General features: G+C 43.9%; 1 protein-coding gene and 1 long non-coding RNA gene across 5 annotated transcripts in view; both read right to left on the bottom strand.

Moving 5' to 3' along the window:
- Positions 1–10,001: 10,001 nt before the first annotated feature.
- On the bottom strand, positions 10,002–55,849 carry SQOR (sulfide quinone oxidoreductase). Of its 3 annotated transcripts, none has more exons than XM_081511398.1 (10): positions 55,773–55,849; positions 34,907–35,154; positions 32,778–32,948; positions 26,851–26,904; positions 22,844–23,038; positions 20,580–20,789; positions 13,969–14,152; positions 12,219–12,286; positions 11,530–11,708; positions 10,002–10,292 (listed from the first exon to the last, which is right to left on the bottom strand). In XM_081511398.1, the coding sequence occupies exons 2-10, from the start codon at positions 35,135–35,137 to the stop codon at positions 10,235–10,237; spliced, it is 1,350 nt and encodes a 449-aa protein (XP_081367524.1). In that variant the 5' UTR covers positions 35,138–35,154; positions 55,773–55,849; the 3' UTR covers positions 10,002–10,234. The 3 variants fall into 3 exon arrangements, with proteins under 3 accessions (XP_081367524.1, XP_081367526.1, XP_081367525.1); XM_081511400.1 differs by lacking the exon at positions 55,773–55,849 and adding an exon at positions 47,254–47,290; XM_081511399.1 differs by lacking the exon at positions 55,773–55,849 and adding an exon at positions 46,219–46,336.
- A 10,308-nt stretch (positions 55,850–66,157) lies between these two features.
- The window catches only part of LOC145514189 (uncharacterized), a 6,100-nt gene continuing 168 nt past the window's right edge, over positions 66,158–72,089 (bottom strand). The window contains exons 1-3 of one of the 2 annotated variants that reach the window (XR_014059903.1): positions 70,381–72,089; positions 68,276–68,348; positions 66,158–66,878 (exon numbers count right to left, since the gene is read on the bottom strand). The exon at positions 70,381–72,089 is cut by the window's right edge and continues 168 nt beyond it. This is a non-coding gene — a long non-coding RNA (uncharacterized LOC145514189). Of the gene's footprint in view, positions 66,879–68,275; positions 70,205–70,380 lie in introns of those variants that run through there. The other variant, XR_014059904.1, reaches the window with a different exon arrangement.

Here is a 72,089-nt window from a genome sequence, read left to right on the forward strand (position 1 = left end):
ATCCCAAGTGTTATCAATTATAACACTTGATATATTATTGGTGTATGTCTTGGAGAATCCAGGACAAGCCTGAGAGGAAGCTCCAGGTAAGTGTGCAGCTGGCACGCATGGGCATGTGGTGTGGATTGCCAGCCATAACTTACCAAGGCCTCTCATGGCTTTACAGTTTCACCCCATATGTTATTGATGACCAACATCCCAGACTGTACAAGATTCCTAAATTCAAAAATTCTGCCTTCTGTCTCACCAGATGTAGCCTAATTCCCAATTTCAGAAATGTATTCATCCTACCTACAGCCCCATATTCCCAATGCTGTTCATTTCCTCAAATAAATAAACACATACATACATGTATACATACACACATACATACGGTGTTTATGTGGGTTTTACATTTGTCAAAATACATTGTGGGGGTTTTTTTAGGGGTGGCCATTTCTTTTTTTTTTTTTTAATTGGAGGATAATTGCTTTACAGTGTTGTGTTGGTTTCTGCCCTGTGTGCGTGTATGCTTACTGTGTCCAATTCTTCGACTCTATGAACTGTAGCCCACCATGGACAGAGATTAGTCTGGCAAGAATACTGGAGTGGGTTACCATTTCCCTCTCAAGGGAATCTTCCCAGACCAAGGATTGAAACCCTGTCTCCTGCGACTGACATTAGCAGGAGGATTCTTTACCGCTGAGCCACCTGGGAAGCCCCTGGTTTCTACCTTACAATAATGCAAATATATATATTCACGCACACACATATATATATGTATATATACGTATATATCCCCTCCCTCTCGAGCCTCCCCCTACTCACTCCCCTATCCCACCCCTCTAAGTCTTCACAGAGCAGCAGGCTGAGCTCCCTGTGTTATACAGCCGCTTCCCTCTAGCTATCTATTTCACACTTGGGAGTGTATATATGCCAGTCCTACTTTCTCAGTTCGTGGGTTTTCCCCAAGGGAAAGGAAGACTCATAGGACAATAAAGAAAAAGGAAGCGCGCCCTCTTGTGGCTCTGCCCTGACCTTGTTGCTTCCTAGTCACGTGCGCCGGGCAAGTTAACTTCTCTAATTTAAGCCTCTGTCCTTCATAAAACACAAGTAAAATGCCCTCTCTTATGGTAATCACGAAGATTTAGAAATTGGACGCAAAGCCCATAGCCAGGTGTCTGCCTCAACATACTCAAATTACACCAATTAATAGTATTTTGGTTATGATTGTAGTTATGACTGTGGCTGAGCCGACTCACCTCGCAGGAACAGTGAAGGAAAAGGAGCGCGGCGCCGTCCCCGCCGTCCCCGCCGTCCCCGCGCAGCGCGGGGCTGTGGGGAAAGTGTCTGGACAGCCGAGCAGACACTCCCAGCGACGCGGAGTTTTGGCTCCTCGACCCAGCGCTCACCTGGCCGCCAGCTAATCAGATGCAGGTGGTAAACGCACGCTGCTTGCCGTCACTTCAAACCTTGCGTTTCTAGGCCGCGTGCAGGCGCTCCAGGTGCTCAGGTCTCCGGCGGGCGGCTCCCACAGCCGGGCTCTAGGACCTACCCAGGTGCGCTCTCCCCTTCCCCGCTCCATCTCCAGGGGCCAGTGCTTCACTGGCTTTGTCTTAGCTCCCACTGAGAGGTCCTGGGAAGCTGAAAGGACTCTAGTTGGCAGGTCCTGGCAGGAATCCCTCGTGTCAAAGGGCATCCTGGAGGAGATGCATTTCCCCTTCCTAGTTCGGAGGATGCTTCGCGAGTGCACAGAAGCACCCTTCCTGGGAGCGCAGGCTCCGTTAGGGTCTAGGCTCCTCCGAGGAGCAAATGCATCTTACCCACCTGAGGACCCAGCAGTCGGCCAGAGAATGAGTAAACAAGCAGATTAATGTTGACAATGGAGAAGATAGGATGTGTCCACCTTCTTTTTCTTGTAGTAAAAAGAGGTTTTTAACCCCAGAATCTGTCTCATTGGAGAATCAACACTTCCACCCCCATTCTCAGCCCAAGTGGTTCCTGCAGGGCTGACCCAATCCTCTCCCCCAGGAGTGGGCATGGTGTTTGGTTCAATAAAATCACAAACTCAGCTTGGATCCTCAAATACAAGATTTTTGCCATTTTAACAGTTAGAGGGTGTGTGGGCTCTACAGACCAAGTAAGCCTGCCCCTGCCCGCCTAATCAGCCTCTGAGGTGGTGTACCTGAGCAAGAAACCAACACAAAGAAATGCAGAGTGGGAACAAGAGAGAAGAAATTGAGCCTCTGGATCCAGCCATGCCTGATCTCCTTCCCAGACTTCTAAGTACATAAGCCAATAAATTGTTGGTTTGCTACTTGGAAAATAAGAGAACTTGGACTAATACATTGCTCTTTTTTTTTTTTACTCCTGAAAAGAAATACGACAGCACTGAACTAAGAGCAGCTTTTCAGATTAACCCTGAGACACTGTGAGAACAGACTGAGATTCAAATTCCAGTTCTGTCTTGCATTTGCTATGTGGTCTTGAAAATCTTTCTGTATTTTCTATAAACTATGAACACAGAGTTCCTAGTCACAAATAACAGCCCTTTCCTAGATTTATAAATTGGATTCTAGAAGAGTTTCATTTTAACCACAACCATTCCAATTACTATGCTGTTTGTACAGTTATTGATGTTTAAGTACTGGCAATATTGTATTTGCACATAAACCATAAGAAGGCATTCCTCATTTAGCAGACAACCAATCAGTAGTCAGATATATGGTGGCTTCGTAGGATGTAAGAATACATTTACAAGAGGACTTACCAATCTGGAGGAAGTAAGACAATGAAACCAGTTTTGCTGGAGTGAAAAGGCCTCCATTTGCTGAGATAAGGAAGAAATAGGGTGGAGAGAGTTTTTTGCCACAGGCTTGTTAAATTTCAGGGGGTGGTCCCCAGTCAACAATAGGTCATCTATTCTGTGAGGAAGAGCCCTGACTGACCACTGAGACAGTAAACATGTGGGGGCAGAGGTCAGCACTGTCCCCTTCTACACATCCTCCCATTCCCCCTGTTCAGCAATTAAATGACCCCTGCCCTTTTAATGGTGGTGCTAGTGGCAAAGAACCCACTTGCAGGAGGCATAAGAGACATGAGTTCAATCCCTGGGTCAGGAAGTTTCCCTGGAGGAGGGCAACCCATTCCAATATTCTTGTCTGGAGAATCCCATAGACAGAGGAGCCTGGCAGGCTACAGTCCATAGGGTCACAAAGAGACATGACTGAAGTGACTTAGCATGCATGATTCAATATAGTTGGAAGATGGAAGAGAAGCTTAACCCTTTGGCAATGGCGGGCTTCTCAGTCTGTAGATACGAGACTTGCACAGGCTTGCAGGCAATCACCTGCATTGGTGGGACAAATGCTGAGATCAGCGGGGCCAATATTCCTGCAATTTCTGCAGTCCCTTGAAAACCAGCAGTTCTTGTCCTTTATGCTTGTTTCCTCAGCTGCCCCTAGAGTTCTGCATGTACCAACTTCCCAGTTTTCCAGGAGCTGATAAACCTTTTAATTAAAGAACCAGCCAGTAAATATTTCAGACTTTGAGGCCCACATGCCGTCCCTGTCACAACTGCTCCCCTCTGCCACCATAGTGCAAAAGCAGCCAGAGACAATAGGGACATGGAGGAAGATGGCTGTGCTCTAATAAAACTTTACTTATAAATATGGGCAGTGGGCAGAGTCTGGCTCACAGGTCATAGTTTGCAAACCTCTGCAATTTTTAGTTCCTTTCTGCCTGCACTATTTATATAGTGGTTTCTGTTTGCCTGACATGAATTTTCCCCTCCTCTCTTCCCTTGGTGCCTTAATTCAAGCCCTCACCATCCCTTGTTGAAGCTAGTTGGTCCTGGCCTTGGTCAGTCTGTCTGGAGTCTTTTCCTCAATCCATAGCTCACCCACTGCTACAGTCCCGTCATTCACATGTAAACTCCCTCAATAGCTCTGCACTGCTCTTAGTGTATGTTGTGTCAGCTGTCTCAACAGGAAGCCGATGACAGGGTCAAGTCAGGATAATTCACAATGAGCTTATGTACAAAGGTGAGCCAAGCTGGAGGAACTGTAGGCAGAGTGCAGTCCCTTGGGATTCATAGCCAGGAAGCTGTTTCCACCCTTGTGCTTTCCAGGATGGGTACAGGGAGGGGGCATCAAACCCAAAAGGAAAACGGGGTTTCTCCAGTCATCAGCTGAAACCAGATTTGTGGGCTTTGTTTTCATTTTGTTTGATATTTTTAAAATCTAATTCTTCTCAGACTAGTTCTTCTGCAAAATACAATAAAAGATTATTAGAAAAAAATAAAATTTGAAAACACACATAAAATACAAGCCCCAATTTTTTATTATTAGATTCAACAGGTAACAGATATAAAATATCTCTGTCAATTGCTATAAAAGTTTATAAACTCTCTCAATTTCTGTTCTTATCAAAGGGCCAAGATAGGCCCGCCAGGAGAGAGCCAGAGGAGTTAGTGCCCCAACCTTACTCCTTACTCATCTCTCACTCCCACCATCTACCAATCCCCACTGGCCAAACCCAACCAGAAACCAGACAGCAGGGAAGATCATTCACACTGCCTGCGCTGGGCAGCCTCCCAGGGCAGAGAGCAGGATGCAGAATGCAAACAGTGGACCTGAGGAACAAAAAGCAACATCAGAGACCCCAACCCAAGGTACCCCAGAATCCCATTTTCCAGCCTGTCTTCTTCCTGCCGTCCAATATTCTTCCTAACCATACCAAATGACCCATATTCCCACAGCCCCCCACCTGCATCCCTGTACTGTTCCCCATGCCTGCAAGTTTGTACTCTTCTGCTCCTGGCCAAGTCTTCCTCATGCCTTAGGACCTTAGAGGTGATCATGGTTAGGGTACTCAGAACATTTGTCCATCAGGCTCCTTCCTTAAGTAGCAAACCCCATTTCCCTACATATGAAGCAGGCACATGGCCAAAATTTAGTTGGTTCGTCCAGTTAACAAATATTTACTGAGAAATTAGTATGTGCTGTTCTGGGTCATATTGTTCTAGGTACTGCTAATATAGCACTGAACAAAAGAGCACTCATTCAGATAGGGGAAACACTTGTTTATTGACTGGTAATCATAATTACAGGCTTCCCCGATGGCTCAGGGGGTAAAGAATCTGCCTGCAATGCAGGAGCCACAGGATCAATCCCTAGGTGAGGAAGATCCCCTGGAGGGAGAAATGGCAACCCACCCAGTATTCTTGCCTGAAAAATCCCATGGACAGAGGAGCCTGGCGGGCTTCAGTCCAAAGGATCACAAAGAGTTGGACATGACTGAGCAACTAAGCACACAATCATAATCCTATTGACATATGGAAAGCCCAGTTCTTTGTTCCACTAGGGAGGCCAAGCCAGGAGGACATGCATGTAGCCCTCCTCCCTGGCCACACTGAGAAAGCATATCGGTCACAAAGAGTGACTCAGAGGGGAAGAGAACTGAGACGAAAAGAGAGCACCTTGATTACCTTATGATGCCTAGATCTAGTCAAGCCTGAAATCTACCCCTGAGTTTCCCAGTTACATGAGCCAGTAAGTTCCCCCTCTTTCTTTGAGGCTTATTTGGCTTTGATTTGTGTCGCTTGGAACCAAATGAGACCTGGTTAATACAGGGACTCAACTCAAACTTGACCTTCTTCTCAGTATTTTCCCTGAATGCCTGGTGTAAGACAGCACAGTTTGAATGCTATGACCACAATACAGATGGGACCTCTAACTTGATGCTTCATGGAAAGAATCAAACAGAGTTCACAGAGGATAAGGACTTGGATTTCTGAATCCCCAGGGGCCTTGAGCATATTAGATGCCCCCCAAATATCTGTGGAAGTAGCTAATAATGAATTCTTGCTGTCAGTGAAGCCCTATAACCAATAGTATATATCTATCATATGTATTTGTATACCCTGGAGAGAGAGAAATTGACTGAGATTAAGAGACTGAAAACAGGGCCTTCTGTGATCCGAACTAACCAGGGGCCCAGAGAGTCTCAGTGACCTTCCTTGGGTCACACAGCCAATGAGAGGCAGATCTGGGATTCAAACCCAGACAGTCTTGGATCCAAAACATGTATTCTTACCCACTACCCTGCATGGGCTAGTCTATAATGCTGACAATTTCCCAACTCTGAAAATCTGTCAAAATGAGGCACAGAGCTGTGGTGGTAACAAGTGACAGAATCCATCTTTCTTGCTAGAATAAGGATGTTGGAGAGCCCTGTCATGACCCCATTTCTCCCAGACAGGGAGGAATTTCTAGTCTAAGGGGAGGCTGTATTTGTGAGTGCTTCCTTCAATTACTAGAGTCAATGACAACAATCATAGCTACAGTCTACATGCCAAACTGCTAAAAGCTATACCTCAATTCATTTAATGCTTGCATTAGCTCTGTGAAGTAGGGATCATTAACCCACTCTACAGGTGACAAAGTGGTGATTAAACATGCAAGAGGGATGCTATCAGCAGTCAGTGGGAAAGCCAAGACCCAAATCCTGGTCTCTGACTCCAAATCCTGTGTTCTGTCCAGCTGTGCCGCGAGAGATCCGAACCCCGTTTGTGACAGAACAGCAGCAGAGTTCCTGCCTGTCTGCACTTCTGTGGGCCTGGCCGTGGCCCCAAATGGTACCTGAGGGATGCAATTACAGGAGTTTTACTGCATGCAAACATGGAAAATTTCAACTTCATTTAGGGTTGTTCACAGCATGCACTCCTCCAGGGAAGTTATTTTTCAAAAATCAATATTTGGGGAGAAAACTGTTCCATATGTCACCATCCATCTTTCTCAGCTGTGTCTTGTGACCTTTCTACCTGCTTCTTGCAAAGTATTGACCTTGACTTTCTCCAGCATAAAGACAAACAATCTCCTTAACTACTTAGCAGTGAACGTACCCAGAGAGACCTGGTTTTCACTCGTCTTTTCAGAAAGTCTTATCAAACCATTGCTCTTGATCCTTCCCTCCCTGAAATGATCACAATGAGCTTATCTGAAATGAAAGCTTCATCTGTGGTCTTAGGACATACAGGGGGACTTTCCTTTGAAATCAGACTAGAGTTTATCCTGTGCATGCAAACAATCAGAGGACCCACTCTTAAATGTTACATTACAAAGCCACCTTCCTCAAAAGAACAATATTCCATGTCTTTGATAATTCTACCTTCAGGATTGTTGGAGAATTATACATTTACATATATTTGTTACATTAATTAATTCACAGTTTTCTCAGCCAGGATAAATTTTCTGTGCATCTTGAGTAACTTACTCACCAATCTCCTTCTCCTCCCTACAACCAACCACTGGGTCTTCAACACATATTAAGTGTAAATCACAGGTCACAAAACAGTACTTACAGTATGATCCTACTTGTTTTCAGGAACTTTATAAGTAACAGCAATTATTAGGACACTAGAGAAAAAGACACCAAGTTGCTATTAGTTGTTACAACTGGGTCATGGATTTGAAGTGATTTCTATTCCTTTTGTTGATCTCCATTCTCTGAATTTGTCTACAAAATTTAGAAATAAGAGGAAAAAACACTAAAAGTGTTTTTCATACCAGAAAAAAGAATCTACTAAATCTGAAACCCTGTGTTCCCCCTGCTGACTTCGGTCTCATTTTCCTCCCTGGAGTTTAGTGGTCCCTAAGCTGCCATCCAGTTGTTTTCACTGTACCCTCAGCTCACCCAGGGGCTGACACCAGGGCAGAAATTGAAAGGGAAGAAGCTCTGGGACAAAGGGTGGCAGCAAGAGTCGGGGGGAACCCAAGAAGGGATTTCCCAAGCCAGCTGTCCCAGCCCTGTGTCACTTCTGGACTCTGGAGGCATCAGCAGGATGGGACCTGCAACCTCACCCACGCCAAGCACCATCTTTGGAGAAACCACCAGCTACCCTTGTCTTATCCCTCCCCATTTACTGCTGCTGACTGGGAAAACTGAAGGCAGTCCCAGAGCAGGGCCTCTCCCTTGAGCAAGCCCACATTTGTGGTTAAGAAGATACGGTTTCAGAGGTCAAACTTTTCTGGAATTCAGCACATTTCTGATCTTTCCCATATCAGAGGAGTGAAAGCTAGAGACCAGTGTACTGGTCAGTAGTGGTTACTGCTCCCCCCAGCCTTGGCAGTCAATTCTGCCCAGCATAACGTGAACTGAAGCAACTTCCTGATGCTTGGAGGTTTATTCAGAATACATAATCATAAACAGACACAGGAGACTCCAGCTCACCCTGTGAGAGATTTCAAAGTGACTCACCCTGGAGCCTCAGCCATTCCCAGAAACACAGCTTCACTCTTTGAAAATGCATTTGTGTCCACATTTAGGGACGTTACTCCCAGGACTGCATGGACCTTGCAGAGAAAGATCATTTTGGGTGAACAGCCCCCAGCTCTCCTGCAACCAGGAGCCAGGTTGCAGCCGGCTCAGGCAAGAGCACTGTAAAGGCCCAGGGACTCAGAGCAGGAGAGAAAACCCCACCTCTGCCTGTTCTCCAGCAGCACAGACTGAGAGACAGCGCCACCTACTGTAGCACTGCTCTCTTATTCTGGAACCCAGGTAAGGGTGGGAGGGTTGAGTGCGATCACTACAGTGGTCAATAAAATCTATTGTCTAAAGGGGACATTTGGAAAGTGAAAACTGGGTCGGGGGGAGGCGGGGAGCAGTGCTATTAATAGCTATGCCAGAATAATAGATGTTAAACAGGAAAACCCCAGACCAACCAGAGTGTGGTCATCCAGAAAACATCTCCCACTTTTATTGCCATATGAGAGGTCTGTTGCGAGGATGGTACTCCCTTTCCCCCTCAGAACATGTGCTACTGAAGAACGTCTACTTTCCAAATCAAACCAAGGCCTTTTTCAGCAAGCTTCCCAGCATCCCAGGGAAAGGAGAGGAGACTATCACAGGAACCACGAGGCTGTAGCAGGGCCCTTATCTGTCTGGATCACGACTGCATCTCCAGGGCCAAGGCAGTGTTTGGCAGCTCATAGGAGCTCAGTAAATCCTTGCTAAGTTAATGAACAAATACCTGAGCAGAGCTTCTAAAGCCATCCAGGAACTTCAGGAAACGAGAGAGACTTAGCAACCCTAAATAACACTGTTCCTCAAACTGGGTAACAGTTTAGGTTTGAACTCTATTGCATAAACAGTTATGCACTGCCCTTTTGTGGAATTTATAAATAAACATGAAACATGCAAAGCTTTCAAATACCAGGTTGAACTGAAACCTGAAACTGTAAGCTTCCAAATAAACTAATTGGATAAAAAATGATTTTGAAGCTGCTGCTGAACTTCAAGTCAACTGAAACTACTTCCTGCAGCATTTCTAACATGATCTCACTCAAAATTTTCTTGGCCAAAACTGTTACTGAATCAACCCCATCCTCACTAAGCGTACATTCTCTGCAAAGCAGGAGCCACGAGAGAACTGGATTTGCAAGAGATTTAGTGGAGGAGATGTCTGTCAAGGCTAAAGGAGAAGGCAAGGGAGGGCTTTCAGACCATGATGCGAGAGGAAGGGAGAGGAAGAGGGGGAAGAAGGAAAGAGGGATGGGAAAGAACCACCTCAGGCCTGATGCACTTCTAAGTCTGGCCTGATGCTTTAGCCAGACTGATGGGAAATTCTGGAGCCACAGTTGCCAGTAGAGGACTTATGCGTCCTGTAGGAACAGGCCAGCAGGACTACTCCCTGTGTCAGTCACAGGTTGGGAGAACATGGCCTCAGCATGAACACAGTGGAGGGGCAGAGGGGCAGCAGCCAGGCCCCTGTGCTCCCACAGCACTAGCTCCAGGCCACATGTCTTCACAGCTCTCACAGGCACTGTCTCACATAATACTCTCCCTGGAAATAACTCTTGTTTTTATAAATCCAGACAGGCTCTGGTGAAATTATGCCAGCTCTCAGTCGAATAGTCAAAGTAGGTAACAAGTAAACTATCCCACCACCACCATCTTTTCCTCCCTACAGCTATAACTTTTCATACCACTAATCAAGATCAAATTTTCTCATAGAATCTCAATCAGTGGAAAGCTTTTATTTAAAAAATAGAAGTCTGCTTTTTCATTTGAATGTTTCCAAATAATTAAGCTTGTCCTGAGCACCCTGCATGGGAGCTGCCCGGAGGGACTGAGAAGGGAGGCATTGGTCACTGTCATCCAGTAGTAGATTCTTTATGGGGTTGGTTTTGAATTCTTCGTGCTGCTCTTGGTCAATCCATGGCTGTGATTCTGGTCCAGAAGGATGGCCCCATCCTTAGCTCTTACCCAAATGGAACAATTTCCGCAGAAAGGCTGGTCCTCCCCAGTAGCCCCTGTAAGAAATGACATGGAAAAGTTCTTTGCATCGGAAAAAAAGGGGGTGACTTCAGGCAGCAGGATGTTAAAAGGAAAGCCAGGCTGCTCACAGATAATGTTTCTCAGGCTATAAAGCAAGATTGACAGCGAGGTAGAAAGAACCCAGGTCTAGGAAGGCACAACTGACTTTAACACTGACTTGCTATGCGAGCCTGAACATACTGACTCAATTCAGCAAACCTGTACGAAGCCTCTACTACATGCAAACTGCAGTCCTCTCTACCTTGACCAGCTCATAAATTAAGTACAGGTCCAGTTTCCAAACCTATTGGCATTTTGGACCATATACTTCTCAGTGGTGGGGGGCAGTCCTATTCAGCAGCATCCTTGGCCTCTGCTCACTAGATGCCCATAGCATTCCCTCTAGCTGTGACAACAAAATATATCTCCAGATATTGTCACATGTCCCCTGGGGAGCAGAATCATCCCTACCTGAAAAACACTGGTGTTGACATTTTGACTTACTTTTCTCAACGGGTTTGGGAGAGTCAAATGAGATTTTTTTTTTTTGCAACAAGGAAGAGGAATTATTAAGTTTGTCACTGTTTACTTATTGAATGACTATGATGGACCTGTCTCTTTATGTTTTGTCTCACTCATCCCATCCTGTGAGGAAGACGATGTTCCTTTCATATTGCAGATAAGACACTTAAACACAGAGAATTTAAGCAACTTGCCCTAGGACACATAGCTGGTAGGTGGCAGACATGTGACTCAAACACAGATCTCCAAAACTTAGCTCTTAATTAGTATGTTTTCTTTTTCTTATAATAAAAACAAAATTAAGGTGGCAGATGATAAAATACTTGACAGGTCAAAGTGATTCACTATGATTATGATGATGATGATGATTTATCCAGCAGCAAGAGAGAGCCAGAACATGAAAGACAGGAGAATTGGTCACTGCAGATTATAAACAGAAGAGGCTGTGTCTCCCGTGGGTGGTAGCTGTGCTAGGGCTCCTTCTCTCACCCAGGGCAGCCTCTTGCCCACCACATCTGGCTGAGGCTTCAGAACTCTTCTCAGACTGCCATTACCAATCTATGAGACATGACTTAGCAAGGTGGACCCCCTTCGCCAGTCCCGCTCGGGGTCATATCTCCTAAAGCTGGAAGGCCTCCTTGAAACAACTCCCCTGCACAGGTTGTTGCAATCTGCTAACAGGTATGCCTCTCCCCCAGGTGATATACTTACCTCAGCATCAAATTCCAATATAGGAATGGCATCATGTCAGCCTTCATGAGGTACATGGAAAGTCTCTCTTTGCTCTGGTCAAAAGGGAAGGTTTCCAGGGGCTCAGCATTGTAGTTAAACTCCGCGAGAATCACACGGTTGTAGCCAGTCACCAGTGGACATGATGTGTAGCCATCATACTGTGATTGAGACAGAGTTGGAAAGAGGCTTTTTCTCATGTGCTATCTAGACACCTTGGCTTCCCAGGTGACTCAGATAGTAAAGAATCTGCCTGACAATGCAGGAGATGCAAGTTCAACCCCTGGGTTGGGAAGATCCCCTGGAGATGGAAATGGCAACCCACTCCAATATTCTTGCCTGGGAAATCCCATGGACAGAGGAGCCTGGCTGGCTACAGACCATGGGGTCACAGAGAGTCGAACACGACTTAGCGACCAAACAACAACCACCTAGACATCTTAGAACTTATTATTTACTCTGAGCAGTGGTAATGTTTTCCTTTTTTGTATATTCTACTTTTTGTACAATGAAAATATAGAAATTATATAACAAGGATATACTAAAGGCAAAAATTGAAGTGTCCATAATAGAGAAACTAATTAAGAAAGCAGCAAAATCATGGGAAACAGTTTTTCATGCAGGATGGAAGATGGTAAATCGAGACAGTGATTCTTACAAGGCATACAAACCTTCTTCACTGGTGTTTGATTCCTCATAATCATAGAAATTGTTCTGTCAAGTATTCCTGACTGGGCAGCTATATAAGAAATGGAAAAGTCAGAAAATCAGAAGTGTCTAGATTTTCCATGAAAACTAATTTGCAAATCATTTTAATGTGAAGAAGTTAAGAAGGCTCTATACCCCATCCCTCTAGACTGTAACTAGAACACAACTCAACCCAGTGATGGACTCTAGCTTCACCAAGGACCAGACAAACTAACAGGACGGGCTCCTGAGGTGACACAGTGTGAGGCACAAACATACAACCCGAATCTGATTGTAGGAAACTACTAGACAATTCTAAATTGTGGTATTTTCTATATAATAACCAACCAGGACTCTTCAAAAATGTCAATGTCATGAAAGTAAAAAAACAAATGTCAGAGGCTTGTTCTAGATTAAAGAAAACCAAAGAGACGTGACAATCAGTGTGGAGCGTGGCCCTTGACTGGCTCACAGATTTAAGGGGAGTTGGGGATGGTGGGGGGAAGAGTGGATAGGGAAAACTAAAAAGGACATTTTTAGAAAAACTGAAGAAATTCACAATGGGTTGTATTGATGATTTCATAATATAATGTTCAATTTCTTAGACATGAAAATGATCTTGTGGGTATAGAGGAGAAAGTCCTTTTTTTTAGGAGACAGAAGTTGAAGTATTTGAGGGTGAAGCATCATGAGGTCAAAATTTACTTTAGGATGACTTTAAAAAAGGTACATAGAGTGATCAGACAAAATATTCATTTATTGGTTAATTATTATATCGGTCACAAAATATGAATAATTGGTTAATACCTGAAGGGTATATGGGTATTCATTGTACTTTCAAAGTTTTCATAGGTTTGAGATTTTGAAATGAAAAGTTTAGGGGAAATGACTATAAATAAGAAGGACACTCAGTGGGTTTCCTAGAAAGCCTTTCTTAGGTTGACTAGTCAACAAAAGTAACACATGTTCTGCAGGTGTGTAATTCACATGAAACACTCCCACACCCACCGGCAGGGACGTTCATGTTTTATAGCATCTAAAAAAGACAGTTCCTGTCTACGGAAAACAGAATCTAAAAGGCAATCCTCTCCATCACTGCTAGAGCGGAACATAGACGTGAAGAATTTAGTTGCCCAGGCTGAGGCCTTAATCGTGTACCAATCAGGGCACTCTCCACTGTATCTGTCTTAACACAGCAATTTTCTGCTCTGCAAGCTTTCATTGACCTGCATGTGTTTTCTGGGGAAACAAATGCTTCCCTAGTTTTACGGTGTTTCAGGCAGAAGAAAAACAGCCAACCTGCCCAGCATCAGGGATGTTCCAAAGAAGGCCAGGGATGTGAGCATGGTAGTATGAGAAGTTAACAGAATTCTAGAGAGCTGGAAAAGTGGTACCTCTCTCTCCAATGTTCCCCTCCCCTGAAAACCACCCTCTGACCCAGAAAAGGCAGATGAGGTCGTGCTACTCTGGTGCAAAGCATTCAACAGATACTTTCTTCTTTACACAACCCTAGGTTCATTGACAACTAGGTTCATTATATAACCACTAGGTTCATTGACAACACTTCTGTTTTGGGGAGGCCAAAGGCATTTTTAGGCACAAAAGTTTCTTCATTAATATAATTAGTATATAATGAAATGCCGCTGGTGTCCAACTTTTGTTTCTGTTATGACAGTGCCTTAGCAGAAGGCACCCCCGCTTTGAGTGAGGAGGGAACATAGCTCAAGGCCTTACCTACGGCGGCGGCGGTCTTTGATGTCGGCAGGTTGGTACAGTCCCCGATCCCAAACACATTTGGGTACCGCTTGTGCTGCAGATTGTCTTTGTCCACGTCCACCCAGCCGGCAGCATCAGCCACAGGACTCGTCTTGAGGACATCTGGTGGGCCCATGGGTGGTGTGACGTGAAGCATTTCATACTGCAAAAAAGGAGAGCATCCAAATGCGTGTGTGTTCCATTATTTCCATAGCCCCACAAGCTCTGACCCCAACTCCCTGACACACACATGGACTATGGCTGCACAGAGCACTGTACAGTTAGTGCTCATACTGATCCACACGCTTGCCAAGATCATCCATGCTCCCATGCAAGGCAGTGATAAAATAACTGACATGGTCTTCCCGTACAGAGTTCACGGGATCCCTTTGGCAGCTGGCATGGGGGAATCTGAAAAACTGGAGTGAACTTCACTAACATTTTGAAAGAACTCATTGATGCTTCTACTTATTACTGAAACGACGCGGGTGATGTATCTCAGTTGCTGTCTTCCTGACCCTCGGCTGATGACTTGTAAAGTCTGGTTATGTCAGGTTTACTCTGCAAAGACGTTTTCAGAGTGCCTAAAACTTGTAAAAGTCCATGTTAGGAGCTGGTAAGTGAGCACCATTCTCAAATATGAGTCAACTCTCAAAACACGAAAAGGAAACCATCAAGACACCAATTTAAGGCGAAATAAAGGCAGCAAGAATATTGGCTAGCACTTTGAATAAGGAGGGGTCTAATTCAGTATTGGGTTTACTGAACTGTGTAGGAGGCAGGATGGATTTTTTTTCCCCAAAAACCTATACCAAGGCTACCCTTGGTAATTAGGCACTGACCCAACCTAATCAGTTTTGATGGCTCATGTGACTCTTTTGTTTATGTGATATGCTTTTTTGTTTGTTTACATAATATTTTGTAGTTTATTCTATTTACTTTTAACCAACTCCATCTAGCAATTTCAAATTGATTAAGTGTTCACAAAACATTTAATTACAGTGACAACTTTAGCATCTTAGGACAATCCTAACCTTGTGATAGTCAACAGCCCCTGATTTTCATAACAAGTTCCGTATCTTCACCAGGGCCTGGCAGTCAGGATGGCAGAGGGAGTTAGGGATGTGACTTGTGTTTATTCCCACTCTCAGTTATGAGCTTAGTCAGCCTTAAGGTGGAAGAAGTGGAGCGAATGTGCAGTGCTTTGCGAAGCACTCTAGTTGGCTCTTCAGTGGCCTGGGTCCCTGAGGCTGTGTCTGTTAATTTACGTGCAAACTGAGCACATGTCTGCAGGACAGCAGACGGAATAGTCAACCATCATCCATCAAATTATTAAGGCCGCGTCTGTGTTTCTGAAGTTAACCAGAACTGAGGGCCAAATCTTACTAGCATCATCTCTATTAGAGTTAATATGTGCTTGAATTTCACAAATACACATGAATTTCACACATTATTTCTAGAAGGGAGGTTAAATATTTCCACATAGTCACCATAAAGTGATGACATTTTACTTGAGCAAAAGAACTACTAGGGTCATTTTATAGATTTGTTGGAGTTTTTTATACATTATTTCCACAAACTGAACATAGTAAACAACTTGGTTCTCCTTCATTAACATAAATAACCTGTTCAGAGTAGTGGTGTTCAAACTTCTATGTTTATAAAGAAGATCTGTAGAAAATTCAGGTTCCTGGGCCCTACCACCCCAAGATCCCAATCCATTAGGTCTGGGAGGAGAACAGGAATGTGTACTTTAACAACCTCCACCCCAATGATTCTGAAACATGAAACTTATAGATGACAGTATTAGAAACTCTGGCTTGAAGGAATAGGTTCATTTATAATGAAAAATGAAATGCTACTACTTAGTCACTTCACCTTTCCTTTCCTTTCCTATAAGGAAATGCACTGTACCAGATAATCTCCAAAATCTCTTCTAGTTCTAGGACACTGTGATATAAAACAAGTTCAGATCTCTAAAAACTGGCGACTTGGGCCAGTTCACAAGCTCTCTATGAAGGATCAGTGACTAGAGGCTTTGGGTACATTTAATTCTTTATGGTAGTGGTACTCAGTCCTAGTTACACATGAGAATCATTAGGGGAACTTTGGAAACTCCCAATCCTCAATCCAGACCCCAGACCAATTAATCAAAATCTCTGGGAGTTAGACTCAGGCGTCAGCATGTTTTGAAAGTCCTCTGGGTGATTGAAATGTGCAGCCAGAGCTGAGACTCGCTGCTCTAAAGCCTTTTGGTAGATTTTTTGAAACTCATATTTTAAAGAGTAGAATTAGGTCTGAAGAGAAAATCTAATCTAAAAGCCTATACTTCAAAAGGGACACCAATAATCTTTTTTCTTTATTAACTCTTCAGAAAAACAATAACCATTTATTTATCCAAGTCCCTATCTGCAAGCCTCAGCTAGCCACGGCACAGCAGAGAACCAGAGTGAAAAGGGCCTAATAACAAAATTAAGTTCGTGCACTCAAGTTCACACACTTTGCTCATAAAAATATGCTGTGGGCCCTCACACACCACCCATTTGCTTTTACTTTACATAGAATTTAATGAATTTGGCTCTCTCATTTTCCAGCCAATAAAAAGATTAGAAGTAGCAGTTTTAAAACGCTGGAGCTAGAAGGATCTCCCGGTCACAACTGCCTGACAGCTAGGAAGGAAGAAAACTTCTTAGAAAACTACAAAGAGGATGCACACAAAATCAAGTAACAGAGTAGACTGAGATCCTTTCATAAGAGGATAATTAGCCCTAAACAACCCAGTAGGCCCTAGATGCATAACTATATAAGAGCTACTCAAAATTATGACCCTGATCTGGGGCAAGAAGACAAGCCTGGGACATCCTGGGACACCAGAAAGCAAGGAAGTGCTCAAAAATGTAATGGGGACATTCACAAGGACATTAAGAGCCATTCTGAAAGGGTTCCTGCTGACCCAATCTGGGACAACTTGAGCACCAAAATACTTAAGGACAGAAGGAATTATAAACTGTGAAATGAAAATATCTCCTGACATATCAATAAACAAGAAATGTCACAGCCATTAGCAATTTCTGGCCTTGAAATATGAATGAGGGCTCCCAAAACTGCAATCCAGTGGATGCTGCCACTCGCGGTGGTGATTGCTGAGGAGCATGGGAAATGAAGAAGCAAGGTGAAAAAGGAAACAGGATTGGCCCCAGATAGCTGAGGTACTTATGAAAGGAATGAATTCAGTGAGCCCAGAGACTCACTGTATCTTCCCATACATAGAATGCTGAATTCCTTAACTTGCTACCTGATCTTTGATGTTCAGGCTGCCTGCTCCTTTTGTTTCAAACTTGTATATAGCATGACTTCCCCTCCTGCATCCTTGGAGCAGTTTTCTCAGAGCTACTGAGATGCTGTCTGCCTGACTCAGAGTCCTAAACATTCCCACCAAATAAAATAACTCTCTACTTTCAGGTTGTGATCATATGTTTTAGCTGACAAAACCACTGGGGGAAAATACAGGCATTCATAAGTTCATACTAATAATTAATTGGGAAGGGAGAGCTTTTGCTGACAGGATGCCAAGAATCTACCACTACAGGTGGAAGGAATGCTGGACTGGAACATCATTTTGCAACCACCATAGTAAAGACTGGATTAGGCAAAAATCATCAATGGATGCTAAATCTATTGGGAAACTTTAATGAGTAGGGAGTAGGTGTTTGCATGGTCTTAAAGTGCCCCCCTCCTTATTAGAAGCAAAAAAGAAAAAGAATAATAATTCTCTACAGTGAAGAAATTGGACCAATCTGGACTTGTGATCAAAATGAACATCATCGGGGGCAGATGAGCACTGTGTAATTTCCAATGTGTTATCCTAGAAAGACACACCACTTATGCGGTATTTCAGCCCAAAATGCAGAGCCTGAAACTCATCACCAGGAAACACAGACAAACTCAAAACAAGGAACACCCTATTAAAAAGTAAAAGTGGGGGAGGGAGCTGTATTATTTCAAAATGCAGGGTCACGGAAGACAAAGAAAGGCTGTAGAAATGTTCCAGATTAAAGGAGGCTAAAAACACGTGACAATTAAATGCAATACCTGCCTGTAGACCGACTTGTGGAGGACAGGAAGTACTGTAATACTATTCACCAATCAACAAAACTTGAATACAAATCATAGATTAAAATATTGTATCCTTGCTAAATTTACTGAATTGATAACTGTACTGTGGTTATATAAGAGAATACTCCTAACTCTTAGGAAAATTAGGGTGAAATATTTAGGGGTAAAGGGCCATGACACAAGACGTACATGAGTGTGTGCTAAGTCGCTTCAGTTGTGTCCAGTTCTTTACGACCCTATGAACTATAGCCCACCAGGCTTCTCTGTCCATGGGATTTTCCAGGCGGGAACACTGGAGAGGGTTGCTATGCCCTCCTCCAGGGGACCTTCCCAACCCAGGAATCAAACACCTGTCTCTAGTGTCTCCTGCATTAGCAGGCAGGTTCTTTACCACTTTACCAGCCTGGTGGCTCAGATGGTAAAGAGTCTGCCTGCAGTGCGGGAGACCCAGGTTCAGACCCAGGTTCAATCCCTGGGTCGGGAAGATCCTCTGGAGAAGGAAATGGCTACCCACTCCACTATTCGTGCCTGGAGAATCCCATGGATGGAGGAGCCTGGCAGACTACAGTCTATGGGGTTGCAGGGAGTCGGACATGACTGAGCAACTTCACTTCTTTAGCACTAGCGCCACCTGGGAAGCCTGTGATGTACATAACTCACCTTTAAATGCTTTAGGGAAAATATATTACATTACATAATATTTATATATGGAGAGAGAAACATTGAAGCCAATCATAAAGCAAATGGGGTAAAACTCTTCAATAAGTGAATCTAGGTAAAGGCTATATACAGTTTTCTTTGTACTATTTTTATTTTTGCAACTTCTCTAAGTTTAAGTTCAGTTCAGTTCAGTTCAGTCGCTCAGTCGTGTCTGACTCTTTGCGACCCCATGAACCACAGCACGCCAGGCCTCCCTGTCCATCACTAACTCCATAAGTCCACCCAAACCCATGTCCATCGAGGTGGTGATGCCATCCAGCCATCTCATCCTCTGTTGGACCCTTCTTCTCCTGCCCTCAATCTTTCCCAGCATCAAGGTCTTTTCCAATGAGTCACCTCTTCGCATCAGGTGGCCAAAATATTGGAGTTTCAGCTTCAACATCAGTCCTTCCAATGAACACCCAGAACTGATCTCCTTTAGGATGGACTGGTTGGATCTCCTTGATGTCCAAGGGACTCTCAAGAGTCTTCTCCAACACCACAGTTCAAAAGCATCAATTCTTTGGCGCTCAGCTGTCTTTTAAGATTATTCCCAAATGAAAGTTTTTTAAAATTATGACCTTGAGTCATTAGCAGCATTTTAAATGATAGTCACTACACACCATTTAAGAATGGAAAGATGTATGCAATACATTTTAGAAAGAGCTCCCACTAAAAAGCTTAAACTGAAGTTCTGATGTTTAGAAAATTAATCTTTGGCTCACTTCAAAATTTCCATTTATGGAATCCTTCATTCCTCTAAAAAGGCTGAATGAATAAAATGTTTAGAAAATTAATCTTTGGCTCACTTCAAAATTTCCATTTATGGAATCCTTCATTTCTCTAAAAAGGCTGAATGAATAAAATGTTACTGTGTACTGTTTCCTCATTGCTAACAGCTTTTGCTAAAATGATATAAACACATGATGCTTCTCTGCATCTTCTCTGGATGCCTTTACATCTTGTTCTTAATGTACTATTCCCACTTCACAGAAGAAACAGATGCACAGAAGCCAAGCCCGCATACAAAGACTAGATCTCTCCAAGCAGGAAGTGGCTCTGCCAGATCTTTCAAGGATTTGTAAGCATTTCCTTTGATGCACAGGTATGAGATGTTTAAAGACACTCTCTTTCACAAGTAAAAGATATCCATCATTCCTGAACTACCCACAAGCAGGCCTGGCTGTCACAAACCATAAATGGAGACAATCACTATATCCTGCATTTAAGAAGCCCTTCCTGAACTCTAGGCAATTAAAGTTGTGAAATGTTTCTGGCTGCTTCAAATGACTCAGTGCCAAAAATACAGACACAAAATAGGATAAAAATTCACTTGGTACCAGTAGATGAGGGCTTAGAGAACTGGTGGCCCAGTTGTAAAGAATCTGCCTGCCAAGTAGGAGATGTGGGTTCGATCCCTGGGTCAGGAAGATCCACTGCAGAAGGAAATGACAACCCACTCCAGTATTCTTGCCCGGAAAATCCCATGGATGGAGAAGCCTGGTGAACTACAGTCCATGGGGTCACAAAGAGTCAGACCTGACTGAGAGACTAAACAACAACAACAGTAGGTGAACCCCCCTCATCTCCCGTGGACACAACCTCTTATCTCTTCCCCTTCCCCATTTTGGTCCATCTTCTCCCCATCACAACCCTAAGATGCTCATTGTAACCAGCCTCCCAAGCACACAACAATGATGAACAAAGAAGCAGGGCCCTCAGTGTCACCTGCATCCATGGCACAGCTCAGCTGACAGCTTCACCTCCACACTTACTGAAATCACTTGGGTCTCTCCAGGTTTGTCCAGATTCTCAAAAACAGCCTCTTGCTTATCAGCTCGGACTTCGATGAGATTTTGCTTATAGTTAACGGTGAGGGTCCTCTCCTGGATAATCTTCTGTAGGGCATCTGCATACTTCTTGACCCCAAAAATGGCTCCAAGAGCAGTGTTGAAAATGATATTGGCCTTGGGTCGCTTTCCAGTCTGAAAAAAAGAAAAAAAATAGAAACAATCAACATCAAAGCATTACTCCAACCACTCTTTTTTTTTTAACCTAGACCAGACTTAAAACCCTCCAAAGAGACCTCATCAGCTTTCTCCATCACTATGCACTGGTGGGGCGAAGTGTGAATCACAGCCTCCTCCTTCTTTTATCTTCCATCAGTGACATAGCACCTCAGTCCAACTTGATTCAGGGGTTGAGGTGGACCCTGTTCAGTGAGGTCCAGAGATGAAAGTCAGGTCCAAGGGAAGATGGATCTGAATTGTTTATTCATGTATTCCTTTGTTGATTCACTCAGTAAACATTTAATGAGTCCTAGAGTTGACCAGGTACTGTTCTAAGTGATCCACATTTGCTGGATCATAGAAAAAACAAGAGAGTTCCAGAAAAACATCTACTTCTGCTTTATTGACTATGCCAAAGCCTTTGACTGTGTGGATCACAATAAACTGTGGAAAATTCTGAAAGAGATGGGAATACCAGACCACCTTACCTGCCTCCTGAGAAATCTGTATGCAGATCAAAAAGCAACAGTTAGAACTGGACATGGAACAACGGACTGGTTCCAAATTGAGAAAGGAGTACATCAGGGCTGTATATTGTCACCCTGCTTATTTAATTTATATGCAGAGTACATCAAGAGAAATGCTGGCCTGGATGAAGCACAAGATGGAATCAAGATTGCCAGGAGTAATATCAATAACCTCAGATACACAGATGACACCACCCTTATGGCAGAAAGTGAAGAGGAACTGAAGAGCCTCTTGATGAAAGTGAAAGAGGAGAGTGAAAAAGCTGGCTTAAAACTCAACATTCAAAAAACTAAGATCAAGGCACCTGGTCCCATCACTTCATGGCAAATAGATGGGGAAACAATAGAAACAGTGATAGCCTTTATTTTCTTGGGCTCCAAAATCACTGCAGATGGTGACTGCAGTCATGAAATTAAAGGATGCTTGCTCTTTGGAAGAAAAGCTATGACCAACCGAGATAGCATATTAAAAAGCAGAGACATACTTTGCCAACAAAGGTCCGTCTAGTCAAAACTATGATTTTCCAGTGGTCACGTATGGATATGAGAGGTGGACCATAAAGAAAGCTGAGTGCCGAAGAATTGATGTTTTTGAACTATGGTGTTGGAGAAGACTCAAGAGTCCCTTGGACTGCAAGGAGATCAAACCAGTCAATCCTAAAGGAAATCAGTCCTGAATATTCATTGGAAGGATTGATGCTAAAACTGAAGCTCCAATACTTTGGCCACATGATGTGAAAAACTGACTCATTGGAAAAGACCCTGATGCTGGGAAAGATTGAAGGTAGGAGGAGAAGGGGACGACAGAGGATGAGATGGTTGGATGGCATCACCGGCTCAATGGATATGAGTTTGAGCTAGCTCCGGGAGTTGGTGATGGATAGGGAGGATTGGCATGCTGCAGTCCATAGGGTAGCAAAGAGTTGTACATGACTGAGTGACTGAACTGATAGTATGATTATAACCATGTTAAAAAATAGGGAAAACAATGGAAGTACATATCAAATTGATAACAGTAGCTATACCAAAGCAATTGGATTATGAATGACATCTTTTTTCTATTTTGCAAACTTTCAGTTACATAATTTTGTACATGTGAAATAAAAAATAAAAATTGATGCTTTCCAATTGTGGTGCTGGAAGAGAATCTTAAGAGTCCCTTGGACAGCAAGGAGATCAAACCAGTCAATCTTAAAGGAAATAAACCCTGAAAATTCATTGGAAGGACTGAGGCTGACGCTGAAGCTCCAATACTTTGGAGAAGTGGGCAGCAGAGGAAGAGATGGTCAGATAGCATCATCTACTCAATGGACATGAATCTGAGCAAACATCAGGAGATAGTGGAGGACAGGGAAGCCTGGTGTGCTGCAGTCCATGGGGTTGCAGAGTCAGACACGACTTAGTGACTGAACTACTAAATTTAGAAACAAAAATGGTATTTTGACATACATAAAAATGATATCCCTTATGCCCTCCTTGCCCATCCCTGGACAGGAAGCATACCTTCCTGAAATAGGCTTCTGATAAGTACATGATCTTCTGCGGGGCTCCAGCGCACTTCACTGGAGTGTTAGGGAAGGTAAAGATGGCGTTGCCCTCCTTGAAGTCCTGCAGAGCTTTCCATGTCTTCTCCACTGTCCTCACTGAGTAATTGGACCCTATTTTGGGATGGGCAAAACCTTCAGGGAGGCCTTTGATCTGCAACAAAGCACACAAAGAAATTATTATTTAACAAAAGTGAAAATGGAATCTGTGTTCAGAATCCGTCTTTGCTGTCATTTCTATCACCTCTCATGTATTTCAGCACAATTTTGAGCCCCCTGGACTCCAACACAGTGGCATTAGCAGGTGACTGAGGGGTCTGCTAAGCCCAGAGCTTGGAGGCCTGCAGTCATCTGCCAAAGTGGAGAACAGGTGAGGCCAAGGGGAAACCCTGGGCCTCTGTGGCCTGGAGACCAGAATTTGAACCTCTGTTTCCACCATCAGAGTGAGGACAAGCCAGCCTTACTTTTTTTTTGGAGAACAAGTTTTCTTATTGGGGGGGGGGGAGAAGAACAACAGGCAGAACCAAGAGCACACACACACACTATCAGTAACAACAAAATTAAATTACCCTGTATCAGGTTGGACCAGGCCAAGCGCTTGATAAAAGCAGCAAAGGCAGGAAATTGTAAGCATGGACTTGAGAACCTACAGACTCCCCAGTTTGAGTCCTAGCTGTTCCACTTAAAAGCATTGTGACCCCAGTAAATGGGCCAATAAATCAGCTAGTGGGTCTCAAGTGTGGTCCCCAGAACAGCACCACTTGGGAACTTGTTATAAATGCAGATTATCAGACCCTAGCCCAAACTCACTGAATCAGAAACTCAGAGGCAAGCCCAGAAATCTGTTTTAACAGGCCCTCCAGGTAATTCTGATGCTCACTGAAACACTTATGTTCATCATCTGTGAAATGGGGATAAAAGTAACGGCTCTGTAGGATTGCTGACAGGAGTAAAGAGACCATGGTATAAGATGACTAGAAAAATGACATGTGTATGGTACATGCTCTGTAAACGTCAGTGTATTCCTGTCAGGAAGATTAACTGGGTCCTTCTCTTAAATGTTAGAAGGCTCATATAACACAATGGAGATGGAAATGAATGAGTTAAGAGACTCAAGGATGATCAGAGAACCATCAAAAACAGTCTCAAGATGAGCGGTCCTTCAAAACCTCTCCAGGCTGAAGGGCACCCACTCGTGACTCATGGAATCGCCCAACACCTATTCCTCAAGTCTCAGGGAAACAGAGTCCTGCGGTCTCCTCCATTACACCCAATGTTAAGAGCAAGTATTCCTCTGACTGTTAACCATATCTTCTGCTACAGTTTAAGTAGCTGTAACATTAGCAGTCTCAACAACAGTAACCACTTCCTATTATAAAATCACCCTGCATTTTAATGTTTCTGCTGTCTCACATCTATGAATATTCACTCTACTCACTACACTCCCTCTGGGGGAGGGGGTGGAATATTACTGACCCACAGACACAGATGAGGAAACTAAACAGCAAGGTTGAGAGACCCACCTAGACTCTTACACAACTAGATACTGAGGCCCCTGTCCACTGCCTGCAGCCCTTCCCACAGGACCTCCATGCTTTCCAGATCCCAAAGCAAAACTCAGGATCCAGGAGATAAATAAATAGCCAATCTGCCTTCATATTTCTCTAGTCTGAAGAAGCTGTTATCAAGGAAAACGGTGCCATAAAGTAGTAACCGAGTTCCTTTTAAGGAGAGTTGTTCCTAAAGGGCAGTTTGTGACACCGCTGAATCCAAGGTGCTTCCCTGGGAACCTGGAAGCAGAAGGAGCAGAAAAGTCTAAGAAAGATATGAGATCTGACCCCCACTCTGTGGGGAGCTGTGGACCATCCTACCACACTGAGAAGACCAGAGAGTGGGACATGGCACTGCAGAGATTCACCGGGAGCTGGTGGGGGAAGAGGCAGAGGCAGCTGGGCAGAGAGAAGCTGCTCACGTTCAACAAAGCCCAAATCAGAGATCAGCCCTTCTGGAGGCCCAACGACATCCCGCCCCCAAGATCCACACACCTTGGCATCCTCATCAAAGCCATCTCTCCTTCATTTACACTAACCTGGGTAGTTTTCTAGTATGTCCAAGACTGCTAAGTAACACAGTAGCCCTGGTAACATCACTCACATCCTCTTAGCCTCGGTTTCCTCATCTATCAAGAGGAGATAAAAATATCTACCTCGCAAGCAGTCATGAGGAATCAATATTAGATTCTTAGCATGGTCCCTAGCACATGGTAGAGACTCCATAGTAACAGCTACTTTTAAATATTATTGTTTCTTGGTTTACTGCAAGAGGGTGCAAGCACTCTCAGCACTGGTGTCTTCAGACAGTTCTTCAAACACAGCTTTGAGCCATCAGGGTGACATGACCATAGAGATAGGCTACCTTTGTTAAGTCGACTCTGGTGGGCCTTTTGAAGAGGCATGGACTTCCCAGAAACTATCACTGGCACCTTTCTCCATAGAGTCCTCCATGGTTTATTGTTTATATGAGACTTATGACCCATGGCACCAAACTCATCACAACCTCCACACTAATCCATGGCTTGTTCAAACCTTCACAGAACAGGTTCCAGGTCATTTCTTCTACCTCCTACACTGGGCATGTCACTATTCTGGTTTTTAATCCAGAAACACACATCAAACACCCTGCGGATGCAACTCAGATGAGGCCCTCGCCTAAACCACTTTCCTGAAACTTGTGATCTGGTTATCACAATGCTTTATGTGCTTCAACTGCTTATTCATATTCCCCAAGAAGCTTCTGGAAATCATAATTACTAACTCACTCCATTATGTTTTAGGAAAATAAATTTGAATCTCACAAATTGTCAGAAGGCATCTGGCTCCCTAGCTCTCTGAAAAGGGAGGTCTAAGAAACTGCTGGGACAGCATTTATATTGTGTCAGTCACTTTATATGAAAAACCCAGCCTCTGTACAACAAAACTTAGACATCCCTTCAGTGCCTGATTAGCTAACTGCTGGTATTCTACCCTTAAAGTCTGCTTAAGAATTCACAATCTAAATTTCACTTTCAAAGGAAATACAACCAACTCGGTCCTACAGAGAAAGGTAGTTTTCTTGTAAGTGTGGGAAAGGCTGCTGTTTTGTAAGAATTACTATCAGGCCCTGGACATGCTGAACTCTGATTAAAGCTTGAAGCTAGAACATATGATGATCACTGACAGAATCTTAGAGAAGACTTTCTTAAAACCATAAAAAGGCTGCTGAGAAATAAAACTGAAAGGGGAAATCCCTTTCTTAATACTCTTTCTTGTCAAAATGAGTATAAAACAACTGAATGCAGTTTTGATCACAGCATAAGTAGGCCAGTATAACATACTGATGCATGCATGCTCAGTTGCGTCTGACTCTTTGTGACCCCCATGGACTGTAGCTCACCAGTTTCCTCCGTCCATATCATTTTCCAGGCAAGAATACTGGAGCAGGTTGCCATTTCCTACTCCGGGGGATCTTCCCGACCCAGGAATCAAACCCATATCTCATGTATCTTCTGCATTAGCAGTGGATTCTTTACCACTGAGCCACCTGGGAAGCACATGACATAGTAATAGAAGTAGCTTAAAACAGTACATTCTCAGACTTCCCTGGTGGCACAGTAGATGGGAATCCACCTGCCAACACAGGAGACATGGGTTTGATCCCTGGTCTGGGAAGATTCCACATGCCACAGAGCAACTATGCCCATGCACCACTACTACTGAGCCTGTGCACTAGAGTCTGTAAGCCACAACTACTGAAGCCTGTGCACCCTAGAACCCATGCTCCACAATAAGAGAAGCCACTGCAATGAGAAGCCCACGTACTGCAACTAGAGAGTAGCCCCTGCTCACCACAACTAGAGAAAGCCAGTGCAAAAGCAACAGAGACCCAGCAGAGCCAAAAATAAATTTAAAAAAAAATTTTTTTAAGTACCTTCTCATAGTCCAGCTGGATTCCAAGAGCAATGATAAGATATTTGTAGGAGATCTGCAACACAAAAAATGACATTTTAGACCAAGACCCAAAAAGTGGCAGCCCCAGAACTGACTCAGACCCCAGACATGAGTAGCCCCCACTGCATCTCCATCTTGTAACATGATGACATGGGGCTGCAGATGGTGGGCAGGCCAGCAGGCAGGGATGAACACTCCAGTGTACCATCATGCCCACCGTTCTCTGCGGCCTCACATGTCAGTGCTTCACAAATATAGAACATGCCTGGCTTCTGGGAGCTTGAGATACCTGTATTTTTACACAGTGGAGCACAACAGGAAAGAGACCACAGTTATTTGTGTTAACACTGTTTCATGCCATCATTGACTCGATGGGTGTGAGTTTGAGCAAGCTCTGGGAATTGGTGATGGACAGGGAAGCCTGGCATTCTACAGTCCATGGGGTTGCAAAGAGTCAGACATGACTGAGCAACTGAACTAACTGTTTCATGTTGAAGGCTGGGAGGATGACTTTCTAATCTTAAAACAATCAACTTTCTTTGAAAGTTAACCTGTAAATCCCACCTATGGGGTAATGTGTGAATCTCAGGCCAATCTGTCCTGTCATATAGACTGGATCAACAGGGTAACTGAGAAACTGCTCTTTTGAGGGACACTGAAAAAATGTGATAGAACCTACCTGATCCTACTGAATGAGCTATCTGGAATTTAAAACTCCTCTCTTTAAATATGGGCATTGTGCTCATCCATGCTGAGGGCAAAAGTATCCATACTTATTATGATGGAAATATGGGTTCAGGATCAGAAGGAAGACAAGCTGAAGTACAAAAGTGTAAGCAAAAGGATATAAAGTAAAGGGACTTGCCTACAAAACTGGAGAATGACAGCAGTGAATGTGGGAGCCCAGCCTGGAGCCACAGGTGGTGACGGCCACAGCCTTGTACAGAAGGCTGGATAGGTGGAGAGGTGGATAGTTGGTTTCAGTTGCTTATGAAAAACACAAATAGAGAACCAGAGCAGCCAGCTGGGCAGATCACAGTGGAAGAGAGGGGCCTCTGAGACCTGAAAGAGCTTGGCTTGGGCTGGGGAACCAAGGGGAGCAAGTCACTAAAGAGGTCCTGACCTGGGACCTAGGAGACTCGGCTCCAAGGTCACCTCCACCATGAGACCTGCCTATGACTCAGTCTCCCTCCCTGCTCCCGGCAGCTCCCTCAGCACAGTGGACTTAATGCTTTTTAGCACCTGTGTTATTCAGCAGCAATGTACTCCTCACTACACTGAACACTCCTAGAGGATAAAGTTTATGTCTTATTCCTTACAGTCCTAGAATCTAACACAAGACACAAGTGAGGAAGTCTATAACATTTGTTGGATGAATGGATAGGTAGATGGCTGATTTCAGCTGCTTATGAAAAATATACTCTATCAAAGTGGACAGATAATAGATACATCTTCAACTATATGCTTTGCCTACCCATAGAGACTGAGTGCCCTTAAAGTCCTTGTTCTGTAGGAAAGTGTACCAGGCTCATTAAATGGCTAAGTGAACTCTTCAGGATGTAAGGTCAGAGATGGCATAGAGTCTGGGGGTGCTGACCCACAGGTAAAACATATGAGCACTGTCAAGAAAACCTTTTGGGTTGTGCATGCCTTAATGGTTCCATTAGAGCATAATATTGATTATCTATATGGAATAATAATATACAAGCTTAAGATTCTGGAAAAAATAAGGGAGAATAAATCCTAAAGTAGCAAAGAACACAAGAACACTTCATGTCTTTTGAATGAGTTCAAGCTTCCAGGCCAGATGATCTAAACTCTAAGGAATTGCAAAAACTTGTAGGCAAAACTTCTGAGCAGTTTCAGAGAACAGTGCGGACCTTGCCAAAAGGCTAAATATGGACAAGTGTTTTGTAATTTTATATGGGGGTTGGGGGAGGTAAATTATGACAGTAACAATTTAGTAAACAAGATGTTTATCCATCACAAAATTCCAGGCTCATCTATTAAAAAGATGTCTCATAATAATTTAGAAAATGAAGAGCCTCAGCAAGTGTTCACAGACTGCAAACCTGCTTCCCATCAGTCGGCAGTCAAGAACTCTGTGAGCACAGAGTGGACACTCAATAAATATTTCCTTTTCCTTTTTTTTTCATATACTCTTTTTTCCTTTTTTTTTTTAACCTTTTGGCTGCACCACACAGCATGTGAGATTGTAGATCACTGATTAAAGATATAAAACCCACAGCCCCTGAAGTGGAAGCATGGAGTCTTAACCACTGGACCAGCAGGGAAGTCCCTCATATATTCTTTAAAAAATAATAACAGCAACATTTCTTAAGCATTCACTTTGTACAAGGCACTGTCCTGAATATTTTACATGTTTTAATTCATTTAATCCTCACAACAACTCAGTGAAGTAGATATTAGTAGTACCATTTTACAAATGAAGAAATTGAGGCACAACTTGATCACAAAGATTGGCTGAACACCTTCTATGTGACAGATACTATGCTAAGTCCTGGAGATATAACACCGAACAAGAAAGACCCAGTTTCTACCCACCAGGAACTCAGTCTAGTGGGCAAGACAGATGTGAACAGATAGCCACACAGACAATTACTAAACCACAGAGTGCTGGGATGGCATGTCTAGGGGGAAACCTGACTACTCTGGTAGGTCAGGGAGGCCATGTCTAAGGTAAAGATGAGTAGGAGTTAGCTAGGGGAAGAGGTGGAAGCAGCTTTGTGCTCATGTACCAGGGAAGAAGGCGGCTGAAGTGCCTGAGGAGACGAGAGGCCAGTGTGCTGGAGCAGGAACAAACACTAGAACCAAATTAAGTCTGGAGAAGGAGCAAGGATTCATCCACACACTGGGCCTATGGGACATACTCCAGACAGACCCCTGAGTCAGGGAAGAGTCAGAGACACGCTGGGTCTGGACTTCAACAGTGCCCTCACACTGTGTCCTCACATCGTGGGCAAGATAGGAAACTGTAAACAAATGATGGAAATGACTATGTAAACTGTTTAATATTTTCAAAAGAATGCTGACTGATTCATGTAGGCTAGGAAAAAAGTTCTCTAGGGACATGTTAAAGAATTAAAACCTTGAACTTAAATGAAACCATCATGGATAAAGGCAAGGAAAAACTGTTAACTGGATGACAGAATCACAAATGTAAAAGATCCAGGCAAGCTGGGAGGATGAACCAAAACCAAGAAGATGAGACATGATATGTAGATTTCTGATACTTGGCTATGGAATTGAAAGTGAAAAGTGAAAGCCACTCAGTGATGTCCGACTCTTTGCAACCCCATAGACTATACAGTCCACGGAATTCTCTAGGCCAGAATACTGGAGTGGGTAGCCTTTCCCTTCTCTAGGGGATCTTCCCAACCCAGGGACTGAACCCAGATCTCCCGCATTGCAGACAGATTCTTACCAGCTGAGCCACAAGGGAAGCCCTGGCTATGGAATACTTTTGCTTAAAAAATCCTGGACAAAAGTCTCACCAGTTTATACCACCTTGTTCCTCAGCCCTAACAAGGCACTACAACTCTCCCAAGCATCTAGACCTTAGAGTCTAAGTAGGGTTCAGAAGTGAGGGAGCCTCCCAGTACCTCTCATTCTCAAGAGGTGAGACAAGTTTATGTTCCTTAAGATACGCACAAAGCCAATCACAGAGGTACTGAGCTACTCCTGCAGTACAGAAGGGTCTGACTAGGAGGCAGGCACTGCTGTACCAAAGGGGTGACGTGTCTTCAAAGATACCGGTCTGCTGGTCCCTTGAGCTGAGAGCAGACTGGTGAGAAAATGAAGCCCCAAAGCTCAATCCTCTGAACTGAGAACAGTCTTGTGTTTAATTCAGTCTGTTCTCCTGGAGATGTTGGGGAAAATAAGGAAGTTTATCAACATGGGAAAAACAATATATAAAGAATATATAAATTTTTAAATTTAATGTAAATAAATGTATATTTATTTGTGTACACACACACACACATATATATATATATAAATATGTATATATTTTAGGATGGGGGATGCCCGACTCAACAGTAGATCATGTGAAAAAAAGACCCATGGTTTGAATGGACCTCTAGTCCAGCATGAATCAGCACTGTGAGAACTGTCATTGGCAAATGCTAGCTTGGGCTCTAGCCAGTTGTAGAAGAGAATAGTCCCACACTATTCTGGGCTGTTCTGTAGCATTGGTTACTCTCCCAGACACCTAATGGGCCCATGGATCACAGGCACTAACAAGTCAGATGATGTCCAATGCAGATAAAGAGGGTACAGAGGGTATTGGAGCCCATGAGATCTGAGGAAAGTGGGGACGGGAGGAAAAGTCTATCTGAGAAGAAGACAGACATGGACTCTAAGAGTCACTTTCAAATAGCTGGAGGGTTTCTCCACTGAAAAGAGAGAAGACCTTCTCTCCCACACTACAGGAAGAAAAAGGAACAAGAAAAGTATTATGGCCACTAACACCTTAGAGGTCAAAGACAAAACAGAAAAGAGATTATAGGAAGGTGGGTTCTGACTCATTAAAGGAAGAACTTTCATATTACCTGTTTGCCTAAAAAAAAAAATGAAGAGCGCTAACTTTCAGAGAAGTGGGACATGTAAATACTAACCCACTTTAAATTCAACCCCTTAATCCCTGTGCCCAAGTCCAAGTAACTCGGCTCTGTTTTTTAATTAACATTCATTACCTTCTAACATACTATATAACTTACTTATTATGTTTACTGTTTATTGTATGTCCTCCTCCACTAGAATATAAAATCCTGAACAATAAAGATATTTGTCCTATTTGGTTCACTCATATATCCTTAAAACTGTATACACAGGTTATAATAATGTTTAATATAAACAAATACTGAGGGAGGAAGGAAGGAAGGAAGAGCAGAAGCTAGGCAGGTAATCTTGATCAGGGTTCAGGGAAAGGCTACGAAAAATCTCTGTACTCCTTGAAATTAAATGCAAAATTAGGCACATATATGCATTCTGTAGAGCAGGATAAGGTCCTGTTTGGAAAGATCCATGACCTCAGGAAAGGTTGAGAATGCCTGCAGCCAATGGTCCCTGCTTAGAGCTGAAAGATTTCCACCAACTCTGATTCTACAGTTCTGTGAAAATGCTGGAGTGCCCAGTTTGGAGGGATATGGGTCACGGTATTAAGGCTAATAACGCCTTGAGGGCCCAAGAACCACCAGACCCTGGGACAGGCAGAGGACAGCATGGCGGCTGTCCTAGGCTCAGCAGCAGATGAGGGGACAGGATGGCTTCTGAGCCTGTCTTCTCACCATCCTGCCCTCATCCCCTCAGTCAAACCCAGGGGCTGCAGCTGCTGAAAAGCTGGGATCCAAGTGTGGTGGGGATGGGAGGAGACGCTCTATGGTGCTGAGCAATTGTGACCCTCAAGCTGCAGCAGCAGCCATTCTTAGCCCTAACACCAACCGCAGTCACACGGCAGAGCGCCCCCTAGTGTGACTGAGATGGATATTTTCCAACATCCCCTTCCTCTGCAGGGCCAGCTGTCAGGTGGAAAGGCCTGCTGCTTCAAAAGAAAAAGGAGGGAAGTGCTTGGTATTTTACACAAAGCAGTAGTGTCTGTTCAATAAGAATTCTGGTACATGATACTGTAGTAAGCAATGGGGCAAACAGTGGTATTCAACAAATGCTTGTCTTCATTGTTCATTTATTAATTCAGCATCACTCGGTCCTTCTATCTATCCTATCCTCCTTTCTCCACATCCTTCCCACCTTATGCAGTATTCAGCACACACACATGCACAACACACAGATACCCCACCCTTTCACCACGAAGCTGTCCAGTTTGATACAATGTGCATTCAGTATAAACCCTCAGGTGAACAAAAGCCAAAGGACCCCAGTGGTTACCTTCTTGTCATCGTCTGTGTGGATGCAGTTCTTGTCTGGATTCAGATCAACCACTCTAGCTTTGATCCACTCCACACCAGAGGGAATCACACTTGCTGTGGGACGGCCAGATAAGGATAATGGTTTGGCACCAGCACCCACCAGGGTCCAGATGGGCTGGTAGAAATGTGTCTAAAAAACAAAGTATTTGGAGATTCATTGCAATGTGAGGCTGATCAAAAGAGTCATAGAAAGGTACATAAGCTAGACTCTCCCAATTCCTCCCTCCTGACCCTTGAAGCATCACAGAGAAGTATCCAAAAGGTTAGTCTTCCCCCACCAATTCCACTGGTGTTTCCTACTATGTTAAATTCTGAAGGGCAGTTACCTTAAATCCACTTTAAGCAATAGATAATACAGTGGTCACTAAAGACAGTTTATGACTTTTTGCTGATCTTGACTGAATTCTTTTGTAGGTAAGGTAATTCGGATGGTAAAGAATCTGTCTGCAATGCAGGAGACCTTGATTAGATCCCTGGGTCAGCAAGATCCCCTGCAGAAGGGAATGGCAACCCACTCCAGTATTCTTATCTAGAGAATTCCACAGACAGACCATGGTGTCGCAAAGAGTAGGACATGACTAAACAACTAACACAAAGTAGATTTAGTGTTTAACATGTACTTGCTATATTTGTTGTTGTCTTAGTCACTAAGTCATGTCCAAATCTTTTGCAGCCCCATGTACTGTAGCCCGCCAGGCTCCTCTGTCCATGGAATTCTTCAGGCAAGAATACTGGAATGGGTTGCCATTTCCTTCTTCAGTGGATCTTCCCAACTCAGGGATCAAACCAGTGTCTTCTGCATTGGCAGGTGTATTCTTTACTGCTGAGCCACCTGGAAAGCCCAAATGCTATATAAACAAGCATACGTACATACACGGGCTTCCCAGGTGGTGCTAGTGGTAAAGCACCTGCCTGCCAGCACAGGAGACATAGGAGACGTGGGTTCGATCCCTGGGTTGGGACGATAGCCTGGAGGAGGGTATGGCAACCTACTCCAGTAGTTTTGCCTAGAGAATCCCATGGACAGAGGAGCATGGCAGGCTACAGTCCATGGGGTCACACAGAGTCAGTCTCAACTGAAGTGATTTAGCACTTAGCACAAACATACACACATTATGAGTCCATTTCATGTATACAGATATAAAGAAAAATTAAGTCCAGAAGGCTAAATATGGTTACTCAGAAGTTTGTGAGGCAAGTCTGAAAAGTTTTCTGCCACTTTGGGGATGCTCAGAACTTCATTAACTTCCTCATACTGGATTAGGGCACACCCAGGTGGCCCTAGTGGTAAAGAACCTGCCTGCCAGGAGATGTAAGAGACACAGGTTCGATCCCTGGATCCAGAAGATCTCCTGGAGGAGAGCACAGCAACCCACTACAGTATTCTTGCCTGGAAAGACCCATGGACAGAGGAGCCTGGCAGGCTACAGTCCATAGGGTCACAAAGAGTCAGACGTGACTGAAACAACTTAGCACTCACGCATACTGGATTTATCCATTTGATTGTCTCTAACATCTAATCCAATGACTGGTGTCGTTGTAGGAAGGTCTTGTGCTGATACTAGTGGCACACACAGAGAAGGTCATGTGAAGACAGAGGCAGAGACTGGACTGATGCACGGCCAGCCAAGGAACACCAAGGACAGTCCACAGCCACAGAAGCTAGGAGAGAGGCATGGGACAACCTCCCCTTGCCCTGAACAGCCTTTAGAGGAACCATGGCCCTGCTAACACCTTGGTTTTGCACTTTCACCCTCCAGAACTGTGAGAGGATAAATCATCTGTTGTTTTAAGCCATGCTGTTTATGGTCATTTGTTATGGCACTTCTAAGAGGCACTAACACAGAGGAGATCATAAGAAGCCAAGAGATCTGTCCTTGCTCTCTCCCTCCCCCCGCCTTCTCCCAATCCTTTTGGATGATCTGCTTTTTATGCCCAGAAAGAGAAGCACGAACCTGGGAACATGGAGGCCCAGGGCATGACAGTCATCCCCACCTCAGCCCCTAACCCTCACGTGCATGTGCACAACACACACACACACACACACACACACACACACACACACACACTCATAAGGGGAAGACTTACCTCGCTGGGCTCAACGATGGCCACATTCTCTGCGCCCACTTTCCGCTTCATGCGGGCGGCCATGCTGATCCCACCACTGCCCCCACCCAGCACCAGCACCTCATAGTGGCTCTTGGCCGCAAGCCTGGCCCCTGTGTGCAGCTGCAGGGGGCTGGCCTGGTGAGAGCCCAGCCTGAGGAAGCAGAAGAGCCGGGCACGGGGGCTAGACACCACAGAGGCCAGCGAGGTCATCTTCAGGCCGGATCAGGCTACAAAGGAACAGATAAGACTCCAAATAAGGAAAGAGCCACTATGGGGCCAAAGCATTTTCTTTTAGGGAGGAAGGGGAGACTGGCATCTGGCCGGCTCCAGCTGGTTCCCACCATTTCAAGACCACCTTCCCACCTGGCCGTGATCAAGAGCTTCTTGGGAATGCTCCACCAGTAGCTAACAACTGGCTAAGCTTTCCATTTCTCCCTCTCCTTCTTCCTTCAGGGCATCGCAGGCTTTGTTTGAACCAGGTAAACCTCATTTTAAGCTCTCTCTCATAACGTGCCTGTCCCCATCCTTGTCCATCCCTAGAGCGAGGGCATCATCTAGGGTAACCCACTGTCACCCTCTTCTCCTCTCTGAACTCTTTCTTTGGCTTTTTGGTCCATCAGAGATGGATGAGTCTACAATTCCTTGCCACCTGAGACCTTACTTAAAACAGAGAGTTCAGCAAGAAACCCACCTTCTACAGCTCAGGGTTCAGGTCACAGAAATCAGAGCCTAGGTCCCACTCAGAAGTACCTGGATCTGCTGTCCCAGGGACATGTAATTTCATCAGATCACTGGCTAAAGACACATGAGCAAAGACCCTCCACACCTTTGGCAATTTCACCCAGATGATTAAAAAGCCATAAAAGCAGCCCTTCCCATAAAAAAGCAGCCCTTCCCATAAAAATAAAGCTATATTTTATGTAAAGAATCTGCATATCCTGCTGACAAGTCTTTTATTATATCCAATTCAGTATATAATCTCCCATTGATAGGTTTTCCAAGAGATGTACTTCACCTTTAAGAAAAGGTGTTTCTGCTCTAGCAGTTGGTGCTTTGGCAGTGAGGAAATGAAGCCTACTCAGAAACTGGCCTTGACTTCATCCCATCCCCAGAATGGGCTTTATATCTTGGATGTGATCTATCATGTAAGTTGAGGGGCCCAGACCAAAATACCTCCCTCCTTGTGTATTACAGAGCCCCAAATTTCACCATCTAGCACCATCCTGTGGTGCTGGAGGTACCCAGCAAGTACCTAGCTATGAGATAACACTTCTAGCTGCTAAGATCACTAACTTCTAAATAGGAACAATTTAATTATATGACTTCCCACTGGTGGAGAAGAGGAAGGCTATACAACGGAATTAGAAAAGGCTGGGATGGGGAAAGGCTATGAAAGGAAGAAGGAAGGGCCCTGGAGGAGTGAGAGGGAGGAGCCAGAGTGATGATTGTAATTAGGATTAACTCTGTTCCAGTGTTTTGGCACCCGTAACAATTTCCTCAGTATTTCAGATCTGACAGGCAACCCAGATCTGGAGGAGGGTACACGGGGTTACAGAAACTGAGGCACGTTCATTCATGGTTGCCGCAAGTTTAAGTCAGTATGACGCTTATCAAAAACATTTCTCATCCTTTGACTCTGCTCTTCCATTTCTGGGACTCAGGTCTAAGGAAATAACCTCTAATACTTAAGAAGACAAGACTCTACAAAGATATATCTCACACAGTCATTCATAATACAGTCAAATCTGAGTTAACTGGCTTGTGGATTGAACCTGATTTCGTCCTGGTTACAGAAAAAACAACTGCAGGCTCTAGACTGGCCAGGGAAGGCTCAGGTTCCAGACTGTTCTAACCAAGGCTGATTTATGATTGCTTCTATTTAAAATGGGTAGGGGGAACAGAGATAGCCATCCACATGTCAAACTTTCAGGAAAGGTTACATAAAATGTTGTTACACAAGATGACCTATGTAGTCTTTTCAAATTATGTTTACAAAGAGCATATAAAATGCTTACGTTGTGATTAGAATATAAATTGGAAATACAAGTTCAACTATGTAAGAGAAAAATGCATCTTAAAAAAATAAGATGTTAACACTGGCGGTTTTCTCCAGGTTTTAGAATAATGGGTGATTTTGATTTCTTCTGCTTTTCTGTATCTTATAAAATCTCTACTATATGCATACATTAATATTATAATAATAAACTATTTTGATGACAATAACAAACATATTCTAAGTCCTTTACACAAACATTTAACCTGTGAGCTGACTATCATTATCACCATTTTACAGATGATAAAATTGAGGCAGAGCACACATGTGGTGGATTATGATTTGAACCTGGACACTTAAGTGCCAAGGTGTCTGCTTTAAACCACTATATCTCTATCAACAACAAACAGTGCTAACATGAAAATCTGAAATGAAAAACTCCAGATATTTTCCATACTTTCCACAAGAGGGAAACCATTTTTTCACGGTATTGACACCTAAAATAGTAGCAATGTTTTGATATAGCTATAATTGATTTTTTCCCTCTTCTTTGCATGTGCTTTTCTCATATTTTCTTTAATGAGCTTTAAATTTTAAAAATTAGTCAATTTGGTTTTGTTTGTTTGAGTTTTCTGTTTGTTTTTTGTTTCCTAATGATTGAGGAGTGGGGGAAATCATCAAGTAGAATGTTACTCTGTGGTTGGGAAGAAGATATTTTATGATGAATAGACAGTCCTCATATTCTGCCTTTCTATATGACAGCAAATCTCCTCACTTGACTTTTAGGAAAACCACTTTTTCATGGTCCCAACACAACATCTTTTTTTGGGTTTTTTTGGCCACATGACTTGTGGGGTCTTAGTCCCCCAATCAAGAACTGAACCAAGCCCTCAGCAGTAGAAGTGCAGAGTCTTAATCACTGGACCGCCAGGCAATTTCCCTGACACAGAACCTTAATTCCATGGAGTTACAAAACAATGACCTAAAAAGAGGCCTGGCTAAGTTTCTGATTTCAAGTCACACAATCTGAGGCCCTTCAACCTTCTAATTCCCTTCCAGCCTAGTACCCCATGGTTCTCTTGAAAGAGGAAGAGTTTATGCAAATACTTCCCTCATTCAGCCAAGAAGGCAAGTTCTATTTTATTTCAGCAGTTCCCCATAGCTTATTTCTGGATTCTGTATTAATAAACACAAAGTCCTCTGAACTAATTCTATCAACTTCATTAATAGTCGTCATCAAGCAGAATGTCCCAGCCTTTGCAGTCAAATTTCAACCATAAACAAAAATTTCACAAACACAAAATAACATGTTAGAGGAAATGTTCCAAGTTTCAAAACACTTGAAAATCTCAGTAACACACTCATTCTAACAATATAATGTCACCTTAACTTTCAGATCAGAAAAACCAGAACCACAATCTAATGCTATCGGTAGAGAAGGTAGGGCATGATACAAAGTCAAAGACCAGAAAGAAACCAGAACAATAATGCAAAATCATAATTTAGATCCCACTTTGGAAAGTGGGAACACTGACCTAAACCAAGCCTGGAGAAACAAACAAAAAACCAGACAATTGAAGGAAGCAAGTCACGTAATCTGAGCCAGAATGAAAAAAAAAAGAAAAAAAAAAAGGCCAAACTTAACCCTGGAGTCAACAGCAAAGAAATAAAAAAATCTGTCAACAAAATAACTATAGAGCATAAATCTAAGTCTCTGAGTCTCCCTAGAAGGTAGCCTGAAACACACGTACCTGAAGTTAAGAAATAAGTATTACCAACTAACAATGCAGGAAACTCAGCTGGTTTCTCTCTACACTCTTACAAAGTGAAACACACACTCTTTTCAAAAGAATCAATAAGGCAAAGTTAACTTTCTTTTAACAAGTGCCACATTTATTTAACTGAAATAAATGTATTTCATTTATCAAATACATGTTCTAATTAAATAATGTCATACTTTTAAGTTAGATAAAAATTCCTTAATTAATCCTAAATCAATCGAGTGCTTCCTTCAAAGAATCAAAATAAATGCTCTGCTATATCTGTAGTCTGACTGAAGAAGTAAAACCCCTGCTAATTGAAAGATGAGACGGCCTGCTAGGCACCTCCTACTTACATTGCTGGCTGCTGATCTGGGGTTCTGGTCCAGACAAGTCTTTGGAACTCCACACCTTTCTACAGCCAGCCCTTCTGGGAAAATCAGTGGAGATTGCCAGTGTCGAGAGCTCCCTAATCCTAGGCCATGTGACATGCCACTCACTGGGTGTCAGCTAGGACATTTGGCTGAGTTCAAACAGAGCTGGCCTCTAAACAAGGATTATTCAGAGCATCTTAACGAAAGATCCATCAGACCAATAGGACTTACAGTCAATCTTTCAGTTATTTTTGCTCTTGAAGAAACTGGGGATTCTTTGTATGGGACACTATTATTTTATCTCAAGCCCACACCAGGCTGGGCCCTCTTTGCTTTGGGTTTCAATAACCACAAGGCCATCTTTTTAATATACCACCTTCATATAAACTTTCAAAACCAAACAGAAAAACAGACAACAGGCAGCTTCCAGCTTTCGCCATCTACCCCATTTCTCCTACCTGCCCTCTGGGCCTCCAGCTTCCCTATCAAGCTTACATAGAGCTGTGAAGTCCTGAAGTTCTGGATCTCTGTGGGTCCCAGTCTCTGATACACAAGTGAACCTCACCTATACACAGCATGGGTTGGGCTTACACCTAGTGCCCAGGTGGCAAAATGCCTGGAAGCCTCCTCCTCCTTCATTAGCTCCTCCCCCCTGGGCTTTCTGGGCCTTTTAACTAAGGCTATCATCAGTTATTTACATCTCTCCACCAAATCACTTCCAGAAGACAGGATTCAATAAGAAAAAGTAGGGAGAGACTGTCACAACAGTAACAGCTAACATTTATTGAGCATTTTAGTTGTACTTACGCTATCTCAGAGACAGACTCCTTATAATAACTTTGTAAAGAGAGTGTTAGTATCCCCATTTTACAAACAAGAAAATTGAAGTTTGGTGTAAAGTGGATACCTGCTTAAGGTCACATCACTAATTGAAGAGGAGAGTTTAGTTCAAACTGACTCCTCGGTTGAGGAGTCTCACAACATTAGACTTAAGAGATAACTCAAGGAAAATGCCTACCAGCTGAATTTTATTTACATTCAGATATAACGTAGATTATGCCCCATGGAGTGAGATGGGAGGTAATAGATGATATTAAATTTTAGCTTACTAAGCAAATTGGAAGAAAAAATTTAAGTTTCACGAGGAATGAGCCAGGTAGAATAATAGTATTGATATTAATATAATTTTAAGGGCTCTTAAAATTTAAAAATACATACTGATATTCTTACAGTTGAAATCATTTGGATTTGCTTGAAAATATTACAAGTGGCAAGTAGGTAGGAGTGTAGATGACACAAGATTGGCCATGAGTTGATAATATTTTTTAAATTTTATTTTTTTATTGAAGTATAGTTGATTTACATTTCAAGTATATAGCAAAGTGATTCAGATATATATGTATGTGTGTATGTATGTATACATACTTTTTCAGATTATTTTCCATTATAAGTTATTATAAGATATTGAATACAGTTCCCTGTGCTGTACAGTAGTAGGTCCTTGTGGTTTACCTATTTTATATACAGTAGTCTGTATCTGTTAATCCCAAATTCCAAATTTATCCCTGACACTCTTTTCCCCTTTGGTAACCATAAGTTTGTTTTCTATGTGTCTATTTCTGTTTTTTAAATAAATTCATTTGTACCATTTTTTCAGATTCTACATATAAGTGATATCATATAATATTTGTCTCTGCCTGACTTCACTTAGTATAATAATCTCTAGGTCCATCCATGTTCCTACAAATGGCATTATTTCAGAGTTGATAATAATTTGAAGCCAATTTATGGATTTATATGGGCATTCCTTGTGGTAATCTGTGATTTTTTTGAATATTCTGGAAAGTTTCCACAATAAAAAATTAGAATGAAACAGCAAAAACCAGTGTGTCAGGATGGACTTTAGCTTTGCTCTTTAGTCACTGAAATGCTACGTCTATGCATATTCCAAGTAATAGCAAGATAATAGAAATACAAGTAGCAACACAATTATAATCATACTTCCCTCCCATGTGCCTAGAACATTACAATTCACAAGGGCCATACCTGAGCCGACACTGGAGGTATTGATACCACTTTACAAATGGGAAAACTGAGGCTCAGAGACCTAAGGTGATCTCCCAAAGGTCACTTGAATCTGCAGCGAGACCAGAGCCACAATGAGTTCTTTCTGTGTAAAGCAACTTTTCCTGAATGCCCTTAGGAGCAGCAATGCAGGCATTAGAAGGAGCCAGCAATTCAGAGGTGGTAAGCTCCCAGTCTGGACCTTCTCCAGCTCTAGATCTCAGGACGACCTCTTCGCTGGGCCCTCAAATGCTATGCCCCAAAAGGGCAGCCTTATAGGCAGATCCAAGTTTTATTGGCAGGGAAGCCTATACAACTTGCAGACCAAAATTACAGATACAAAATTAGATAATATTGGATGAGAAAATAAGTCACAATAAATGTCTAGATCCTTGGTGATTCAGGATTCTTCTGAGATCTCTGTTACTCGTGGGAGTGTCAGCATTTTTATTCTATTCAGACCTTCAGCTAATTGTATGACACCACCCACATTGAGGAGGGCAACCTTCTTTACCCTGTTTACTGATTCCTCCAGAAACACTCTCACATACACACCCAGAATAATGTTTAACCAAATGTATGGGCACCCTATGGTCCAATCAAGTGATACATAACAATAGCCATCACACCCTCTGATTTAAATTATCAAAGGAAATTGTCGCCATAACTGGATTGCCATGAAAATGACACACACTGCCCTTCAAAATGCTATAGTTCCTTAATGTGATCACATCTCATTCTGAAGCACATGCAAGTCTGTAGGCATATCTGCAGCATTTATCAGTGGCACTGGATAAGACACTTCCTGAAACCTTCCTGGAGATATTCTGAATCCTATTGTATTAATCACATTTTTAATTTCTGTATTTTATGATTGTTTGACATCTGGGGGCTTTGTTAGTCCTAAAGAAACGCTGTTTCTAGGACTAGCCAACTTCTAAAAATGTAAACAACTCAGTCTGGAAGCACAACTTTGGTAATTATACCAGCCAACCCAGAGCCCAAACCTGAACCACTTTCTCTGTCTGGCTTTTACATCCAGAAGGCAATATTCCTCACCCCTAATCACCCCAGGGCCAGACATCAAGACGAGGCCAGCCCCTACAGTCCAGGGTCCACTAAAATTATTCAAATTAGCCAGCACCAAACCTGGTCAGTCTGCTCCCCCGCCTCATGAAAATCACACCATAGGTTTTGCCCATGAAAAGTGAAAATGTTAGTCACTCAGTTGTGTCCAAGTCTTTGCAACTCCACGGACCGTAGCCTGCCAGGCTCCTCTGTCCATGGGATTCTCCAGGCAGGAACACTGGAGTGGGTAGCCGTTTCCATCTGCAGGGGATCTTCCCAACCCAGGGATCAAACCTAGGTCTTGATTCTTTACCATCTGAGCCATCAGGGAAACCCAGGTTTTGCCCATTGCTTTCCCCTTAATCTGCCTGCCTCCTGACCAATCTGGGTGCTTCCCCATGTGACCCAGTGTGGTGGAGCAGGCCTCCTATTCCTAGGGAACTGGGAGTCAAAGCTTCGGCTTTCATGGCAGTCATCTCCTGATGGGCTGGCCTCACCATGCCTGATTGAAAACAAATCCCAGGTACATTTTAATACACTTACACTAAAATGCATTCACTACTATTCAGTCAGATGGAAGATTTTACGTGTTTAACAAACTTTGCTCTGCTCCTCCTTACAAATCCGCTCAACTGTCAGGTGGCATTTAAAAAGCAATTTAATCATGTATTACTGTTGAATGCTATAATTATGTGAATGAGTGGGCCAAATTTTACAATTAAATAACATAGCTATGGTATGATTTTTTAATGCAACAATTACTCCTGAAGAATACAGCATGGGGCCTTCCTTTCTTTTGTCACACTCTTTCACCTGTGGTATCGAAACAAGATATCTTCTCCACCAAGGAAAGTTCTCACATCTTTTTTACCCATTTAACCTTGATAAAAGGGAAGTGTCATCAGTCAGAAGTGCTCAAAAAACATTGTCTAAGAAGAACTGTACAAAAAAGATCTTCACGACCCAGATAATCACGATGGTGTGATCACTCACCTAGAGCCAGACATCCTGGAATGTGAAGTCAAGTGGGCCTTAGAAAGCATCACTACGAACAAAGCTAGTGGAGGTGATGGAATTCCAGTTGAGCTATTTCAAATCCTCAAAGGTGATGCTGTGAAAGTGCTGCACTCGATATGCCAGCAAATTTGGAAAACTCAGCAGTGGCCACAGGACTGGAAAAGGTCAGTTTTTGTTCCAATCCCAAAGAAAGGCAATGCCAAAGAATGCTCAAACTATCGCACAATTGCACTCATCTCACATGCTAGTAAAGTAATGCTCAAAATTCTCCAAGCCAGGCTTCAGCAATACGTGAACCGTGAACTTCCAGATGTTCAAGCTGGTTTTAGAAAAGGCAGAGGAACCAGAGATCAAATTGCCAATATCTGCTGGATCATCGAAAAAGCAAGAGAGTTCCAGAAAAACATCTATTTCTGCTTTATTGACTATGCCAAAGCCTTTGACTGTGTGGATCACAATAAACTGTGGAAAATTCTGAAAGAGATGGGAATACCAGACCATCTGACCTGTCTCTTGAGAAACCTGTATGCAGGTCAGGAAGCAACAGTTAGAACTGGACATGGAACAACAGACTGGTTCCAAATAGGAAAAGGAGTACGTCAAGGCTGTATATTGTCACCCTGCTTATTTAACTTATATGCAGAGTACATCATGAGAAACGCTGGGCTGGAAGAAACACAAGCTGGAATCAAGATTGCTGGGAGAAATATCAATAACCTCAGATATGCAGATGACACCACCCTTATGGCAGAAAGTGAAGAAGAACTAAAGAGCCTCTTGATGAAGGTGAAGGAGGAGAGTGAAAAAGTTGGCTTAAAGCTCAACATTCAGAAAACTAAGATCATGGCATCTGGTCCCATCACTCCATGGGAAATAGATGGGGAAACAGTGGAAACAGTGTCAGACTTTACTTTTTTGGGCTCCAGAATCACTGCTGATGGTGACTGCAGCCATGAAATTAAAAGACGCTTACTCCTTGGAAGGAAGGTTATGGCCAACCTAGATAGCATGTTTAAAAGCAGAGACATTACTTTGCCAACAAAAGTCCGTCTAGTCAAAGCTATGGTTTTTCCAGTGGTCATGTATGGATGTGACAGTTGGACGGTGAAGACAGCTGAGCGCCGCAGAATTGATGCTTTTGAACTGTGGTGTTGGAGAAGACTCTTGAGAGTCCCTTGGACTGCAAGGAGATCCAATCAATCCATCCTGAAAGAGATCAATCCTGGGTGTTCATTGGAAGGTCTGATGTTGAAGCTGAAGTTCCAATACTTTGGCCACCTCATGCGAAGGGTTGACTCATTGGAAAAGACCCTAATGCTGGGTAGGATTGGGGGCGGGAGGAGAAGGGGACGACAGAGGATGAGATGGTTGGATGGCATCACCGACTCGATGAACATGGGTTTGGGTAGACTCCGGGAGTTGGTGATGGACAGAGAGGCCTGGCGTGCTGCAATTCATGGGGTCGCAGAGAGTCGGACACTACTGAGCGACTGAACTGAACTGAACCGAAGCTATATTTTTATTTACAGATTTGTCTCCTACACAAAAGGTATTCAGATTAAATTACATTTGCTGCTGCTGCTGCTAAGTCGCTTCAGTCGTGTCTGACTCTCTGCGACCCCACAGACGGCAGCCCACCAGGCTCTTCTGTCCCTGAGATTCTCCAGGCAAGGACACTGGAGTGGGTTGCCATTTCCTTCTCCAGTGCATGAAAGTGAAAAGTGAAAGTGAAGTTGCTCAGTTGTGTCCAACTCTTAGCTACTCCATGGACTGCAGCCTACCAGGCTCCTCCGTCCACGGGATTTTCCAGGCAAGAGTACTGGAGTTTAGCAACACTAAATGTGCAAGTATATATTTATGTAAAGAAAGAGTTATATGAAATTTGCATCATCACAGTTCTGCTATAGCTAAGAGTGTTTCCACAAGTATTTGTTGCATACTTGCTACACACAAGGACCTGTGCCGACAGACAGCAATTTCCCCATCTGCCCTGGTCCCATTCTGAGTCTAGTAGCTTTAGATGCTAATGGAAGAACAGCAGAGCTTGCCAGCTGCTGATAATGCAGGCCAAGAACAAGGTGAGCCAAATTTCAGGGAAAAGTTTTGTTTTTTTAAGGTCTAATTTAAATATTGGAAAATTAAAGGTAATGAGATGTGTGCACATCTTTTATTTTCTAGCTTGAAAGTGTTTGTGTTTTCCTCCACACCCAATATAGTTTTTCTGAATGAAGTTCTACTTTCATTCATTACGTATACATCTGACATGTAAAGGTACTAAATAAATCCAGCCATCTGTTAATTCACTCTATGGCCCGAACATTTGTGTCCCCCAAAAATCCACATGTTGAAATGTTGATTCCCAAAGGTTATGGTGTTAGTCAGGAGGTGGGGCCTCTGGGGTTGATTAGGTCCTGAGGGTTGAGCCCTCAAGAATGGTATCAGTACCCTTATAAAAGAGAGTCCAGAAAGATCCCTCATTCCTTTTACTATGTGAGGACACAGAGAAACAACATCGGCCCTGACCCGATCATGCCAGTACCTTGATCTTGGACTTTCCAAGCTTTAGAACTACAAGAAATAAATTTCTGTTGTATATAAGCCAGCTAGTCTTTGGTATAGGCTTCCTAGGTGGCTCAATGGTAAGGAATTCACCTGCCAAAGCAGGAGACACCAGTTTGATCCCTGGGTCTGAAAGATGCCCTGGAGAAGGAAATGGCAACACACTCTAGTATTCTTGCCTGGGAACTCCCATGGACAGAGGAACCTGGCAAGCTACGGTCCATGAGGTCACAAAAGAGTCAGAGATGACTTAGCAACTAAACAGCAGCAGCAGTCTGTGGTACCATAGTCCCCCCTTATTCACAGTTTTGCTTTCGGTGGTTTCAGTCATCTACAGTGAATGGCAGTCCAAAAATATTAAGTGGAAAATTTCAGAAATAAACAATTCACAAAGTCTAAACTGCATGCTATTCTGAGTGGAGTGATGACATTTCACATCATCCTGCTGCTTCCCACCTGGGACATGACATCCCTTCGTACAGCTTATTCGGCCCGTTAGGCACCTGGTGGCCACCTCAGCTATCAGATCAACTGTACTGCAGTGCTTGTGTTCAAGTTACTCTCCTTCTACTGTGACTGAGTTCTTATCCTTCATTATGACAGGAGCTGTGCTGGATGCTGGGAATAGAACAGTGAACATGTCACATCAGGTCCTTGTGCTGATAGAACTTGCATTCTAGTGGAATGGAGAACACATGAGTCCCTCACCCTCCACTGTAACACCTTCCTGAAATGCTCCCTCCTCCCGTTTCTTCACCTTCGCCATGGCCCAAAGTCCAGCCCAAGTCCCAGCTTCTGTAGTGCCTCCAGCCAGGCTGGTCTACAAACCGTGGTACCTATCCTGCCCTTCTTAGAACTTTCTTGTGGTCATCGTTTATTTGTTGGCATTTTGACACATCTGCTTTCCCAAAGAGGCTGAAATTGCCTGATGGTTTGAGACTGGTTCAGTGGTTCAAGACTCTGGTCCCATCTATCTTCACAACACTGATGGAGTATCTGAGTCCTTCTTGTCATCCCTTGGGTCCAGACAGTTGGGGGCAGCAGGCAGAAAACCTCTGCAGCCTACCAAGAGTATAGCACTCTCTAGCCACCTTCTCAGGAACAGCTGCCAAAAAGTGAGGCACCTGTATTTTTCACCATCTATATCATCTCTGGATTGGGGGTGGGGGGGTGGGGAGTTGGGGTTGGCTTCCAAAACTCTGGGTTTATATCCCAGTTCTTAGACTTAACTTGAAGGAGCAAAATGCAATGTAATCAGTAGGAGCTAAACACCTCTGGTGTTTTGAGGAGAGAAGAAATAACCAATGAACGTTTGGTGAAACAGACATGATCTGAGCAAGAGATAAAAGACTGGCAGCATTTGGACAAGTGGAGATGCTATGCGAGGGTACACCAAGGGGATGGAACAGCATAAGGAAGTAAAAGAGTGGGCTACCACCCTCCAGGCCTCTCCCCAGCTTTCTCTGCTTGCTCCAAGCCCTGAGAGCTCACCTGTGAGATGGGTATCAGCTGGCCTCCCTGGTCCTCTGGCTTCCAGTTGGATTCAGCCAATGGGAGGCACCAGTAGATTAGAGGATGGGAAAAGAATGAAATTAGGATATTTGTTGCCCGGACCCCTCCCAACCAAGCTTCGGCTCAGCAATACTGGATTCCTCCAGCCAAAGGCCTTGGCTCTTGTGGGGTGGCCCTCTCCTCAGCTACAGCTTTTTCTCAGTGTGCCAGCAATCACTCCCTCTGCTTGCTTCTTCAGGCCCCAAATCAATATGTTTGCTTCACTACTCTTGCTGGTTCCCCTTAACCCTGCCCACACCTTTGTAAACAGTTGTTTCATTAAACCCTCTTAACAGCCTTGAGTATGCCAAGTGTTTCCCAAGACCCAGACTAATAAGCTGGGAAGGCCAACCAGAATTGACTGACGTTGAGAGGAGTAGATAATAAGGAAACATCACAGTCCAATTATAAAGGGCCATGCTAGGGAACTGAGGCTTTACACTGAAAAACAAACAAACAAAAAAAACGTTTTAAGAAGTGATAGAACAGAGGAGGCAGCTTTGAGAAAATGAATCTAGTGTCACGGAGAAATTAAATCGAAGGAGAGGCAAAACCAGTTCTGGAAATCAGGAGACTAGTGCAGAGGTCCAGGTGTAATGATAAGGGCCTAATACAGTGTTAGCATTAGAAACACAAATAAAAACTTAGATAAGACAGAGAAAAGGTAAAGAGAATGATTGAATGAGAGGTAGGAAGGGCCCCTGCAAGAAAACAAAACAAAAGCCAAAGTTGACATCTAGGCAGCTGAACAGAGAGGAATTGTGTGGGCAGAAACAGGGAAGTCTAGGCAAGGGCCTGTCTGGGCTAGTCTGGGACAGTTAAGAGATTTAGGAAACAGAATCACCTAGAATGAGCATGGCACAACTGTGGGCAAGGAAGAAGGGAGTCTAAGCCAGAGTCTGCTGGGAGAGGGAAAAGAAGTCTAGGTAGGCATGCGTAAGCAAAGTTTGGGGTTGGAAGCTTAATCCTAGACAAGAGTCATCTAACCTAAGGGTCACAAAGAAGCAACCTGAAGGCCCAATGCAGACCAGAGCTGTGTTTCATTTGACTCACAAATTCTGCTTAAATTCTGAATTAGTACCAACATTAAAAATTTTGAATATGCCAGGTGGCGCTACTAGTAAAGAACCCACCTGCCAATGCAGGAGACATAAAAGACACGGGTTCAGTCCCTGGGTTGGGAAGATCCCCTGGAGGAGGGCATGGCAACCCACTCCAGTATTCTTGCCTGGAGAATTCCATGGACAGAGGAGCCTGGAGGGCTACAGTCCATAGGTTGCAAAGAGTCGGACACGACTGAAGGGAGCACGCACACACCTTCAAAATTCCAGATGGTTGGCCTCTCCGACAACACTAAGCCCACATTCTCCCACGTCAGCTGTCACCTGGAACTGCCCATCTACAGATTGGTCACTGCTCATCTACACCCTGAACGAAGTTAAAGCTCACCCAGCCCCACATAGCCAAGATACGTATTTGTTACTGCTTTGGAGAAGGAAATGGCAACCCACTCCAGTGTTCTTGCCTGGAGAATCCCAGGGACGGGGGAGCCTGGTGGGCTGCCGTCTTTGGGGTCACACAGAGTCGGACACGACTGAAGCGACTTAGCAGCGGCAGCAGCAGCAGCAGCAGCCCTGGCTGCGTGTGAGCTGTAGTCCCTGCTAAAGGCAATGAGTACCCTTGGAAGTTCTTAAGGAAACTGAAGAAGACCCCTGCGAGGGAGTTGAGAGGATGACTTAGAGCAATTCAGTTGAATTCAGCATTTTTGAGTGTTTACTATGTGCCAGGCACTGTGCTAAGCACTGAGGAGCCCAGGATGAGAAAGAAGACCAGGGATATGAAGGTCATTCAGTAGCTGATTCAGAAATTTAGGAACCAGCAAGGATTTGGAATAGACATGAGAACAGAGATGAAGGTGTGAATGCAAAACCGATGTTGAAGCAATTTTTGTGACAAATTAGCCACAAGGGATAAATAAAGAAGGATGTGAAATGGGACCTTGCTCTGGGTGGCTATATGGAAGAGAGGGTGTAAGTCACAGGGTTGGATTACTCAAAGTGCAGCAAAGGTCCAAAGCAACAGGGGAGAGAGGGAAACCACACCCTTTGAAAACCTTGAGAACCAAAGGAGTGGAGCCCATGGAGGGATTAGACAGGCAGCACCCTTCCTCTTGGCTCACCTCCCCTTGAGCAATGGCATCGCCTGTGTTCAGGAACTGGATTACTATTTTGTTAACAAATAAAGAAAATGGAGCAACCTTCACTTAGGCCTGCAGGGCCATGTCAGAACTCTACCTCTAGAGCTGTTGCAATGCCAAATGTTTGTTTAAACATTAAGCTGTGAGACTAGTGCTCTAGGAGTGGACCAGGAGCAAATAGACCCAGGAAATAATTCCACACAGCTCCTTGATGATTCAGGGCTTAGAGTCACATTGGGGTTCTTTAATTCCCTGTTTAGGAGGAAACTGTAGGAATTTTCTTTAAAGAATTGCTGATTAAGAGTTACTAATGAGGATGCAGCAATGAAACACTGGCTCCCTTTGCTGCTGAGAAATTTCCTACAAGTTTTCCTAGCCTATATACATTTTACAGTCAGAAAGACTTATAATAGGGAAGGACTGATGATTTCACCAAACCGTGCATTAACTAAGCAGAAAACAGAAAGTCTGTTCATGGAAGGGAAATTAGCTCACATTACAGATCCAGAAAAGGAAAAAATGTCAGTCAATTGGATTATTGCAACTGAAAATTTTCAGGTTTTGACTGAATTATATGGGGGGAAGTACCTTGTTTTCTTGCTTGCTTTAGCCAGTGGGAGCTTGACCGCTCATGTTCTAGTGCATAAAACATCACAATTTAGCTCGCCTTTAACCCCACCATTCACAGTTGGCCTTCAGTCAAATAAGTATACTGAAGGTTTCAACATTTGCATAAGCCTGTGCATGTCCATCCTGAGACTGTAGAACAAGGCACACAGCAGAGGGGGAGCCTAACACAGAATTAATTTGCTTCCAGTCACACAGCAGGGACCCAGCTTTGCCTTGGTCTCCTGAACCCGTTCAATGGTCACAATAAAAGTATGCATCAGCCGCAGGAGTGCTGTGATTCCCACTCAGAGTTTCACATACAAGAAGACTCTGAGGAATGGAGTTTCATTATAAACAGGGACTGGCCAATTTGTCAGACATATTGTTGCCTGGAATCCAGCGTGTGAGGTCTTAACACAATGAGAAGAGACTCTTTAATTCTAAGTTATACAAGTGTCCTTTGAATGTGATTGAAGAGATGCCAAATTCAGTCCTTGAATGGTTAGGACAGAATGATGGGGTACCAGGTAACAGGTGTGCCAGGCTCCTCAAGCTCGTGTCTTTCCCACATCTAGATAAATCACACGGTTCCCCATTACTGCATAAGGCTTGTATGAGGATATGTCAGCAGTCAGAGACCCAAATCCATATTCCAGGTAGTGCCAGGTAGGGCTCGTCCTTAACTATTCTGAGTCATGTTTTCTTCAACAATGGAATAAAGGATTGAATTGTATACGTTCAAAGGTCCCTTCCTTCTCTAAACACTGTGATCCTCTAAATGAGGGGGAAAGGGAAATGGGTTCACAAGCCGATACTCAAATGGGAATATTTGTTCTACTAACTTTTTAAACTGATCGGGCTCTGACTTATTGCAGCAAACAATGACAAGGGTTTGTAACCAGGCCTTGAACATAATCAGAATGGGAACCATATCTCCCTTTATGTTCCCCCAAGTCTGACCAGGATTCACTGGGAGCCGCTGTGCACTATCCAAGATACAAGAAAAACACCAGAAAAAAAAAATCACTGAAGGTTTTCTATGTGACAGGACAGGCTATGTTCTTCACATAATTTCTCACAACAACCTGAGGGGTTGGTATTATTATCCCTGTTTTATAAGTAAGGAAACAGACATTGTGGAGCCATCATGGGCAAGTCACAAACACTTTGAGTCCATTTCCAGAAGTGTAAAATAAGTCACTGAGTCCAGCTGACTTTAAAGGCCCCTCCTTCTCTGTGACTCAAAACAAGCTTAGATTTGACTACCTAGAACTTGAAAGGCTCACGATTACTGTGCAAACCCAGTTGGCCGGAAAATAGGATGTCTAGTCCCCCACCTCAAGCACCATTCACAGGCTCACAGAAACACAAAACCACATCTACTAAACACAGAACTCCTTGGGATGCTCTCACATTCTGTACTGTAAGCAAGGTGATTATTAAAACCCATTATTTTACTACAAAGACATCATGGGCTGCCTTAAAGCAAACTGCCAAGGAAAAAAGAAAGTACGCAGAGTGAAATCACCATAGGCCCCAGAAGTCAGAGACTGGTCCCAGGATAAAGACAGAGGTACTCCTCTCCGTTACTGTAGATAGGGTCGGAGCTGCTGCACGGAATGAAAGCTCACTGACGACCAAGCTAGGGTCAAAACTTGGAAAATCATTATGATTAGAAAGGAATTACCCCATGGTCCTTAAGAATCATCACCAGCACCATCAACCCATCACCCAACACGCAATTATAAAGCATCTGCTCTGTACATGGCTCAGCAGCTAGGCTGGTCATTTGCTTAAGATGCCAAGTTCTGTTTTTTCCTAACTGTCAGGATCATGAAAGGGAAGAAGGCCTTAACAACCTCAGATAGGTTCCAAGGGACAATACAGAGTATCTCTAGAAAGAGGATATGAGATTCTCTTGGGTAGGTAAGGAAGAGGGGATCTAAGAGAAACTGAAGGATCTGCTGGGATCATGACTTAGAATAGAGTGCCCAGACCTATTTACTTGCTAGTGAAAGTGAAAGTGAAAGTGAAGTAGCTCAGTCGTGCCCGACTCTGCGACCCCGTGGACTGTAGCCCACCAGGCTCCTCCATCCATGGGATTCTCCAGGCAAGAATACTGGAGCAGGTTGCCATTTCCTTCTCCAGGGGATCTTCCCCACCCAGGGATCAAACCCAGATCTGCCGCATTGCAGGCAGACGCTTTAGCCTCTGAGCCACCAGGGAAGCCCATTTACTTGCTAGGCTGCCCTTAAAAACAAAACCAAACAAGAAAAAAAAAAAAAACCAGGCTAAACGACAGAAATTTATGTTCTAACAGTTCAGGAGGCTGGAAGTTCAAGATCAGGGGCCCTTGAGGCCCTATGTAATGACAGCAGTATAATATTTTGATATATTAACCAACTCTTTTCACTCTGATATTCCTAGTTACCCTGGGAGTCAACCCCACTCAGGCAACCAGACATGTGGCATGGAGGGTTCATCCCTTGGATCTGCAGAACCAAAGGGTCAGATGCTTAAGCTTTTGTTTTCAAAGGGCAAAGTGCAGATTTAATTAGTCTGCCTCATTAACATCAGGCTATCCTACAGCAAAAATTGAATCAGAAATGTCAGTGGCTCGGCAAAAGAAAACTTATTTGAGTTGAGCCTTCCTTCTCCATCTTTTAGCAACATCATTTGGAACACACAGCCTTGAAGGTCAGTGTAACAAAGGAAGAAAGAGAATGAAGAACTCATATGCCATCTAACATTCCTCAGCCTGTACAGTATTCTGCTCAGGCTTTCATAACAAGATATCACAAACTGGGTTGCTCAAACAGCAGAAATTTATTTCTTACTATTCTAGAAGCTGGAAGTCCAAAATCAAGGTGTCAGCATGTATAGTTTCTCCTGAGGCCTCTCTCCTAGGCCTGGGCCTCCTTACGTCCTCGTGTGGTCTTGTCTCTACATGCACCCCTCGTGTCTTTTCCTTTTTTTTATAAAGACACTAGTCATAATGGATTAGGGTCCTACCCTTATGATCTCATTTAACCTTAATTCCCTTTTTAAAGGCCCTCTCTCTGAACAGTCAGATTCTAAGGTATGGGGATTAGGATTTCGACATACGAATTTTTGAGGGGATGCAATTCAGTCCATAACACCAGTATTTGCACCCTCCAAAGTTGCGGCCATAGAGAGCCCCAGTATGCGCTAAATTTACTGCCCTTTACAAAGTTCTCTCTCCATCTTTCCACCCCAACTTAGCAATTTTACAAAGTAAATCACAGGGGTCACTGGCTGAGTCTGATTTTCTTCTTCCTATTAACATCCACATTTATTGGATTACATAGACTTTTAAGGCTGGGCATTAAGAAGCAGCTAGCTGGCTTTAGGTCTACAGCCTGTAGCAACTTGCATCTACTGCTCCTATTTACCAAATCTTCAAGGGTCATAGAGGAGTTATGTAATGTGCAATGTGACAGGGGAAGGTGAAAAGACAAGAGGAAAGAGAAATGTGCCACTGGGCCCAGAAATGCCTCATCATGGGTCGGTCTCTACTCCCTATAAGACAACTTCCTGTGTTATATCACATCAAATTAACGAGCCTAGACACAGGTAAGATGGAGGAGAAACTGTTCTGCAAAGGAGTTCTAGTTTCCCATCAACACGAAATTTCATTTTCTCTGGCAGAACACTAGTCACAAAGACCCACACACATAGACCCAAGGGCCCTGACTGACATTTCAAGCATTCCAGCTCCAGATGTGTTCAGCCACTAGGAAAAAGAAACCCAAATTATTTTAAGCAGAGTCATTTCACAAACCACCAGCTGTCCCCTGGATAAATTCTGAGTTTTTTAGTTGTAGTTACAAGCAATAATTTCTAATGTACTTATTCATTCAAAAAATATTTATTGACTAATTTCTGGAGAAGGAAATGGCTACCCACTCCAGTAATCTTGCCTGCAAAACCCATGGACAGAAGAGCCTAGAGGGCTACATTCCACAGAATGGCAAGAGTTGGACTCAACTCAGCGACTGAACCACCACCACATTCTATGTACCAGGACTGGGGACATAATTGCAATGGCTTGGGGTCCAGAGAGGAACAAAAGTTCTAATAAACAGTACTTATTTCACTCCTTTGTGCCAGGTACAGCACTGGACATCTTAAATACAGGGGAAGGTATGATTATCTCCACAGTACAATGAAGAAGTGAAGGTGAAAAGAAGCCCAAAAGACAAGCTCATGCTGCTAGTCAGTGAAGCATGAAGATCAGAAGTCATGTGACCTGACTTCCTGGGTAGTCCTTTCCACTTAACCACAAACTTGGGTAGAAAATAAACATTTATATCTTCATTTTCACTAATTTCTAACTGAAATTTAGCACTTCCTTCAATTTATATAGTGGCTCAGATGGTAAAGAATCTACCTACAATGCAGAAGACCCGGGTTCGATCCCTGGGTGGGGACGATCCCCTGGAGAAGGGAATAGCTACCTACTCCAGCATTCTTGCCTGGAGAATCCCATGGACAGAGGAGCCTGGCAGGCTACAGTCCATGGGGTCGCAAAGAGTCTAACACAACTGAGTAACAAACACTTCATTCATCTCAGGCAACAAACCCCAGCAGATACAAGCAGTACCTATGACTTTATCACCAAAAGAAATCACAGATATTTTCTTATATTACAGGCATTACCCAAATCTTGAAATATTATTTATGTTCGTTACTATTTCAAAATTATGATAGCTATTAGATCCACTGCTAGATGATGTTACTTATTGCATTATTTTTAAAAGGTATATATACTACTACATCATCAATTCTCTTAATATTTGGACAACTGATTTGGAATAGGTATCCTTTATAACACTCTGCCTTTTATTTTACACCTTCAAAAGCAGTGAACTCAAAAGTGGTCCTTAATCTTCCCAGAACTGCCAAAGTGGTACATGGCACAAAAATGGGTCAGAACCCTACACCACAGCAATGGGCAGTCGAGGCAAATCCAGAGCTCTGCTCCCTGTGTCTTTGAGTAAGAGGCTAGGTTGGGATTTTTATTATTAAGAGAGAGAAACGAAGAGAAAGGAAAGCACCCCAATTTCACCAGAGGGCCCTTTCCACCAGTGTCTGTTTAGCACGGGCCCTAAATGCTCTCCTCGGCTGGTTCCGGCCATAGCTGAAGGATACTTCTTGAGCCCCCGCCCTTCCGTCCCACAGGCTGTGTGGATAAACGCGCCCCACTGTGGGCAGACCAGCAGACGTCACCTCCTACCCCGGGGGGCTGAGAACCCCTTGCGCGCTGGGACCACGCCTGAGTGACACAGTCAACAAGTGGAAGATGCCAGAAATTCCTACACACCAGGGCAACAAGAAATTCCCATACACAAGACCACGGATACATTGGTTTTTAACCGCCCCTCACAGGACAGCAGCTCCACGACCCCAGGGCGTCGCAAGACCCGGGTTCCAGCAGGGGCTGCAAAAGCTGTGGATGCCGCGGGTGGAGAAGAAAAGTGTGAAGCGGAATGGAACGCGATGCCCAGGGGCCGCGCTGTCCCAGCTGCGAGACAGAGCTGGGTTAACATTCGGCCTTAGGGGTGACCTTTCTCACCGCCGGGTCCCTTTTCCCTGGCCAAATGCCTGATATCGGCGGCGGGATGCCTCTTACCCAGAGGTGCGCGGAGCCTCCGGCCACAGCGTTGGCGCAGCAAAAGCTGCCGCTCCCTGCGAGGGCTTGCGGTCTCTGCTGGGGCCCGTCCGGCCCCCGGGCGGAGGCTGGAGGCGGGGAGAGCAAGCCTCCCCCTGAGGAAAGTTCCGGAAAGGTTCCGCCGCTGCCCCGCCCGGCGCCACAGCCCGGGGAACCAGGCCAAGTGCAGGCTACACCCAGGCTCCCAGCGCGCACGGGGGACAGCCGGGGGCGCGGGTCCAGCGGGTCAGGGGCACTGCCGGCAGGGCAGACTCGCCTCTACCCGCCAGCGCACCGTGCAGTGCAGCCGGGACCCCTTGGTGCGACAGAGGAGGGGACGGAGGCCCCCCGCGCGCAATCCCGTGTGCCTACACTGTTGCGTAACTGGGAAGGACAAAGGTGAAGGCGGGTCTGTGGATGAAGGCCCTGGCGGTTTGTGTCGGGTCCTCCAGTGAGCCCTGTGCTTCTCATCTGGTCCCCAGGGCTATCCAGAGAGACCGCTTTCCCGCGCTTCTTTCACACATAAAAGGTAACCGAGGCTGAGAGAAGCCCCCAAACTTGCCTTGGTAAGCAAGCGCCAGAGCAGCGCTCTCAACCCCAGGATGGAGGTCATGGTGAGCAGGCTTTCAGACACTAATCTCCACGCCACGTTGGGTCCGACTTTCATGAACGGACATTTTCAATTGGCGGCTTTTTCTAAGTAGGTGTGAAGCGCAGGTGAGTAGTTCTCCACTACATGAGATCTAGAAAGCCTTTTTATAACATATATAGGATGTCCAGAAGTCTTACTGCAATTTTAAGCTTTAATTTCAGATGTGAGTTAACAAACTTTCTTTTAAAAAGTGCCTTGAAAGTTTAATTCTTTTACATTTATTTCATTCTGTGAATTTTGAGTAATCTTTTTTCAATTTTTTGTTTCAGTCAACTTTTGAAGGTTAAATCCTAGCAAACCAAAAATTTGAGGCAATCACAGAGAGGTGGGAGCCTAATAAAGTTGAATTTCTGAGCTCCTCCCTCTGGTTTTGTCTTGTTAGGTTTATCTATTGAGGTAACGCTGGTCTATATTATGTTTTCCACTTCTATCTCTGTATACCCTACAGCACACTTAACACCAAAAATTGTTTCCATCTAATTTTTTTAATCCATCCAACACTCTGTGTCTTTCAATGTGTGAATTCAATCCATTTACATTTAGGATGATTATTGATAAATGAGGACTTAATATTGCCATTTTATCCTTTATTTTCTGGTTGCTCTATATCTCCACTGTTTCTTTTTCCTTTTGTTTCTGTCTGCTATTTTAGTTTGGTGGTTTTGTGTGATATTTTTGTCAACTTCCTTTTTTTTTTTTTAATGTTTCATGTCCCTGCTCTAGATTTTTGTTTTATGTTCACCATGAGGTTTGTATAAAATGTCTCATAGGTAAAATAACCCTTCTGCTGGTAGTATCTTACCTTCATTTACCCATCTAGGCTTCTTCCTTTTCCTTTCCCCTCTTTTTGTTTCTGTTGTCTCACATTATCTCTTTACATTGTTACAAAGTTGAAGTACACTAGTTATTTTTGTTCTGCTCCCCTCCTTAACCTTTATGCTATAATAGTGTTTAAAATATAATCTTATTGAGAGTTGCAATTTTCTGGTTCTATGTATCACCTCCGGAGAAGGCAATGGCACCCCACTCCAGTACTCTTGCCTGGAGAATCCCAGGGACGGCGGAGCCTGGTGGGCTGCCGTCTATGGGGTGGCACAGAGTTGGACACGACTGAAGTGACTTAGCAGCAGCAGCAGCAGCATGTATCACCTCGCTCAAAGTTTTATGTATTTTCCCTTTCTGTTTCTGGTAGAAGTTCTGTTCAGTTCAGTCGCTCAGTCGTGTCCGACTCTTTGTGACCCCATGAATTGCAGCACGCCAGGCCTCTCTGTCCATCACCAACTCCTGGAGTCTACCCAAACCCATGTCCATCGAGTCAGTGATGCCATCCAACTATCTCATCCTCTGTCGTCCCCTTCTCCTCCTGCCCCCAGTCCTACCCAGCATTAGGGTCTTTTCCAATGAGTCAACTCTTCGCATGAGGTGGCCAAAGTATTGGAGTTTCAGCTTCAACATCAGTCCTTCCAATGAACACCCAGGATTGATCTCCTTTAGGATGGATTGATTGGATCTTCTTGCAGTCCAAGGGACTCTCAAGAGTCTTCTCCAACACCACAGTTCAGAAGCATCAATTCTGCACCCTTACAAAACATCTTATAAGTCTAGTGGTGATGAACTCCCTCAGTTTTTGTTTGCCTGGAAAAGTGTTTATTTCTCATTTATATATGAATGATAATTTTATTGGATAGAATATTCTTGGGCAACAGTTTTTCTCTCTCAATATTTTAAGAATGTCATTCCACTTCCTCCTGGCCTGCAGGGTTTCTGCTGAGAAATCTGCCGAAAGCCTAATGGGGGTTCCTTTGTATGTTACCATACTTTTTTCCATAGTTGCCTTTAAAATTCATTCTTTTTTAAAACTAGTTTTATTTATTTATTTATGTTTGGTTGGCTGGGTCTTCGTTGCTGCCAGTGTGTTTTCTCTAGCTGCATGGGCTCCTCATCGAAGTTGTTTTTGGTGGTGGAGCACAGGCTCTAGAGCACCAGGCTTTAGTGGTTGTAGTGCACAGGCTTTGTTGATGCACGTGGGATCTTCCTGGACCAGGGATCAAACCGTGTCTTTTGCATTGGCAGACAGATTCTCTACCAGTGAGCCACCAGGGAAACCTCTAAAATTCATTCTTTGTCACTGACTTTTGACAGTCTTAATGCGTCTTGAAGAAGGTCTTTTGGCATGTGTCTTGGAGGCTCTCTTAGCTTCACAGACTTGTATATCCAGCTCCTTCCCCAGGTTTGGGAAATTCTCAGGTATTATTTAAATTCTCTGCTCCCTTCTCACGCTTTTCTTTCTGAGATAGTCATTACCCTAATGTCACACTTCCTAAAAGAGTCAGATAACTCTCATACAATTTCCTCATTTTTAAATACCTGATTTCTCTTTCCTCTTCTAGTTGTATCATTTCTAGACTTCTATCCTCAAGCTAATTCTCTCTTCCATATGGTCTGCTCTATTTCCAATGCTTTCTCTAATACAATCTTTATCTCATTTATTGAGTTATTCAGCTCCAGAATTTGTTTGGTTCTTTGTTTTTTTAAGAGTTTCAGTGTCTTTGGTGAAATGCTCTTCTGTTCATTAATTTTATTCATAAGCTCATTGAACTGCCTGTCTGATTTTCTTTTAGCTCACTGAGTTTCTTCATGAGAGCTACTTTGAATTCTCTACCAGTGCGATTGCAATATTCTATGATGTTAAGTTTGGTTTCTGGAGAACTGTCATTTTCACTTTGTGGTTGGTATGTTGTTACTGTGGTTCTTCATGGTGCTTGATGCATAGTTCTTCTGCCAGTGTATTTGAAGTAGACCAGTGGTCCCCAACCTTTTTGGCATTAGGGACCAGTTCCCTGGAAGATCATTTTTCCACTGACCAAGGGTGGGGGAATGGTTTCAGGATGATTCAAGCACATTACATTTACTGTGCAATTTGTGTGTGTGTGCCAAGTCACTCAGTCATATCCAACTCTGCAACCCCGTGGACTGTAGCCCACTAGGCTCCTCTGTCTATGTAATCTTCCAGGCAAAAATACTGGAGTGGGTTGCCGTTTCCTACTCCTGGGGATCTTCCTGACCCAGAGATCGAACCCAAATCTCTTGCATTGGCAGGCAGACTCTTTATACCACTTTGCCACCTTTTATTTCTATTATTACATTGTGATGTATAATGAGATAATTATACAGCTCACCATAATGCAGAATCATAATGCAAGAATCAAATGAACTTGTTTTCCTGCAACTGTAAATACAGATGACACTTTACTCACTTGCCCACTGCTCATATCCACTGCTCACCTCCTAAGAAGCTATGGACCAGTACTGGGGGTTGGGAATTCCTGAAGTAACCAACACCTTTCTGTGGGATTCTAACAATTGAGCAGGTTAGAAATTATAAAGGCCTTTCTTTTGTTTTCCTGTAGGTGGCACTACAGCACAAATTTTTGGTTTCTCTTCCATGTACTGCTTCTGATAAATTATATTCAAGAATCAGTCCTTTGCACTCTCTACCACTTCTGTCAGAGATGTGGCCCTATGCCCTCCTTATCACTTCTCCTCCTCTGGGGTCAGTGTTGCTGGTGTGGCTTCCTTGTGCACTGGGATGGTGGGCTCTTCTGTTGCATCCAGGATCCCCTGAATCACAGGCTCCATCACCAATGAGGGGCAGACAGTGGAAGCAGGCTGGGGACGGGCAGGTGCGTCTGCATGCCATGCTGTCAAGTCCGCAGGTGGTAGACCAGGGGGCTGGAGCCATAGGCACCTCAGCAGCTAGTAGGCCAGTGTCTTACATACAACTGCCACTGCAGCCCAGCTTCTTGTGCTGCAGGCACTGCCATGGCCAAGGAAGCCCAAGTCATGTGTCTGCCTCCCCTACTACCACTGGGTTCTTTGGGGCTGCAGGCTCAGCTGCCACGGTTGGAAGGCCAGGATTACAGGCACCACCTCCCCTGGTACCTTGATTCTGCCTTTTCTCTCTTTTTTACAGTCAAATCACCTTTTTTTTTTTTTTCATACTTAATGTTAGTATAAGAGGGAACACCAGAAATCATGCAGGAAAATTAACTGTGTGTGGAACTATCCACAAAGCAAAGGAGGCTGGCATTTGTGGCTCCCACTCTCTGAATGCCGATAGGTTATTTCCAAGTCATCTTGACAAAATGTCCTTGGGTGTTTCCAAAATGCCCTACCTCACCTCCTACTCTCACCATTTGAATGACATTAGAACATCCTCTAACACCATACACAAAAATAAACTCAAAATGGATTAAAGACCTCAATGTAAGGCCAGATAACTATAAAGCTCTTAAGAGGAAAACATAAGCAGAACACTCTTTGACATAAATTGCAGCAATATCTTTTTGGATCCACCTTCTAATGAAAATAAAAACAAATTAGCAAGTGAGACTTAATTAAACTTAAAGGCTTTTCAACAGTAAGGGAAATCATAAACAACAACCCACAGAATGGGAGAAAATATTTGCAAATGATACAACTGACCAGGGATCAATCTCTAAAAATACAAACAGCTCATGCACCTCTTCTAAAAACACAATAAAAAAAAATGGGCAGAAGATCTAAATAGATGTTTCTCCAAAGCAGACATACAGATGGCCAACAGGAACATGAAAAGATGCTCGACACTGCTAATTATTAGAGAAACGCAAATCAAAACTACAGTGAGGTATCACCTCATACCAGTCTGAATGGCCATCATTAAAAAATGTAGAAACAATAAATGCTGGAGACGGTGTGGAGAAGGGAACCCTCTGGCAGTGTTGGTGAGAATGTAGATTGGTATAACCACTATGGAGAACAGTATGGAGACTCCTTAAAAAACTAAAAACAGAACTGCCATATGATCCAGCAATCCCAATCCTGGGCATATATCCAGAGAAGACCATAATTCAGAGATACTTGCACCCCAATATTCATTGCAGCACTATTTATAACAGGCAGGACATGGAAGCAACCTAAGTGTCCATCAACAGAGGAATGGATAAAGAAGATATGGTACATATATATGAAATGGAATATTACTCAGCCATAAAAAGCATGAAATAATGCCATTTGCAGCAACAGTGATGGACCTAGAGGTTATCATACTAAGAGAAGTCAGAGAAAGAAAAATATCATATGATATCAGTTATATGTGGAATCTAAAAAAAAATGATACAGATAAACTTATTTACAAAACAGACTCACAGACTATGGAAACAAACGTATGATTACCAAAGTGGAAACATGGGAAGGAGGGATAAATTAGGAGTTTGGAATTGGTAAACAGACACTGATATGTATAAGCTAGATAGTCAACACAGACCTACAGTATAGCATAGGGAACTCTACTCAGTATTCTGAGTAGAGTTTCAGAAAGGAATCTGGAAAAAAAAATGGACACATGTATGACTAAATCACTCAACTGTTGCCTGAAACGAACACAACATTGTAATTCAGCTATGTGCATGCTCAGTCCCTCAGTCATGCCAACTCTTTGCGACCCCATGGACTGTAGCCTGCCAGGCTCCTCTGTCAGTGCAATTTTCCAGGGCAGAATACTGAAGTGGGTTGCCATTTCCTACTCCAGAAATCAACTATACTCCAATATAAAATTTAAAAATTAAATTTTTAAGAGAAAAGGAGCAGCAGCCCTGGCTTGAACCATAAAAAAGCAGCCTTGGTTTAGATGGGAAGGATGCAGATAGGAAAGAACCACAAGAGATGTGCTGTTTGTGCATGGTTTGAGGTTGGTGGGTGTGGAGTCAAATTCAGACTTTAAAAAGGTGTCCTGAGCAGATCCCATATGCTGGAGACTTCTACCTATATTTATCCTATTATCTTACCCAAGACCTCTCTTTATCCTTTGAAGAAGAGCCAGGACTAGAACATCAGACAGCCAGAAGGGGGCTGAGAGTTCACTCACTCACTCTCAGTTACTCTTTCACCGGATAGACCATCCTTTGGTCCCTCTTGGCTATACCACAAGCAAGCCCTGTGCCTGCTGCCTGGCCACATACTGCTGAAAAACTCAGACTCGGTTCATACCCTTGTGGGACTTGCAAAGTAGTGAGAGTGCACTTTGGCAGCTGGGAAACTAGGAGATGCACCGTGGAAGGGTGGGAAGAGGAAGCAATAGGCAGTGACAGTTGGGGCTGACCCTAAGAGGAACACACCCCAATTCAAGAACATCCAGAAGGAGTAGTAAGCTGACAGGGCTCTGGGAAGATACACAGGCTCGTAAGCAGGAACGGCCGACAACAGGAATGGATGGGCGGGCGAGGGGAATAGAACAGAGACATGGACTCCCTGGAGAATAGGAAAGGGAAGGTGCAGGAGGAAAAGCATTGTGAAGGGGCTGTTTCTGCAGGCATGCAGCTTAAAATAGTCCCCTCTGCTTTGCTGGATCCACAACCCCCATCTCATCCCTTCCGGGTAGCAAATTCTTCCCTTAGCAAGTAGCCAGAGAAGCAGCTTCAGGCTTTGGGCCCAGCAAACCCTCCCTAGCTCCCTAGCTGAGAAAGCAGCCCGGCTGATGGGGAGCAGTCATGTGGGGATGGGAGCTGGGGGTGAGTTCCTACGGTAGGGACCCAGAGTGTTCATGCTGCCAGACCACTGCATTCTCCGAACTGGAGCAGGGTGGGCAGACACATAGAGCATGATGCCTGTGTACCACACCAGGCTTTTCTAGGCAGACCAACTCCTCCCAAATGTACCGTTTTCCTCACAGCCATGCTGCATGTCAAATAAGAACTAAAACTGTTATCTGGCTACAGGGTGACTAGAGTTTCCTTATCTGTTACAGAGAAGATGAAGTTGTTTTTCAGACTAGAAGCACTAGTGCACATGGAGGTAATTCCCAAGCTACAAAGGACTCTTAATCAGCACTCTTGGCCGTAGGCAAGAAATAGCTCTGGGTAACTTATGCAGAAAGGGGATGTATAAAGGCTCTCTGGGGTTCACAGAACTATCAAAATGACAAAGTAATGGTGGCAGGAAATGTGCACAGGAATAACTGAAGCTCTACAAAATCAAAAAGCAGAAAACACAATGCCATCCTTCATCAGGAACAGCCTGGCTGCCCCATGAAGACTCCCACTGCCTTCACTAATCAATCTAGAGCGAGTGACACAAATATAAAGGGAATGAGAATTCAAGTCCTCATGGGAGTGTCCACTGACCAAATCTATGTCATAGGCCAGCTGTCAGAGGAAGGAGAGAGCATACGTGGCCCTTCTGACTTCCACCTGGACTCTTATGATGAGTATTTCCCCCAGACTGGAAAAGGGACTAAACACTAGGTGGCCAAAAGGAAAAAAGGAAGATGTCAACTCTAGGCCCTGTAAATATTAGATCTTATTATATATTCTTTTCCACTTATATAAGCAAGGTGGTGTGATAGTGAAAACACTCTGCCCCAGAGCAACAAAGACTTCTGCCAAATACATGCACATTAGAGTGGTGGAGAATGAAAGCATGGCTTGGGCAGGCTCAGACTCTCCATCCAAAGGGGTCTCTGAGGACATAAGACAAAAGACTGAATCTGGACTCAAGCTTTTCTCAGTAGCTTAGCCTCAAACTCGGTTACGGAAAATTCCTTTTCCCTGAATTTCCTCATCTATATGATAGGAATAAATCTGTCCTCCTACCTCGGGGATATGCTGGAGGAATAAACATTATGTCTTTTGGGCCACAAAGCTCTCAGAGTATGTGGAACTATGAAGACCAGAGGTTATCTTTGGGTTCATACACCACCACTCTCTGAGAGAATGAGTTGGCATGCTTTGGTTAACTGTATCAGTAAAATGGGTATTTTTGTGAGTACCTATCTCATAGTATCTTTATGAAAATTAAGAGTTAATATATAGAAAGTGATTGATACCATACCTGGCATAGAATAAGTATTTGGTAAGGAAATCAACCCTGAATAATTCACTGGAAGGACTGATGATGAAGCTGAAGCTTCAATACTTTGGCCACCTGATGCAAAGAGCCGACTCACTGCAAAAAAACCTGATGCTGGAAAGATTGAAAGCAGGAGGAGAAGGGGACGACAGAGGATGAGATGGTTGGATAGTATCATCGACTCAATGGACATGAGTTTGAGCAAACTGTGGGAGAGAGTGAAGGATTGGGAAGCCTAGTGTACTCCAGTCCACGAGGTCGCAAAGAATCGGACATGACTTAGCAACTGCTGCTGCTGCTGCTAAGTCGCTTCAGTCGTGTCCAGCTCTGTGTGACCCCATAGACGGCAGCCCACCAGGCTCCCCCATCCCTGGGATTCTCCAGGCAAGAACACTGGGGTGGGTTGCCATTTCCTTCTCCAATGCATGCAAGTGAAAAGTGAAAGTGAAGTCGCTCAGTCACCTCCGACTCTTCGCGACCCCATGGACTGCAGCCTACCAGGCTCCTCTGTCCATGGGATTTTCCAGGCAAGAGTACTGAGGTGCCATTGCCTTCCCCAGAGGATCTTCTTGACCCAGAAGTTGAACCTGGGTCTCCTGCATTGCAGGCAAATTCTTTACCGTCTGAGCTATAGGGAAGTCCTTTAGTATCAGAATAGTAGATTTCATTTCTCAAAGATGAGAATGATCAGAGATGTAGAAAAGCTAACTATTTACAGTATAGGCAGATAGACTGTACACTTAGACATAAAATTGAATCTGAGAGTGCAATTGATATTCCCAAGTGATGAAGCAGAGTGGAGGAGGTCTCAATCTATCATCCAGGGCAAATAAATGCTTATGGGAGTTCCTTCTGCCTCAAAATCAAAAGAGCCCCTCCTACTCACCTTCCACTGGCTCCCTGTCAGTGACGGTTCCTTCAAGACATTTCTTCCCAAACTTGCCTTCGTGGCAGCAGTGAGCCCCACGGTTCCTGGTTTCTGTTCCTTTGGTAGTTGGTGTCATGGTTAATTATTACCCTCTTTAACAAAGTTATGCATAGTGACATGCTGTGTCTCTCCACGAAAAAGATGAAGCCACTGAGGGCAGGAACTGTGTCTTCTACATCTGTTTGTCCCCAGGACTTAGCAGTGTCTTTTTCCCAACAAAAGTGTGTTAGGTTCCATGGAATGGTTCCCAGGTAAGAGTACAAGTGCCAAAAGAAGCTAAAACAAGCTGCCTCAAAGGACTGTCAGAAATCTAGTAAACTTACAGCTCACATTTGATAAGCACCTGGAAAATAGTATTCAGTGAAAAACTCAGAAGTTGCGGAGAGTGTGAGGATCTGAGACCTTCCTGACCCCAGGAGCAGGTAGCAATTCTACTACTTCATCTGTATCTTTTCTCTGCATGTTTGAACAGGACAGGAGAGTCCATCTAATGAGGGAGAACTGGGAGACCATGAAGTTGCACAGTGAGGTTCTGGGCAACAAGCACTTCCCTGGAGGGGCTGGGAACCATGTCTCCTGTCCACCAGTCACTCTTGTGTCATATAGAGCTACTTCTCCTCACAGGTGTGGGGAGCAGTTACATGGACCTGTGGGCTTTCCTTCCTTGAGGGGTAACTCAGAAGAGGAAGTATTTGGGTAAATTACTGTCCTCTGAGAGCACAGAGTTGATCCCAAGGCCACATTTTTCTCACCATGTCCCCTTCCTACCCTTCACTCTACAACCCCCTTTGCCCTCAGCTCTTGTCTTGGCAGGTCCTGGTGTCTTACCTGGTGGTGTGACCCAAACCTTTACTCCTTAGGGGTCTGAACACTTGATAATCAAACCCTCCTCAAGCTGGGTGGCTGCACATGTCTATTCACACAGTTAAATCAGGGCAAGGAGTTCAGGAGGTGCCCACCTGAACCCAAGCCTCACACACATTCCTCCTTGCTCCCCTTGTGTGAAAGCAGCCTTCCTCCTCCTGATGACCAGGGTCTGTCAGGCCTGCTGGCATGGCAACTCCTCTCTTACCTGCTGCTCCCTGGACACAGAAAGTTCCAAGTGCCCTGTCAGTGGCTTTACCATATAGATCACTGGGACATTTATGGTGCCCCTGGCAAGAGTGTGTTCTCTTTGAGGACCAGAAACTACAATTATTTAGAGCCGAGTTCCAGGGAAAAGCAGCACAAAACTCCACAGTGGGTCCTTCGGAATGACAGTAACCAAGCTCGTCCCTGCTTCCACCTCTTGGTTTCCAGCCCTTTGATTTCTTCCTATTGAGGACACAGCACCACACAGAGGTCTCCGATTTAATACACTATGTGCTGAAGGACAGCACTCCATCCTTTCAGAGTGCTTTCCCAGAGCTGGCATTTGAGTTGAGTTGAGAAGCCCCTCTCCCAAAATCCACAGGGCCAGTTACCTCTGGGTGGTGCAGTACATGACACAACCAGAGGACCCCTGGTTCCACACCAGCTGCATCTGAAGTACAGCCCCTGGTTGGATGCTCTGCTGTACAGGATTCCATTCCTGTGGATCAGATGTTCTGTAAGCCTTCAGATAGAAGGGCTGGTTGAGGCTCTGTAGGCAAAATAAAGACAATATTCACTGACAGTCTGCCTCAAGGTTATGCTAATTCTCCCACCTTCTTTCATACCATAGACTGAGAACTCTGGCGTGCTTAGACATCCAAGAGAATATCACACTGATCCATTACACCAATGACCTCCCTGTTGGGATAGGACAAGGGGAGGAAGTTAGAATGTTCCAGGTCTTCGTAGGATACTTGTGCTTCAGATGGAAATAAACCTTATGGACAGACAGAAACAGGCCATTTCAATGATGTTTTTAGAAGTCTAGTGGTCAAGGGTATTCTGGGACAGCCCCTTTTAAAGCAGAAGACAAATTGCTGCATCTGACAGTCATGTCTCAAAAAAGGAAGTACACTGCCTGCCTCTTTGTGTTCCCCAGGGATATTTCTCTGGCCCACATACTGAGTGACACAGAGGTTGCCAGCATTAAGTGGGGCTGGAGCAAGAAACGGTGTTGCAACAGGTCCAATGGACCCAGTGCATGTAGGCCTGTTAGCTGATCTCCATGGTGTTGGAGGGGTCAGACAAGTCATAGTGAAGAGTTGTGAAAAATGTGGTCCACTAGCGTAGAAAATGCTGTTAATTTCCTGGGGCTGCCATGACAAATTGCCATGGTGGGAATTTGTGGTGGGAGAAGATAAGGTGACCACTGCATGGATCTGTAGCTGTGGGCCCACTGTAAGCTGGACTTTATACAGGATCTCACTTTTCACCTAGTCTTCAAAGGCCCCCAATCCAACAGGATGGCCAGGATGCACCTTTGGGTCTGTAGGTATTGGTATCAACTCCAAACCTTTGTCCAATAGTCCTAGTGTATAGTCATGGAACTAAATGGCCATAAGTAGATTCTTTTGAGGAAAGTCTGGAAGAATTGCCATAGTATATACTTGAAATAGTGTTGCAGGGTCCCTCCTCCTGCCACTTCTACAGTCAATGGGTTTCAGATCTGAAAACTGACTCAAGTCTGGGAACTGAGCATGAGATCATGATTTTTTATTAAAGTGACTGCTCTCAGCCTCTTACTCCAATTTTAGTTTGTTTTTTTTAATAGGTAAAATATTAGCAAACACAGCCCCACTGGCCAAATCCAGACAACCACTTGTTCTTGTAAATAAAGTCTTATTGAAAGACAGCTTTACAATTGTTTACGTATTGTTTATGGCTGCTTTTGTGCTACAACAGCTCAGTTGAGCAGCTGTGACAGCATGTGCAAAGCCTAAAATACTATCTGGTCCTTTACCCAAAAAGTTTGCTCATCCCATTAAGAGACGCTAAGCAGCATCTTTGTCAACTATTTTGCCTCTAGGTGCAAATCTACACTGCACCCCATTAACCTTCTCCATAACCCTCTGCTGATAAAGCCCACTGACTGCCCTCCAACCTTACCTTTTGAAGAGTGAGATAATCATGGCCTCCTGGCTTCTGGCACGTAAGTGCCACCTCTTGGCCTCTATCACTCCTGCAGATGCGAACAAGCTCAGTTTGTAACCGGTTCTCCTTCCATCATCCCCAGCCTGTGCAACTTCTTAGTGATGTTGGTGTCCCTCTCATCAGTGCATTTCAATGGTTTCAGGACTGGTATATCCTCTTGCAGGATGTGTTCTCTAGTTGGTCTTTTGGCTTACATAAATAGAGCCCTTGCAGCATGTCCACTTTCCTCAACCTCTTTATTCCTTCCTGGACTGTCTTCTGGAGTGAAGGAGAGAAGGTTGGGGGAAGCATCCTAAACTACTGAGCTTCATCCAAGCCAATGTGGAGTCCCTGAGCCAAAGTTGACATCAGAGATGCCCCATGTCTCCCAGGAGTGGATATTGGCTGGAAGCAGCCTGTAGGAAACATGCCTCAGTACAAATGTAGGTGGGCCTCAGAACACTGTGGCTGGAGCCCTTGGTCAGCTATGGTCCCTCTAGTTAGAGGTGTGTGAGATGTAGTCTCATGGTCATGATAGGGCCCAGAATGAAGGTTATGGTGTGTGTGACAAAACCCACTTTAAATGCCAGTCTGCATCTTTGATAAGAGGTCTGACTTCTAAGGGGGCACAAGCTGTTGATCAGAATGACACCTCTCTTACGAGAGGAGAGTGATCAATAGAGTAAGAGCTCCAGGACAGACTGCATAGGCAGGGTGACTCACATGTGTCTCACCATTATTCTTGCAATCCAGACAGAAAAGGATCCTCTGCCTTCATTTAGAAGTGATCTCTTCCCAGCTCCCTCATTGTGTGAGGGTAAATTCACAGACCTTAGGATTCTTCTGAGCCCAGGCTATGAGGTAGTTAAAGGCTAGAAACATCTCATCTGAGACGAATGCTTTTGCCTAGATGCTGCCACTGTACCAAGTAGATGGATTGGTACCATCAAGTGAAAACAACAGGCCACAAGCCTACGTTCATTCACTGCCATGGGATACACGGTGTCTCATGATGTTAATGCTGAAACAGTCAGGGATCACTTCCTATCTGCATGTTTACCCCCGACAGGAAATGAACTGCTTGGAGGCCTCCAGTGAGAGAACCTGGCTTCTCATCCTGTGTTCTTTCCCCAAAGCCATAAAGATGCACAAAGAAATAAAACTGGGCAATAGGTTGAAGACTCAGCAATGCAGGCCCAGCAAGGCAGCAGCCATGATAGCTTTCTTAAGGTGGTGGTGGTAGTGAAATTTCCAGAAACAGCTGCAGTGGGAACACCCTGGCCCTTCTGGAGTCCCTCACTTCTCCCAGCAGCTCTGCCTTTCTTCTGTCAACTCCAGCAGCACCAGCATCCGAAAGGAAGGCTCCTGAGCCACATATCACCCAGGGCCAGTCTCACTGTTGCTTGCTTCTATTGAGTAAATGTGGAGCTTTACAGTCAGTCTAGAATTAAAACAGCCTTGCAGGAAAACCAAAGAAGAGTTCTGCGCATTCTTCCCGCTAGGCTCTCTCCTAATAAGGAAACCCATACCTCCTCCATTTCTTCCAATATTATCAGACTGGATTAAACAAATTAGCAGATGAAATGGTGGGTCCACAAGATTCCCTATCATTGGAATAGTTTTATTAGAAGATTTAAAGTAAAACTCCTAAGCTATTTCTCTCTGTTCCTAGGGTCTCTGGCCCAGGAAAATTCCCCAGCAATGTGGTAGCTTTGGCTTTTTCCCAGAATCAAATCTAACTCCACCAACTGCGGTTGTGAGATCTGGAGAGTTACTCAGACTCAGTGTGTCTCAGCTGTCCTCAACTGCAAAATGTCATCAATAAAATGCTTGTAAGGATATGGTATTAGGGTGACAACTCCTAAGGTTGCTATTACAAGATGACGTGTATAAAGCACCTGGCATGTGACAGATGCTCAACCGATCTGCGGCTCTGAACTTCAGGCTTGGGAATGGGCTGGAAGCAAATGTGGGATTATGGATCCAGCCAGAGATGAGAATTCTCTAAGAAACTGGACAAAACAAGAAAAGAAAACCCTAGCAAGCAATGAGAACAAGTGTGGGCTAGTGGCAGGACTCACCTGGCTGCTGGTCAGTATTGCCTTCTGCTTTGAATTCCTGGATTAGCAGGCATGGAAGCACATAATCTCATAAATAGCATCCTTATTATTAAATTAGATCATGCATGTGTGTGCTCAGTCGTGTGAACTCTTTGCAACCCCATAGACTGTAGCCCATCAGGTTCCTCTGTCCATGGAATTTTCCAGGCAAGAATACTGGAGTGGGTTGCCATTTCCTTCTCCAGGGAATCTTCCTGACCCAGGGATCGAACCCAAGTCTCTTGCGTCTCCTGCACTGGTAGGCAGATTCTTTACCACTGCACTACCTGGGAAGCCAGAGTTCCTTATTAAACTAGATAATGCATATTAAAACACTTTGAAAACTATAATATGCTAGAGCAACCCAGGAGACAATGACAAAGTTAGATGCTTAAAGTTGTAATAAATAGAGAACTGTTAAGGTTGTCTCATAAATAAGGGAAGTGGGGAATGGAAGGGTGGTACTGTAAAATATCTGTGGAAAATAGCAATCTTAGCCCAGTAATCAAAGCCTATAGGAAGCTAAGAAAAACCCAGCACCCAGGTCGCACAAAGCCTTTACAGGAAAATACCTCTCAGGATCTAAGACATTTTGAGGGGCCTAGGACCTTGTCCCATTTCAGAAGCAGAAATTCATGGATCCCTACTCCTCCCCCCACCCTCGTAACACTCAGCTGTTCTATTTCCACGTGTCCTCTCATTTCTCCTTCAAGTACTAAAAGTGAGTACTCTGGTCTACATATTCCCAAGACAGTAACTGACTAAGCCAAAGAGATTCTCTATGTCCCCATCTAGGCAGAGTTTTTACTGCCAGACTAATTTTTCCACCACTGAGCCCATGGGTTGGTTGCCCTTGGGCCAGGTGCTCATCCCAGATCCTATCAACAAAGGACCAAGGGGAAGAGTCAAGTGAATCAAAGCACAGAACTCTTGGGACCTCTGCTCACAACCAGATCTATTTTTGGCCTAGAATGCTTTTCTTAGAGCAGGATTCCAAGCATGGTGGATGTGACAGATTATGATTGGAGGAAAAAAAAAAGAAAAGAAACGTCAAGCCTAACATCAAACTAAAAGATTCAAAAAGTTAGAAAAATGTAATTTTAAATCTTATCAAATATTTCACAGATCACTTTCAAATATCTCACTGCTTAAACAAAAGTTTAGATCATACAGAAAATCTTGACTTACAAAAAACTATAGTTGAAAACTGTAGGCCAAACTTCATCACACTAGTTGAGACAATACGGAAGTCACAGGCTAGGGGAGCAGAGTACCACAAGATGGCAGCACTGTCCCTTCTGTGTTTCATCAGGTTTTAACTCTAAGGTGTGTTCATCTGTTGAGTCTGCTCTAAAACGATTCACCCCTTCCTTGAAGCCATTTTTAAGAAAACTGGACCCCTAGTTAATACAGAAGGAATAAAGCTACAATAGATATGGCATCTATTCTTCTACAGTCCAGTACATTATCTCTGAGCTCATTTTATTCCCAAGATCTTGGGACTGCCTATTTTTTTAAATCTAATTGAGTATGTACTCAGGAATAGAAACAATGGCTTGGATTATCCAAGGATTACCGGCTCCTAAACCATGTTACAATTTCAGGAACTTAATCTTTTTATTTTAATATTCCATATTTGGCATTTATGTAATACAGGTTTTTATTATAGCTATTTTAAATATGTTTATCTC

Source organism: Giraffa tippelskirchi, chromosome 7 (genome assembly GCF_054371585.1).
Source record: "Giraffa tippelskirchi isolate mGirTip1 chromosome 7, T2T-mGirTip1v1.2.pri, whole genome shotgun sequence".
NCBI lineage: Eukaryota > Metazoa > Chordata > Mammalia > Artiodactyla > Giraffidae > Giraffa > Giraffa tippelskirchi.

What these genes read in the sequence shown, in the direction of transcription:
- SQOR (XM_081511398.1), bottom strand. Translation starts at nt 35,137, where the DNA reads ATGACCTCGCTGGCCTCTGTGGTGTCTAGCCCCCGTGCCCGGCTCTTC. An exon ending in CCATCGTTGAGCCCAGCGAG is followed by an intron (nt 32,949 to 34,906) that starts GTAAGTCTTCCC and finishes TTTGTTTTTTAG; the next exon opens with ACACATTTCTACCAGCCCAT. An exon ending in TATTGGAATTTGATGCTGAG is followed by an intron (nt 10,293 to 11,529) that starts GTAAGTATATCA and finishes CATTTCTTACAG; the next exon opens with GGGCTACTGGGGAGGACCAG.